At 38.7% G+C, this 72,089-nt stretch overlaps 2 protein-coding genes and 1 long non-coding RNA gene across 9 annotated transcripts; all 3 read right to left on the bottom strand.

Moving 5' to 3' along the window:
- Positions 1–19,753: 19,753 nt before the first annotated feature.
- Positions 19,754–22,566, bottom strand: LOC120106364. Of its 3 annotated transcripts, none has more exons than XR_005508532.1 (4): positions 22,169–22,566; positions 20,736–20,797; positions 20,372–20,457; positions 19,754–20,260 (listed from the first exon to the last, which is right to left on the bottom strand). It is a non-coding gene; the product is annotated as an uncharacterized LOC120106364 (long non-coding RNA). The 3 variants fall into 3 exon arrangements; XR_005508533.1 differs by lacking the exon at positions 22,169–22,566 and adding an exon at positions 21,850–21,927; XR_005508531.1 differs by lacking the exon at positions 22,169–22,566 and having other exon boundaries at positions 20,736–21,832.
- A 2-nt stretch (positions 22,567–22,568) lies between these two features.
- Positions 22,569–24,256, bottom strand: LOC120106367 (probable long-chain-alcohol O-fatty-acyltransferase 5; the record flags this gene model as incomplete). The annotated part of the gene is made up of 2 exons (XM_039119369.1): positions 24,251–24,256; positions 22,569–23,498 (listed from the first exon to the last, which is right to left on the bottom strand). Coding segments are annotated over exons 1-2 (936 nt in total), but the record flags the coding sequence as incomplete, so codon positions are not given.
- A 7,798-nt stretch (positions 24,257–32,054) lies between these two features.
- On the bottom strand, positions 32,055–62,513 carry LOC103713279 (hydroxymethylglutaryl-CoA lyase, mitochondrial-like). 5 transcript variants are annotated; one of them, XM_008800150.4, is made up of 9 exons: positions 62,356–62,452; positions 58,392–58,719; positions 55,326–55,509; positions 44,605–44,784; positions 42,248–42,328; positions 41,996–42,159; positions 38,323–38,459; positions 32,712–32,827; positions 32,055–32,615 (listed from the first exon to the last, which is right to left on the bottom strand). In XM_008800150.4, the coding sequence occupies exons 2-9, from the start codon at positions 58,652–58,654 to the stop codon at positions 32,367–32,369; spliced, it is 1,374 nt and encodes a 457-aa protein (XP_008798372.2). In that variant the 5' UTR covers positions 58,655–58,719; positions 62,356–62,452; the 3' UTR covers positions 32,055–32,366. The 5 variants fall into 5 exon arrangements, with proteins under 5 accessions (XP_008798372.2, XP_026662824.2, XP_008798373.2 ...); XM_026807023.2 differs by lacking the exon at positions 62,356–62,452 and adding an exon at positions 62,492–62,513 and having other exon boundaries at positions 32,200–32,615; XM_008800151.4 differs by having other exon boundaries at positions 32,200–32,615; positions 62,226–62,358.
- Positions 62,514–72,089: the final 9,576 nt, after the last annotated feature.

The raw sequence follows: 72,089 nt of genomic DNA, 5'->3' as shown, positions 1-72,089 counted from the left end.
AGTGATCATTTTGACACCCGTCTCCTTTTATGCATATTGGCTGAGTACTTTATATTAATATAAAATTGAGGGAAATGTTCTAATCGCTGTCATTTAATCACTCCAATTTTTAGCATGTGATAGGATCACAAGTGAAAAAAATCCTTCCTGTTGGCTGTAATTGTAGCCAAATCATCCATGTAACAAAAAATTCCATGGAAAAAACCAAATCAATTCCCAAAGTTATAGAATGGCTCTTTTTTGATACATCTTTTTCATTTTACAAATCACATCTATAAATTGAACAAATATGCCATGTTAATTGACTTCATGCATGAATTGGATGAGCAAAATCTACATGAATTGCAAGAACAGAGGAGAGCCACAATTACATGAAATGCTAATTCAGCACCTCAATTAACTGACAGTCGTCAATCTCGAAACTAGTGATGTGGGTTCTCTCAGTGTTTGTATTGGAGTCTCCAATTTAAAATAAGCAATGTAAATGATCGGGTTCCGGTTTGAAAAACATATTGTATAAATAAGAATTCTTAAGAGCCGTTATTTAAGACTCCAAGCAAAAGATGCAACAATTAATGATTTAGTTTGTATGAGCAGGTCTAAGTTCAGCAAGTTAGGCACCTTTTCTCTCTCTCTCTCTCTCTCTCTCTCTCTCTCTCTCTATATATATATATATATATATATATATCATCCACTACATGTAATGCTTTCATGAAGTCAAAGACAAGTTTGAATTCAGGATCCAAAGAAGGTTCAACGACAACCTGCACCATATTTAATATGCCCCTAGCGGCCTCACAATCGATGCATTTTGACTCTCTAAGCACACCTTGACCAAATACAGATTTTGCAGACTCCAAGGTATCACAGAACTCCAAATAAGGCACCAGCAGCACAATAAATTAATCCATCCTGTTTCACTTTTAGGGTTTACAGGAACTTCTTGCTTCTTCAACAAATACCACATCACCAATCAAGTGCAGCATGATAGTGTTCTGGAGTTATGAACCTCAGGAAGCAGATCACCTGCTGTCTACTTCTGTTGATATTGCTGCAGTTGGAGAGTTGTTGCTCAAATGTTCATGTGTTTGACAGTTTTAGAAGATTGAGAGGTGGATTTGGCTATGCTAACTTGGGGCCTGTTGAATCTTCTGCTGCTTCTGAAGGAGCTATGCATGAAATACTAGATGGGGCTCTTGATGAAGAGAAGAGGAGAGTCTATACAGGCTCCAATCCTCTGCATAACAGATAGAGAATTGATCCATTTGTTTGCTTTTTCTTTTTTTACTTTCTTATTGCTCCGAAGTAAATGAAATTATTTGTGATTCTTAATGCTTGTTTTGAAGGATATTATTGATATGTATATTAACAAAGATGCTAGTATTTTGTCTGAATTCGGTATTGGTGGATTTGTTCTAGGTTTGTTTTTTTTTTTTTCCACGATATGTTTTCCTTCATCAAGTAATATTTTTTGTTATGATAATGTATTTGTTGTTCTTTATTCCACCACAACTATTAATATCACAAGGACTATTTTAGAAATAGATGTTTCTTCTACAAGCTCTCCTGTATATGTTAGGTGATGGGGAAGGATTTTTAGTTTTTCCAGTACCATTATTGATGTTGGATGAAGTTTATCTTACAAGTTAGGAAACTTGAAGACAAGGGAAATCCCGTAGAATAGACACCTTAGCACTAAATTTGTGAGAAATATACACCCTAATGGAAAAAGAGAAACTTACAAAGCCAATAAATTTCCATGATTTTAAGCTTTCTTTGAGAGAAATTTGCACGATTTAAGTGAGTTTACTGAAAATAGTGTAAGACAACAGGCAGAAAAATGAAGCAACCACCAGAGCTTCAAGGTGCTTCACCTTTGGCCAATATAGCTCAAGTTCAATTTCCTGTGTTATACTGAAGAATAAATAGAGTATCACTCACTATGCTCAACGCAATTGCTTTAGTTAACATTTTCAAGGACATCGTCACTAGAGGTCTTGCCATGGCCTGGACGATTTTGCTGTAATCCATTCGAGAAACATCTTCTTGATTATGTTTGGCTCCTAGTCTGGTCTGGAAATTGTAAGAAGTCTACCAACCCTTGGTGTATGCAGTATTTTAGTTGTTTGGTTTGATAATCAAGTGAACTCATTGTAAAGCGAGTAGTCACTTAAGTGGATCAAGATTGGGTATTGGATGCACCTTGCACATATGATACTTGTAATGCTGTTTACAATGATAATTGCTACATTATATAACCTTCAAATGATTAGGAGAATGTGAAATACAATTTAGTATGAGACTAAACAATTAACATCACTATATAGTTGGCGGTCAAGTTGATTATTTCAATTCATAAGCCCAAAGCCAAATCAATAGGATGATGTTTGCCAGTTGTAATTATTTTTATAATACATATACGTGATGGCAATTAGCCATCCAAATTATAGATTATCACACTAAAATCAGAAAAAATGCATATTTTCTGATTTTTTTTTTCTGTGATTACTTTGGTCTACATTGCTGCACTGTCACCATAAATACCTTAAAAAAAGCAGTAAAGATTCATTTGGCGCTGCATGTCCTAGAAGAAAAGAAAAGATATGCAGCCTTCGATCCTTCTCTTGAAAGTTACAAAATATAGATCGATCTCTCATTATAAGATCTTGAGCACAGAGTAGCCAGTGTAGGATAAAGACAATTCTCATTAAAGCAAAGTCGTAAAGACTCTTTAACACTCATTGGTCCAAAGCTGGTATGGTTACATAAATACGAGTCCCCTGCAAACGAGTGCAGCATACCGGGAGGGCATTAAACGAGCCTGGGAAGCTTTCAAGCAAGAATACCAAACCAAGCCCCAAGGGGTGATATGAGTTAGGGTTGTATTTTTCGCAAATGATTCACCAGTTTTCGCGATGTGTAATGTTGGATCGTGCAATAACCGCTACATGGTTTGTGAAGGCAGATGAAGGAGAGGGTTCGGAGTGCTTTGAGCTGTGCGAGGCATGATTTAATAGTTGATGTTGCAAATAAAAATCAATCATTTATTTTGCATGAAAGATACAACTCGAATCCGGTGTGATAGCCATATAGCCGATAGGTCCTATTATTGTGTCCCTAAAAACCAGGCCGCATACTCGGCTATTCATTTATTGCCAACCTCTTAAAAAGACTTCTCTCCCTCTCTGCTCATTCCACAATCTAAATAAAATAGTCTTGCTTGTCATGATTAGGGGTGCAAATAGGCCAAGTTGGATCGAGTCATGAGTGACTCAGACCTAATCTGATTTATTGTTTGGGTCCTAATGTTGGACCCATACCCAATCTAATAAAAGATCGGATTAGATCGGGGTGGATCCATAGCTAAAATTCGACATAATGGGTCATTCGAGTCGGATTGTGTCCATATATAATTTGGTCCTAATCCAAAAAAAATTGAATCTAGATTGGTTTGGTCAAGTCCGAGTCACACATATAGAGTTCTAAAGTAAAAGAGTTAATTTGTACAAAAGAAAATTCTAGCTTCATCATGAGATATGAATATCTCTTTGGAAGTATCTTATAGCACATTTAGTACCCCACCACTCAGAAGCTGACTCAAAAGTGAGTTCGAGCCGACCCCTATATCGGGAGATGGATGGTGTATCCGAACAATTCCAATTCCGTTTTATTTCATCTCTTCTTCTTTCCATTCGAAACTCTGCTCTACCCTATTTTCCTCTAAAATTCGCTCACCCACAACCTAAATTTCCCTCCTTTTGGGTTAATTGGACTCTCAATGGCTCTCAAGAAGCAGATTGCTCGACAGTTAAAGAGAACGAAAATCCTAGTTTTGTCAGAGAGAAGAATTAAAGCCAAAATGGATAGAATGCTTGTGCAAACTGAAGAGACGGCATTTACTCCTCAAGCCGCTCCAACTTAGGTACCTCTCTCCACTAGAGTGGTTACTATCGGCTGAAAAGTAGATTTTGATTTTTTGGAGCGAGAGGGGTTTCTTGATTGGAGGCAAACTGAAGTAGATGGGATGGGAATTCATGTGTTTACTAGACATTCCTACGTACCCCAACCTGCTAATGGAGTTTTATGGGAATGTGAGGTTAGGAGTTGAAAATTTGGAGTCCATTGTTAAAGGATTTCACATTCAGTTAGATATTTCAAGTTTGGGGAGAATGTTGTATATGCCGCCCTTCGGACCTTCGAATGATTATCTTGAAGAACGTCGATTAGGATTAAAACTCAATTTGGAAAAGAAAGAAGTGAATGAGATGGAAAAAGTCAGTGCAAACCAACTTTCAGCGAAAATGAGACTTCTTCATTATATGATCAGCCGTATTTTCTTCTCCAAAACGAGAAGATTTGACTTTTGTCGAACCTAAGAGGTTGATTTTGATGGTGCAAAATAGTTGAGCTAAATATTGACTAATATAATTGTTTTGAGTTTAAGTGATATATTTTAGAAAGTAAAGAAGAAAAACTTTAGTCACTCTCAAGTGAAGATCATCCATCTAAAACTCCACATGAAGAAGCTAAACCCCAAAAGCCATGAAAATATTCCTTGGAAGCTCACAAACAAGCACAAAAGATTTCATCCTGAGCTACCTCAGAGTTGACCCTAAGCTTGCAATGAGTTGACTCCGAAATACCGTCGCTGACTGATGCACCTTCACGAGCTGACTCCAACAAACTGTGAGTTGACCTCAAAACAGTCTCAGAGGATAGGCAGAAAGCCAAAGATTTCATCACATCAACGAGTCGACCCATAAAGAACTCGAGCCAACTCTAAGTTAGCACTAGTCGACCCTAGATAAAAATGATTCGACCCTTGAATGGCTATAGAAAAAATATGGAGAGCCAAAAAAATCACTATATTGCCGAGTCAACCTAAGAAACTTAAGGGCCGACTCAAGTAAAACTAGAGTCGACCCTAGAAATAGTTAAATCAACCTCAGAATAGCCACAGCAGAAAGATAGAAAACAGAAAAAGATAGTCCATGAAGAGTCAACCTCTAAAATCAACTAGTCGACTTCTAGAAATCTCGAGTCGACCCCTGAATTGAGAGAGTCGACTCTAGAATCGCCAAAAATGAAAGACAGAGCATAGCAAAAATAAAAGTAAGCTCGAGTCAACCCTAGAAAATTGCGAGTCTACTCCTCTGTGCCTGACAACTGTAATGGCTGGTCTAAATGACTGTTTTCTCCTCTTAACAACTCTATTAATTGTCTAACGGCTAGAAAAGTGTTTCAACCTTTTCTAAAGAGTATAAATACGTAGGAACAACAAAGAAAAGAGCTGAGCTCAAGCACCACAAAAAAAAATCCTTTAAGAGCCAGAGAAAGAGAGCAAAAAGAGAGAGCTTCAAAACAAACATCATTTAAGAGCTTTCATTGCAAGCTGAAAGATCACATCCACAACTTTAGAGTGTTGGTGAAGTACCTTCAAGAGTATTCGAGTCAACCAACAGAATGTTTTGCATATTTATTTTAGAACAATACTTATTGTGCTTTAATTCTTTCTATTTTTTATTATAATAAATTTCAAGTTTTAAACTTGAGAAAAAGGTCCATCCAAACTTGTAATTGGATTGTATAGAGCCCAGGATTGTCTCAGGGTAGGTTTTTATTGATTGGCCTAAAAAATCAACTAGGTTGATTACGAACTCGAAAAACAATCGGTAAAGATTTTGGCTGATTGACCTGAAAAAATCAACTGAGTTTGGTTGTAAATTTAGAAAACAATTGGATTGTAATCTAAAATATAGATTATAGTAAAATAATTTAGAGGTCTCGGAGAGTGGATGTAGGTGCAAGGTTGGCACCGAACTGCTATAAACTTCATGTGTCTGCCTTGCTTATTTTTCTTGCTTTAGTTTGTTGAATGTTTACTTATTGTTTAGTTGTTGAAATCATCATTCATTTGCAAAGGATTCAATTATGCTGCAATATTTAAAGCTTTTCAAAAAATCCAATTCACCCCTCCTCTTGGGCTGTATAACTGAACAACAAGTGGTATTAGAGCCTAGTACTCAGACCACTAATTAACCTAACTGTTAAGAGTTAAAATTCTATGGTAGCCTTTATTGGTATCTCTCCTCGAGGGTCAGTCTATGAATAAACCTTCACTGGTTAATGGTACCAACTATATTTATTGGAAAGCATGCATTCACATTTTTATTCAAGCACTTGACTATAATATGTGGAATGCCATTGTAAATGGTCCTCACACACCCACAAAGATTATTGATGGTGTGTCTCTTCCTAAATCCAAAAAAAAATGGGATGAATTAGAAAAAAAGATGGCTCAGTTGAATGCTAAAGCCATGAATGTTTTATATTTCTCTTTAGATGTTAATGAATTTAATCGCATTTCTACTTGCTTATCTACTAAAGAAATTTGAGATAGATTGGAAAAAACTCATGAAGGCACTAACTAGGTTAAAGAGACCAAAATTAATATGCTTATTCATAATTATGAATTGTTTAAAATGGAGTCTAGTAAATCAATTTTGATATGTTTACTCAATGTATAAATATTATAAATGGCCATAAAAGTCTTGGTAAATTTTATACGATCAGTGATTTAGTGAGAAAGATTCTCAAGTCTCTACCAAGAACATAGGAAGCAAAAGTCACAACTATCCAAGAAGCAATGGATATCGATATCTTTTCTCTAGAAGATCTACTGGGATCACTAATAACTCACGAACTACCCATGGAGCAGAACCAGGAAGAGGATAAATCAAAGAAAAGAAGGACCATCACTCTCAAATCAACCGTTCAACAAAAAGAAGAGGGCAAAGAATCTGATGACACTGAGGGTGATGAAGAAATGGCTCTCATTGCAAGAAGATTCAGAAGATTCATGAGAAGAAGGCAAGGATTAAGAAGAAAATTTTTGGCAAAGGAGGAACAAGGCAAGAAAAAAGAAAAAGATCAGCCGCTAACATGCTTTGAATGTAAGATACCTGATCACTGTGACCAGACTGCCCTCTTAAGAAGCCAAGAAAGAAGGCAATGATCGCTACATGGAGTAATAGCAATGAATCCAATTTAGAGGAAGAAAATCAAGAAATAGCTAATCTATGCCTTATGACTCCTGAGGATGAGTTAAATTCTGAGCCTTCGAATGATTTCACTTCTAATGAACTTCAAGATGCTTTTTGTGATTTATTAGATAAACTTAAAAAGCTTAGTCAAAAGAATAAAGAGCTAAAACTGAAAAATCAAACCATGATAAATAAAAATGAATATATTTTTAATGCAGCAAGAAAATAAGAACTTAAGTAAAGAGGTAAAAAAAGTTAAAATATTTTATTGATAAATTTACCTTGAGCTTTAAAAAATTCAACATGATAAAGCAGGACTTGGCTACAATCCTCTATTAAAGTAGAAATCTTTAAAGAAAATGTTTATCAAATCATCAAATAATTAATCATGAAAAACAACTTTCTATAACTATAGTAAAACTAGCCACAAATTCTTTACCTACAATTACAAAGCAAATAACTTAAATGGAAAAGTTGCTTGAAAAATAATATGGGTTACAAAAAATACCATAATTGCTAATCTGCAAGGATCGAAGAGAGCTTAGGTACCTAAAATAAAAACTTAATTTTTGTGAATGCAGGTGTGTCTAACAACCCATGGAGTAAACAGAAAATGATCTTGGTCAGCCGGTGTTGTAGATGCATAATAGGAGATGAATCTTAATTCATCTCTCTTGAAAGAAAAGAAGGAGAGATAGTTACCTTTGGCGTCAACAGAAAAGGAAAGATCATTGTAGTTAGTAGAATTTATATCACTCCATCCTTGAAAATGTTCCGATTGATGGTTTAAAACATAATTTGTTAAGTATTGGGCAACCTTGTGATAAAGGCCTTAAAGTAATCTTTGAACCATTTATATGCTTTGTGTCTTATCCCAATGATGATAGCATCAAGTTCACAGGGCATAGGTATGGTAATATTTACCTAGTCAATTTTGACTATATATTCATGAAGAACATGTAATGCTTGGTAGCCATGAATAATAGATGTTCCTTGAGCAAATAAATAAAAAACATCGCTTGAAGATAAAGGCAATGATGTTCAAGAGGATCAGCCACAACGACAATCTCAAGGTAGATATAACTTACCTAGAGAATGGAAGTATGTTCATAGTCATCCTAAAGAATTAATCATTGGTGATCCTTTGCATGGGGTAAGAACTAGATCATCCATTAAAGATACAAGCAATTATCTAGCTTTTATTTCACTAATAGAACCTAATCAATTAAAGAAGCTGGATAAACTCATAATTGGTTTAAATGCTAAAAGAGCTAATCTATTTTGAAAGAAATAATGCTTATATAAGAAGTTGCAAGTGACCCAAGAGCTATCCTATATTAGGAATTAAATAGGCTTATAGAAACAAGCCTAATGGAGAGGAAAATATAATATGGAACGAAACTAGTTTGGTTGTTAAAAGATTTAACCAAAAAAAAAGCATTATTTTTGATGAAAACTTTTGCACCTATTGTAAGAACAAAAAGATATCTGATTAATACTTGCATTTGCTTGCTACATGAGATTTAAAGTGTGCCTTTGATTAACAAAAATGCATGTATGAATATTGTGAAAATTGAAAATTATAAATCTCCTAATCATGTGCTAAACAAGACTTTGTATGATTTAATGGAAGCCCATAGAGCTTAATATGAAAGATTAAGCAAATTCTTGTTAATTAATAATCTCTCAAGAGGAAATACTAATGAAACTTTGCTCATGAGAAAAGAGGATCATTATCTATGCAAATCCATGTTGATAATATTAAATGATGTGCTGCTTATGAAGTTTTATATCAAAGATTCTACTAAGCTCATACAGGGAGACTTCGAGATGAGCATAATGGGGTACTTACATTCTTTCTCTAGTAAACAAGAGATGGAATCTTTATTAGCCAAAACTAGTACACAAGAGAAATCTTGATGAGTTTTGGCTTGGAGAATGCAAAATATATCGGTATTTTTATATACCCCTCCTATAAATTAGACGAGCATGATAAAAGCATTGACTAAAAACTTTATAATGGCATGATGGAATCTTTAACTGCTAATAAACTTAAGTTCATGATTCAACATGTGCTTTTGTGCTAAATATCAATCTAATCTTAAATAATCACCCTTAAACTGTAGTTAAAAGAATACTTGGATGTGTTAAGTAAGACACAAAACATTGACTCAAGATATTCAAAACTATCTCATAAAGTGTGAAGATTGTCACAAGAAATCTTATGCAAAATAATAACTATTGAATTTGTATGATCAATTAGCTGACATCTTTACAAAACTATTAACGAAGATAATTTTTGAGAGATCAGAAATAAATAGGAGTTTGTGATCCTTTCTGGTAATCTCCTTCTGTTAATCCTCTAATTATCATCTTAACACAGTTTCTTCTCATTGAAAATCTTAAATTTCCTTTTTGTGTGAGCCAAGTTTTAATCTGAGGAGTTGACTCGATGTCTTGAGGAGCCAACCTTTCAAAATAAGAGGAAGCCTTGAGTTGACTCAAAAGTTAACTCAAAGCTCTGTTGGGTGTTGAGGAGCCGACTTGCATTAAATGACGTGTTAATTTTGAGGCAGCAGTCAACCTCCTAGGTCGACACCTGAAAGCCCTGCTCTCCTTTATCAAAGTTGACCTTTCACTTTTCCTTCTTCATCACTTTGAAATCCCTCTTCTCTACAATTTACCCAGCAAATTTGCTCCATCTTCTCTCAAATCAATCCATTCTCCTCTCTTCACCTTCACATATTGCCCCTTATCTCTTTATGACCCCAAGAAAGATGTTTCCTCAAAGAAGAAAGAGATCAGAAATAGAAAAAGAAAAGAATGACAAGGGAAAATCTTGGATCAAGCAGTAGAATCATTCTTCCATTCTCCCTATATCAGGCTCCTCTACAAGGATTCCAAGCACATACCCCTCTCCACTCGAAAGATAATGTCTAAAAGGAATATCGACATCCAGTTTCTAGAGAATGAAGGCTTCACAATTGGAGAACTTATCAAAAACCAAGGTTGGGAGTTCTTCTAGAAACTCAAGGGACCTATCTACCTAGATCTTGTTCAAGAATTCTACCAAAATCTTATGTTTGGATTAGGAAGTGCCTTCTCTATCGTCAGAAATGTCCACATTAAGCTGCATGATAATATTGTCGGGCAAATCGTTCAGATGCCCAACCAAGGTGCTCTTATAGATGAGGTTGAAGATAGGCAAACAGACCTACAATGCATTCTGGATAAAAATGATGTAGATACGAATGCCAGAATTAAAGGAAGCTTGCTTAATATAGAAATGAGATTGCTACATCATATGATCAACAAGATATTTTATCCAAAATCTAGAAGTTTCCAGATCATATCAAAACAGGAGCTATGCATCATGTTCCACATCATCAAGAGAATCCCCATTAACCTTCCAGTCCTAATAATTCAGAGCATGCATGAAGCTATCTCAAGAACAAAAGCTCCACTGCCGTACAGTCTGATGCTCACTAAGATCTTCAAAAATTTAAGTATAAACTTGGTTGGTGAAACAACCAGTGAGCTATTCTTTTCTGACACTGTTGCCCAGATAGACACCCCAAGAGGGAGGGGTGAATTGGGTTTTAAAATAATTATTGCAATTAAATGGTTTGTGAATAACTAATTAATACTTTTTGCAAGTTGATTAATTAGATGCTATGTGCAGTGAATGAAATGAAAGTAAGAGACAACAAAGCAATCACAAACACAATGATTTTATAGTGGTTCGGAGCTAACCCTTGCTCCTACGTCCACTCCCCAAGCCTCACTTGGGAATTCACTATAACCCCTCGGATTACAGCCGGTTGTTTTACAAGCTCATAACCTAACTTATTGTTTTACGAGATCACAACGAACTCGGTCGGTTTTCCCAGGCTCACCGACTAGAACCATCCGATTGTTTTCTCGGGATCACAATCAAACCCTTACACGTTGGTTTCAACCTAGGCTCACCAACAAACCTTTACACCCTTGATTCAATCCCCTGATTGAATCAAGTAAGGACCAAATGGATTGAAAAACAAACAGAAAAATACAGCTTCTAAACAAGCAGATATTCAGTGATATAAATAAGAGAGAAGTTAAGAGCCCTCAAACAAATTTATGAAGATGTAGAGGAGGTCTTCTCGAACTCTGGGTCTCCTCTTGAATGTCTTTAAGACTTGAAGGCTGAAGGAGACTTCTTTAATGCTGGGAAGAGTTGGTTGAATGGAGTTAATGGCCCTCTTCCTTCTTTTCCTTTGAAATCCTTTGGTAGATGAAGATTTCTTGTTTTCTTTGAATGGAATGTCACTTCTCTACTTTGCTACAGTTCTCTGTGGCTATTTAAGCCATTCCCCACGGAAACTAGCCGTTAGACACAATCTTCTACCCGTTCTGCACATTCTACACATCCTGATAATATTTCCGTTGGAATCGGAGTCGACTCGCGCGATCTGGAGTCGACTCGGCTGCAGCAGGAGTCGACTCATGCTTTTCTGGAGTCGGCTTGGCAACTGTTCCGGATTTGAATTAAAGTGCTCTTCTCGACTGGGAGTCGACTCGACTTAACCCGGAGTCGACTCCCCAAAGTCTGGAGCTGACCTGGCACTTTTGGAGTCGACTCATTCCAAGGAATCCATAGATGTATTCTTCAACTTTGCTCACTCGAGTCGACTCAAAAATTCTGGGAGTCGACTCGGCGCTCAGAGTCCGAACTCCCGATCTTCTGTCTTTTGACTCGTGCCGTCCTGGAGTCGACTCGAACTGTTGCGGAGTCGACTCGGCTCTCAGTATCCGAAAAACAGTCTTCTGTCCTTTTGGGGTAGCGCTGCCTTGGAGTCGACTCGAACTGTCTTAGAGTCGACTCGCCTCTCAGAGACGAAAATACTGTCTTCTGTCTTTTTGGGGTCGCGCTGTCTTGGAGTCGACTCGGACTTTGCGGGAGTCGACTCGGCTCTCAGTGTCTGAAAGTTGCTCTCTGACTTTTGCCTTGTATCACACTGGGAGTCGACTCTCGCTTCCTTTGGAGTCGACCTGCCAACCATCGGAGTCGACTCGAGTTCCTCAGGAGTCGACTTGGCTCTCAGGGTCCAAAATAACTTCTCTGTCTTTCTGTCTGTAACTCCCTGGAGTCGACTCGTACTACCCTGGAGTCGACTCGGCAGTATCGGAGTCGACTCGCGCTCTTCAGGAGTCGACTCGTTGACAGGTTTTGAGTTGGATCTTTCTGTTCGTCTGTCTGTTCTCAGTCGGAGTCGACTCGTAATGTACAGGAGTCGACTCGAACCTGTGCCAGTGCTTCTGATACACTTGGAGTCGACTCGTAATCTCCCGGAGTCGACTCGAGTCTCAGACTTTGGTTCAAATTGACTTCTTAACTTATCCAAAATGTCTTGAACCAAATCTAGAGACACTTAACCATAAATTTACAAGAATTTCACTGAAACACTAGATTGAATTCATTAGTAAATATAAGATATACTCAAATGCTTTGAGCTCATCAAAATCAAATAGGGTTATAATCAATCACTCCACAATCTCTCCCTTTTTGATGATGACAAAACATTGAGTATATGTAAAGTGAATTGCTCAACAAACAAGGAGATTTATAGTAAAATTTTAAAATGAATTCAAGTGTCTAGTTATTTTAATTTATCCAAAACTGAAAGGTGTGAAACAGTAAATTTTGAAGTTAAAGCTCCCCCCTTTCATTTGGAATTATATAAGCCTTCATGTCATGCAATCAATTGTTTGGCTTATATATATTTAATGAGTTTGCTTTCTTAAAAATTCAGATTCTCCCCCTCAACACATGCATTCAACTTTGTTTTGATTCTCTGAATTTTCTTTTAGTGTATTGAAGCTTTTGAACTTAAATTTTTGGTTTTTAGAGGAAAAATCTGCCAATTTATTCTTGAGTATGATTCAACTAATCTCCGAATATCCCTTGAATAGATTCTGGAGATTACTCCGTTAGGAGCCCCAACAGAGAGATAATGAGCCTCGAGGTATCGAATCCACTAAGAACAAATTATTGTGTGTTTTAAAAGTTTTCTTTTTATTGATTTTCATTGATTTCCTTTACATGTCTATTCAATATATTTTCTCCCCCTTTTTGTCATCATAGCAAAAAGGAAGAAAGCACATCACACAAGCAATTAAATTTGCACAGTATTGAAGAAAATTGTCTACTCATTGTATTGATGTAGATGTAGGTACAAAGAGTAAAGCAATAAATACATGTCCAAATGAAAAAGCAGGCTAGGGTTTCTTCGAGGAGGATGTGACTCCCTTGCCCAGTCTTGATTGTTCCATAAGTAGACTGACCCCATCTATGACGTTCCCTAGCTACGTGATGATCGCCGAGGTGGCCCTACTGTGGATCGAGGAGAGCTCAGTCAGACTCGCCTGGAGTGTGTCCAACTTGGCGATCAACACATTCGCCAGACGCTCGGCCCCCTGACTCTGGCTGCCCATGTCGTGTCGGATGTCATCTCGCATCTTTCGTGTGTTGCTTATGACATCGCTCATGTTTGAGAATTGGGCTTGTATAAGGCTTCTGACATTGTAGATCTCCTCCCTCAGATGAGCCGTCATCTCGGTCACGGCTGATAATGAGGGAACTAATGCAGAAGATGGGGCAGTGGCTGGACCTCGGAGCTCCCTCAGTAGGTCGTCCCGAAGATCCCGTACGATCTCCTGCCGCAACTCCCGGAGCTGCTCAGGAGAGATCCGAACCTCTATCGGCTGAGTGGGTGGTGCTGAAGAGGAGGGTCCGACTGAGGTGGATGGTGCTGAGGTGGAGGGATAGGTGGGAAAGTCAGAATCATGATCAGGACTGGGGGAGTATCAAGTGGTAGGTGTGGAAGAGGATGATTTTCTGACCCAGACTCCCTCTACCTTATCAAATCCCATCCTGTGAAGGGTTCCTTCACCCATGCGATCTGTGTATCGCAGTGCGCGAGAGGGTTCCCCCTCAAGAATGGGGATCTCGGACTCCCTAAAAATCAGGGTATACATCATCCCATATGGAAGGGTGAGCCTAGGTTTGTCTAGTGGCTCACATAGGTATTTGTAGATCAGCTTAGGGAAGTTAATTGGGGTATCTTGGAGAATGTAATACATGAGGGCTAGGTCCCTCTCGGATACAAAGTCAAAGCGGCCGGTCTTAGGAAACAGGGTCCTAGAAATAATACTCAAGAGGAGCCGCATTTCAACTGATAGTGAACTAGCGGACACCTCATCTAGTGGGGACTGGGGTGGAGTCCCTAATATGGCCGTAAGGGCCTCAGTCCTATCGGCCGGGTGAGTAGGAAATACCCCTACTTGGGGAAGATGTAGGATTTGTGCTATAAAATCCTCTGAAATGAATAAAGGGACACCCGATACGGTTTCCTGTATTCCACCATTACCCCTAGACACTATCCCATAAAACTCCCTAACTAGCCCTGGGTAAGTGGGGAGATCTAGGGAGCAAAAGAACTCTAGTCCTTGGGCCTTCAACCTATGCCCTATAGTGAAGCCTTCCCGGGAGAGATAGTCGAAGTTGACATATCTCCCGGTGGAGACCGCCTTCCCGGCGCACGGACACGAGGGAACCGGCCTCGGCGGGGAAAGAACCGGAGGTTGTGGCCTCACGGGATCATTCCGAGCCTTGGACCGTCGCTCGGCGCCGCTCGCGGATTGGGGCCTCTTCCGGCTTGGGACAACCATCTTACGAGGCATGGTTGACCTAGAGATGGGGAAAAACCCTAATGGTCCGAAGAAGCTCGACGGAAAAACCCTAATGGAGATCAGAGACGAGGTCGGAGACGGCTCTAGGGTTTGTGAACAGTGGAGGCGGTGAATAGAAGTGTTGATTAAACGCTTCGATTAGGGTTAAAACATTGGATTCCCGACCGCGAGTCGACTCCAGTAAGTCGCGAGTCGACTCGACCTAGAGTCGACTCCAAAATATGTGCGAGTCGACTCCCCCTATGCTGCCATCGACCTCGAGTCGACTCCCGTCTATGTGCGAGTCGACTCCCCCTCATGAGCCGACTCTGAAACTTATCCGAGTCGACTCGACCTCTGGCATGCACCTAAAAATCATGTTATTGTCGTGCCAAACAAGGGATAATCACTAAGTTTATGATCTGATTTGATGATCATAGATGAGAGACTCTATATTTAACACAACCTAATCATCAAAATCAATGAACTAGAGGAGAACATCACTAGGATGGATCAATCACTCCTAATCCTCTCCTAAGCACACTAAATCGCTCTTCACTCAAGGGTTTTGTGAAGATGTTAGCTAGTTGATCATCAGTGCAAATAAATTGAAGTGTAACATCACCATTCAGTACATGATCTCTTATGAAGTGATGTCTTATTTCAATGTGTTTGGTTCTTGAGTGCTGAATTGGATTCTTAGTTAAGTTAATAGCACTTGTATTGTCACAATTAATGGGAATTTTATCTTGTTTAATTCCATAATCTTCCAGTTGTTGTTTGATCCACATGATTTGAGCACAACAACTCCCGGCAGCAACATATTCAACTTCAGCAGTAGATAATGCAACCGAGTTTTGTTTCTTGCTAAACCATGAGATTAAATTTTCTCCTAAGAATTGACATGACCCGCTGGTGCTTTTTCTATCAAGTTTACAACCAGCAAAGTCTGAATCTGTGTATCCTATTAAGTTCAGGCTAGATTCTTTAGAATACCATAAACCTATATTTTTTGTTCCTATTAGATATTTAAAGATTCTCTTGACTGCAATTAGATGAGATTCCTTAGGATTAGACTGATATCTAGCACACATGCATACACTAAACATGATATCAGGTCTGCTTGCAGTGAGATATAATAAAGATCCTATCATACCTCTATACATCTTTTGATCTATAGATTTACCTGATTCATCTTGGTCTAGTTTGCATGATGAGCTCATGGGTGTGCTAATTGACTTGTTTCCCTCCATATCAAACTTCTTAAGCATCTCCTTGATGTATTTAGCTTGATTGATGAAGATCCCTTCTTCAGATTGTTTGATTTGAAGCCCGAGGAAATAGTTCAGCTCTCCCATCATGCTCATTTCAAACTCACTCTGCATCAAGTCAGCAAATTCTTTGCAGAGGCGATTGTTAGTAGCACCGAAAATAATATCATCAACATAAATCTGCACTACTAACATATCTTTGTTTTTCTTCTTTAGAAACAGTGTTGTATCTACATTTCCCCTAGAGAACTCATGATCTAGTAGAAATTTGCTAAGTCTTTCATACCATGCTCTAGGTGCTTGTTTCAAACCATAAAGTGCTTTGTTCAATTTATACACATAATTAGGGTATTGATGATTTTCAAAACCAGGAGGTTGTTCTACATACACCTCCTCATTAATATACCCATTTAAAAATGCACTTTTTACATCCATTTGAAATAATTTGAAATCCTTAGAGCATGCAAATGCTAGTAACAGTCTAATTGCCTCAAGTCTAGCTACAGGAGCAAAGGTTTCATCAAAATCTATACATTCTTCTTGATTATACCCCTTTGCTACTAGTCTAGCCTTATTCCTAATTACAATTCCATTTTCATCAAGTTTATTTTTATATATCCATTTGGTACCTATAATTGAATATTCAGAGGGTCGTTCAACTAGGTTCCATACCTTATTTCTGGTAAATTGGTTTAGTTCTTCTTGCATTGCATTTATCCAATTTACATCTTTTTCAGCTTATTCTATGTGTTTGGGTTCAAAATGTGAGACAAAAGCTAGATGATTATTTAAGTTCCTGAGAGATGCTCTAGTCCTAACAGGTTGAGATGGATCATCTAAAATTAATTCCTTAGGATGCCCATGAGCATACCTCCAAGCCTTAGTCAGCCCATGATCCACAATAGCCTCTTGGCTTGATGATGCATTTTCAATTAATTTTTGTTCATCTTCTTGTAATGTCATCTCATCAATCTTTTCTTCAAGAATTTCAGCATCATCATCAAGATCAACTCTCTTGCTAGAAGAGATATCACTAGAATCATCAAAAACAACATGTATAGATTCTTCAATAACAAGGGTTCTTTTATTAAAAACTCTATAGGCTTTACTAGTTGTTGAATACCCCAAAAATATACCCTCATCAGATTTAGAGTCAAATTTACCTAGATTATCTTTCCCATTATTATGAACAAAACACCTACATCCAAAGACATGAAAATAGTTTACTTTTGGTTTTCTATTTTTCCAAAGTTCATAAGGTGTTTTCTTTATAATGGGTCTCAATAAAACTCTATTTAATATATGACATGAGGTATTAATGGCTTCTTTCCAAAAGTACTTAGAGAGGTTACTTTCACATAGCATGGTTCTAGCCATTTCCTCTAGGGTTCTATTTTTCCTTTCTACAACTCCATTTTGTTGTGGTGTTCTAGGTGCAGAAAAATTATGAGTTATTCCCTTTTTATTGCAAAATTCATCAAATAGATGATTTTCAAATTCCGTTCCATGATCACTTATAATAGCTATGACTGAAGTATCTCTAGCATTTGTTACTTCCTTATGAAATTTCTTAAATACTGAAAATGCTTGATCTTTATGGGCTAAGAACATGACCCAAGTATATCTAGAAAAATCATCTACAATAACTAGACCATATTTATTTCCACCTAGACTTGTGGTTCTAGTTGGTCCGAATAGATCCATGTGTAGTAGTTCTAGAGGTCTAGAGGTAGAGACACAATTTATGGATTTAAATGAGTTTCTTGATTGTTTGCCATATTGACAAGCTTCACATATTTTATTCTTCTCAAACTTTAGTTTTGGCAAACCTATCACGGAATCTCTTTTAACTAGTTTTGATATTGTGTCCATACTTGCATGACCCAACTTACGGTGCCATAACCAACTAGCATCATTATCCTTAGTTTCATTAACAACTAAACATGGGTTATGTTTGGCAAGATCCTCAAGGTCTACTACATACACATTCCCACGTCTTATCCTTTAAAAACTAAACTGTTGTCATTTGAGTTGGTTATGATGCATAAAGATGGTTTGAACAAAACATCAAAACCTCTATCACACAATTGACTAATGTTAAGTAGATTATGCTTAAGACCATCAACATATCTAACATTATCAATAAAGGTTGAAGGGGTGATTTGTACTTTACCTATACCAATGATGTGATCTTGGTTATTGTCTCCAAATGTCACAGCACCTCCCTTCTTAGGCTCAAGGGTGAAGAATTGGTCTTTGTCACCCGTCATGTGTCTTAAGCAGCCACTATCCAAGTACCAACAATTTTTGTTGACCTTGGCTGCAAGACACTCCTACACAAGCAAATCATACAATTTTAGGTACCCAAGTTTTCTTGGGTCCTTCATGGTTAGTAATGTTGGTTCCTTTTGGAACCCAAACCCTTTTAATTTTTCTCTTAGTTTTTTCTTTTCTATAATCACACACATTTGCTTTATGTCCTAATGTTCCACAGCAAAAACATGTTATTTTCTTAGTTTTGCTTTTCCCTGCTTTAACAAAGAAATTACTAAGGAGTTTTTGCTTATTTTTATGTTTATACCCTAAACCAACTCTATTGAACACAGCTCGTTGACTATTAAGTATCATTTCTAATTTTTCTGAGCTATATGTAAGTTTTTCTACAAAAAGCTTGTACTTTTCAAGTTCTAGTGCCAATTTTTGTTTTTCTGTTTTTAGTCCATTTAGATCTTTTGTGAGACTCTCTTTTAAGATTTGTTTATTGTTTTTAAGTTCTAATATTTCTTTGGTCAGCCTTTCGTTATCTTTAATTAAGGTACACTACAAGAAAATTGGGCATTAGCGACGCCTTGTTTGGCCATTAGCGACGCTTTTAAGCGTCGGTAAAAACCATCCTGACGCTATCCCAAGCGTCGGTAAAGCGTCGCCTATGCTACAGTGGATAAAACATTTTCCGACGCTTTCAAAAGCGTCGGTCATTAGCGACGCTTTTTAGCGTCGGTAAAGTCCAATTTAGCGATGCATAAAAGCGTCGCTAATTGCAATTTAGCGACGCTTTTTAGCGTCGGTAACTAGCGACGCTTTAAAGCATCGTTAAAGTCAAACCTACCGACGCTTTAAAGCGTCGGTAATAGTTAAAACACCAGGATTTTAACGACGCTTTAAAGCGTCGTTAGAGTATGATTTTTTTAAAAAAAATTTAATTTTTTTTTAAAACTCTGTTTACAAAATCAAAGACATTCACACTAAACGAGATTATACTCATAGCACAATCAAACATATTTATCAAAACATTCATATTGTCAAATTACATTCATATTGTCAAATTACATTCATACTGTCAATTTACATTTGCAATGTACTTCCACTATGCAATGTCCTGGTCATCTCCAATATGCGGTTGAATGATCCCTTCCCGGTGAAGCAACTCCACATCTCTTGAGGTGTTGATGATGGCATCCAGAAACTTGGTATATTCAGTGACATCCATCTCGTGTCTCCTGCAACTTTGCTCCAAAGCAATTAGGTTTGCAAAAAAGAAGTTCATTGACTCATCAACAAAAATGGCCGGGATTCCCAACACCCCCTGATCCTTACAGAACGTAATGTCTAGAAAGCCAGATGCTGACTTGCTCCCCTCGATTTTCACTCCAGCCTCTGCAAGTCTAGTAATGGGGGGGAGGGTTCTTGGGAATACCTCTGAACTCGAAGAATTGGTACGACGCGGCAACACCTTGGAGAGCCAATCCCCAGTCTTGTCGATTATTAGGGATAAAGCAGAATAAGTAGTCCTTGATCGTTTACTGTAGCTTGCTGTGTTGGTCACCTCTGATTTTGGGAATCGCCGGATCCATCGGTGGATCAAGTGGAGTAAATGATCCACATCGAAGCCTTCGGCGGGCAGCTCTGGCTGTGGACCTCTCCAGAACGATGGCAGAAAGTCATCGAACACATCGATGGCAGCATTCAGAAGGCGGGAGCTATCCCACTCTGGCATCCCCAGTGTTTCGAGGAGATGCTGGACAATGAAATACGGAAGTTGATTTTCTAGCAACATCAGGTCTACAAGAATATGACATTTGAGGCACACATTATCGTCGAAAAGCGATCTGAGCTCCTCCGCTTGCAGATCCTCATTAAACATTTGAAGGAGGAAACATCCATCAAGTAGAACAAACTTTGACAAGAAAACCGCATACTGTCATAACAGAACAAACTTTGACTGAAAAAAAGAAGCTGAAGGACAAGAAAAAAGAAATAAAGAAAATATGGTTATTATCTGATAAACAAAGTTAAATTTTTAATTATAAAGACGGTGATACATAATCACAAAAATTGAAAATATACCTAGGTGTTGATGAATCTTTGGGTCAAGAACTTGAGTGATGGATGCTAGAATTTGAATCAGAGAATAAGCGTGAAGAATCTTGGATCTATAAAAGAATAGTTAAAATAATTAGAGAAAGAAATTACAGGAAAATTTATTATGAGAATCACCCAATTAATTCTACCAACATGAATCACTCAACATTTCAGAAGCATTTCAAATAAGAATTGGAAGGGACCATATTCTCAAAGTTCTCACAGTGATGGATATAACTTCCTCTTAGGAATCTCATGAAGATGATAATATACAATTTACCCAACAGACTGAAGAACCTTCTCCAGTATTATTCACATATGTGGATTCAGAGGAGAGATGCCCATGTACCTTGTTCAAGCTCAGGCAAAGAAATGGAAGGCCATATATTTGGTCGACAGTATGATGGGTACCTAGATGATAGAGTCCAATTGAAGTGATCAATAAACATAAGAGAACACATGTAAACATATGATTATAGATAAAGTCATAGTACTAAGAAGCAATTTCCTTGAAAAAAAGAAGACAAGGAAAAGGCACAGTAGCATTGAATGTAATGAATCAGCTTGTAAAGCTGTTCTGCATGACAATCATGATTGCCATGTTGGAGATGATATGAAACTGATCTAGTTCTTAGATCACATGAAGAACATGTAAGCCACATTATTGGTGCAAACATAAGGATAAAAAGACACCATATGTGTAAAGCCCTGTCAACATACGAGTATGTGTTGGGCCAAAAATTTCCTACAAATCTCCATTCAATGTTCCATATCACCAGTGAGTTATCAAATCAGAGTTCAAAACATTCAGTAATGCTTTAAACAAGATAATAACGAGAGGCACAATTTCAGTGAAAAATAAGCAAAAAGAGCTCAGTCAGCTAAACAAAGAAGCAGAACAATAGATCGAGTAACACAAATGGTGGGAAGGAGGGAAATACAAGAGAACAATCTTGTTATCTATTAATCATGAGCTTGTAACGCAATTTTTCCCACCCAAAATAATTAAACCTCAAAAGCACACCAAAAGAGCAGAGGAAAGACCTTCAAGCAATAACAATACAATGGACCAATTTCGGTCAATAAAAAGCAACAAAAGAAAAGGTTAACTCCAAGAAAAAGAGAATTACATAGAATTAGATGTGAGACATCCAAGCCCATACTTTATCCTCGGATTCTAGTGATAACAGCAAGTAAATGAAGAAAATCCCAGGAATTAAGGAAGAATATAGCTATCCACCAAAAAGCATTAACACAAAATAGACAACGTACAGCTATAAATCCAAATTTTATAGATTATGAAAAAAAATTGTAATGATTTAGACGAAATATTCTGAAAGACTCTGGAGATGCAATGATAGAACAAAAACTAGTAAAAAAAAAAAGAGTCAGGTTTCACTTTCGCCCATAAAGAGTCAGGTTTCAAGACCACATGCACAGCCATCTTACATAAGAAAACATACCTCATTTGCGCCAATAAACACAAACTCAGACCACCATGGTCTTTTGGTATACAAACATTTGCTCAAGAAACTAGATGAAGACCCTTCCTATCAGAAGTATGTCCCCATAAAACAAAGCCCGAAAGCTCCTTGTCAAGTCTTGTATTGATAGATAAAGGCACACTGACACAGGATATACAACAGATAGGAATAGATGAAAGCACAAGTTGGAGTGAGGTTGTTCTACCAGCCAGAGATAAAGCCTTCCATTTCCAACTTGCAATCTCCGTTGCCACCTTATCCAATAGAAAATTAAAATTCAAAGAGGCCAGAGGCATACCTAATAGAGGAACCCCTACATATTTCCACACCCCCTGCTCTCCTGCATGGAAAAAACCTTGCATATATTAGACTTAATTGCTCTTGGGGTTCTTGGGCTGAAGATAAGATGGGATTTAGATGTATTAATAGCTTGGCCGGCTATAATTAACAAGCATCAACAAGGGATTTTAAGTAGAATTCTATCCTTTACTATCGCCCTTGCTACTTGCATGTCATCAGCAAAAAGTACATGGGATATTGGAGGGGGTTTGGAAAACTCCCATCACAGCAGAAAACTCCGCCAGCCCCACCGCGTCGGCCCCACCTCTCAGGAGGGGCGGGAAGAAGAGCCAGTACCCGGTGCCGACGATCAACCCGAGTGCAAGCGGCGCCGCCACGACGGGGTGCGGCCGCCACCAGCCGGCCTTTCGGGCCTTCCTCTCCACCACCGTGAGCAGCCCGTGGAGGACGAAGAACGCGGTAACCTCCCCGGTGGGAAGTGCCAAGGTGAGGTAGTAGAACATGAGCTCGTGCATGAGGCCGGAGACGAAGAAGGTGGCGAGGATGCCGGCGTCGAGCCCCCAACGGGCTTGAACGGGGTCGTAGACGGAGGGGCGGAGGATGGAAGAGACCATGAGGTTCCAGCGGCGGCCCCAGAAGTCCTGAAGGGAGGAGGCGCCTAAGGGGTTGTTGAACTGGGGCTCCAGCTCGAGGCCAAGGAGACCGGTGGCGATCTTGGCAATGGAGGCGAGACCGAGATCTAGGATCAGGTAGATGTGGCAGCAGTAGATGGCGAGGAGGAGGTACGGATGCATTCTATCACTATAGCGGTAGCTGGAGATGATGGTGGCCAAGAGGAGAACCCTGACGGCAGTGATGAGGCGGTGAAGGGTGGATAAAGATGAAGAGATGGGAGGTTTGGGCTTGGGTTTGGTTTGGATCTTGACAGGGAAGAAGGAGGTGAACAGGAAGGGGAGAAGGGGGAGGGAGGGGCAGAGGGGGCCGAGGCCGAAGGCGAGGAGGAGGAGCTTGAAGAGGGCGAGTAGCACGAGGATCGTGATCCAGGTGACCAACATGGCCGGCACCGCCACGGCCAGCGCCGCCCCCATGGAGAGCAGGCCGAAGACCCCTCCGTAGAGCACGGAGGCGTAGAGGGCCTTCCAGCCGGCGGCGGCGCGGGAGGAGGCGGAGGCGGCCGCCGAGTTGTACCAGGAGCGGATGGAGAGGAGGAGGTTCCAGGAGGAGGAGAGGAGGAGGGAGTAGACGACGAGGAAGAGGAAGACCCACGTCCGCCGCTTGCTCAACGCCTGCATCAGCAGCGACTCCCCCCATCGCGACGACGGAGAGCGCTCGGCGGAGGAGAATGGATGAGATCGATGAAAAGGGTTGAGAAGAGAGGGAGTCGGTCGGCGTGAGATGGGGATTTAGGGCTTTAAAGGGAGGGGGTCGATCGGGTTTTGGAGGAATGAAGTCCGACGACGCTTATAAGCGTCGTCGTGTTCTTCCGATATGCCGATGCTTATAAGCGTCGGGGATTAAATATTCCGTTCGGTAATGTACCCAGACGCCAATGCTTAAAGAAAGCTTTTTTACCGACGCTTCTCAGAAGCGTCGGCGGTTACTGTCCCCAAAAAAAAATCGCCGACGCTTTTAACTAGCGTCGGCAATACAAAGTCGGCAAAAACCTTTTCTGTTGTAGTGGTATTAGTCTTTTGAATTAAGATTTGGTTGCTTGTCTTAAGTTCTGAATTTTCTTTAATGATAACATCTTTATCCTTAACTAATGTTTCATACTTACGGAGGTGAGTTTGGTTAGTTAGTTTCAATTCTTTGTTTTTAAGGTTTATTGTCTTATACTCGTCCATTAATTCATTAAAAGCATCATATAATTCATCGAAAGTAAAGTCTAAATGTGTTCCGGATGTTACCTCATTGTCGTTAGCCATAAAACATAGGTTGGCCTTTTCTTCTTGTTCCTCATCCGATGATAATGATGATGTATCGGAGTCCGATAGGGTGGAGACGAGGACTTTCTTTTTCTTGTACTTGCTCCCCTTCTTCAGCAAAGGACACTCAGCTCTGAAATGCCCCAGCTTCTTACACTCATAACATCCGATCCCCTCATTTTCCCTTTTCTTACCTTTATCCTTGTGATAGAAACTTGAGGGGCCTCTCCTTTGATGTGAGGACTTCTTCCGGTTGATGAATCTACGGAATTTTCTTACAAGGAGAGCCTCATCATCATCTCCCTCATTGTCTTCCTCTTCACTGCTACTGCTGCAAGACAAATCTTTGTTAGTAGAAACAGATTTAAGTGCTAATACCTTTTTCTTGTGAGAGGACTCTTCTTCATTGTGTTGTTTCATCGTTAGCTCATGCGTCATGAGGGATCCAAGTAGCTCCTCTAGTGGCAGCTTGTTTAAATCCTTGGCTTCTTGGATTGCCGTCACCTTGGCTTTCCATGACCTTGGTAGACAACGAAGAATCTTTCTGACAAGCTCACTGTTAGTATAATTTTTGCCAAGGCTTTTTAGGCCATTGACAATGTCAGTAAATCTAGTGAACATGCAAGTGATTATTTCATAAGAATCCATCTTAAATAATTCATACTTATGAACTAATATATTTATTTTGGATTACTTGATTTGTGCCCTCGTGGGTCACTTCAAGTCTATCCCAAATCTCTTTTGCAGAAATGCAAGTAGAGACTCTATTGAATTCATTTCTATCTAATGCACAATAAAGCACATTCATTGCTTTGGCATTTAGTTGTGCCTTCCTTATGTCATTGTCATCCCAATTCTTTTCAAGCTTGGGTACAGTGACACCCTCTACATAAATGGATGGGATGTATGGTCCATTTAGAATGGTGGTCCACATCTCATAGTCTTGGGCTTGGATAAATATTCTCATCCTAGCCTTCCAATATGAGTAGTCGGATCCATTAAAGAATGGAGGTCTATGGGTGGACTGGCCCTCAATGTGAGAAGATCCAAATGGGGTTGTCATTTTGATCTTTTACTCTTTGGGTAATAGAGTTCCGGCTCTGATACCACTTGTTGCCCAGATAGACAACCCAAGAGGGGGGGTGAATTGGGTTTTAAAATAATTATTGTAATTAAATGGTTTATGAATAACTAATTAATACTTTTTGCAAGTTGATTAATTAGATGCTATGTGCAGTGAATGAAATGAAAGTAAGAGACAACAAAGCAATCACAAACACAATGATTTTATAGTGGTTCGGAGCTAACCCTTGCTCCTACGTCCACTCCCCAAGCCTCACTTGGGAATTCACTATAACCCCTCGGATTACAGCCGGTTGTTTTACAAGCTCACAACCTAACTTGTTGTTTTACGAGATCACAACGAACTCGGTCGGTTTTTCCAGGCTCACCGACTAGAACCACCCGATTGTTTTTCCGGGATCACAATCAAACCCTTAGACGTTGGTTTCAACCTAGGCTCACCAACAAACCTTTACACCCTTGATTCAATCCCCTGATTGAATCAAGTAAGGACCAAATGGATTGAAAAACAAACAGAAAAATACAGCTTCTAAAGCGGTAATTGTGGCCTATCGGGAGAATCGATGAAGTAGATATTCAGCGATATAAATAAGAGAGAATTTAAGAGCCCTCAAACAAATTTATGAAGATGTAGAGGAGGGCTTCTCGAACTCTGGGTCTCCTCTTGAATGTCTTTAAGACTTGAAGGCTGAAGGAGACTTCTTTAATGCTGGAAAGAGTTGGTTGAATGGAGTTAATAGCCCTCTTCCTTCTTTTCCTTTGAAATCTTTTGGTAGATGAAGATTTCTTGTTTTCTTTGAATGGAATGTTGCTTCTCTACTTTGCTACAGTTCTCTGTGGCTATTTAAGCCATTCCCCACGGAAACTAGCCGTTAGACACAATCTTCTAGCCGTTCTGCACATTCTGCACATCCTGACAATGTTTCTGTTGGGATCGGAGTCGACTCCCGCGATCTGGAGTCGACTCGGCTGCAGCAGGAGTCGACTCATGCTTTTCTGGAGTCGGCTCGGCAACTGTTCTGGATTTGAATTAAAGTGCTCTTCTCGACTGGGAGTCGACTCCCCAAAGTCTGGAGCTGACCTGGCACTTTTGGAGTCGACTCATTCCAAGGAATCCATAGATGTATTCTTCAACTTTGCTCACTCGAGTCGACTCGAAAATTCTGGGAGTCGACTCGGCGCTCAGAGTCCGAACTCCCGATCTTCTATCTTTTGACTCGTGCCGTCCTGGAGTCGACTCGAACTATTGCGGAGTCGACTCGGCTCTCAGTATCCGAAAAACAGTCTTCTGTCTTTTTGGGGTAGCGCTGCCTTGGAGTCGACTCGAACTGTCTTGGAGTCGACTCGCCTCTCAGAGACGAAAATACTGTCTTCTGTTTTTTTGGGGTTGCGCTGTCTTGGAGTCGACTCGGCTCTCAGTATCCGAAAGTTGCTCTCTGACTTTTGCCTTGTATCACACTGGGAGTCGACTCTCGCTTCCTTTGGAGTCGATCTGCCAACCATCGGAGTCGACTCGAGTTCCTCAGGAGTCGACTCGGCTCTCAGGGTCCAAAATAACTTCTCTGTCTTTCTGTCTGTAACTCCCTGGAGTCGACTCGTACTACCCTGAAGTCGACTCGGCAGTATCGGAGTCGACTCGCGCTCTTCAGGAGTCGACTCGTTGACAGGTTTTGAGTTGGATCTTTCTGTTCGTCTGTCTGTTCTCAGTCGGAGTCGACTCATAATGTACAGGAGTCGACTCGAGCCTGTGCCAGTGCTTCTGATACGCTTGGAGTCGACTCGTAATCTCCCGGAGTCGACTCGAGTCTCAGACTTTGGTTCAAATTGACTTCTTAACTTATCCAAAATGTCTTAAACCAAATCTAGAGACACTTAACCATAAATTTACAAGAATTTCACTGAAACACTAGATTGAATTCATTAGTAAACATAAGATATACTCAAATGCTTTGAGCTCATCAAAATCAAATAGGGTTATAATCAATCACTCCACAGACACCTACAACGAACACTTTCTACATCACATGGGATACAACAAGAAAGATGTTCGTTGAGTGATAACTAAAGAAGAAGCCAAACCTAAAAAAGAAGAAAATAGAGATGAAGCCATAGTTGAACCCTCCTCTGTCAGAGGAGAAGCTAAGAAGCAGCCTGCTAATGAAGAAAATGATTTTGATATTTCGTCAGCTAGCAGAAACCAATGTGTCAACATTCAGTTGTATGAAGACGAGCTGAAGATTATCTCTAATCAAGTAGCTGCAGTTCTTCTAGCAACTAGAATTTCTGAACGAGGAGATAGCTCAAGGGATCCTCAAGCCATAGCTACATCTAACTGACAGAGCAGAGTGCAAGACTGCCATTGATTCAGAACTCTGTTACCAACCTAAGTGAAAGGATGGCTTTGTTGGAAGAAAAGATTAATCATGGGAAAATGGGTCAAGATTCAAATAAAGATATTGTGCGGATTTCAAAGCTTGCTTTGGAAGCTGAAAAACTCAGAGGAAGAATTGAGTCTGGAATTCAACAATTGAGAGAAGAGATTAATGGGACTTCAACTGCTATTTCTTTCAAAGTAATGTCTCTTCTTCAGGGCAAAGGAAGACTAATTGGGCATCTTGGGAACTCATCTTCTATCCTTAGAGCCTCCACCTTTATCAGGCCTGCTGCACAATCCAATCGACCCTCCTCTTACATACCCTTTCATTTTAACACCAGTAGTGGACTCTCTAGTAGAACTAGGACTCGCCGGGCTGGTGCTTTCTCAAGCATGCCTGCCACTTCAATGACTCCTCCTCCTCAGATGAAATTTGCTGCTCAAGTGATTAAGGCCCTGTTTGGGGGAGCTGTTGGCAGTAGAGCTGTTGGAAGTAGAGCTGTTAGAAGTAGAGCTGTTGGAAGTAGAGCTTTTATAAAAAGCTGTTTGCTGTTTGGTAACTACATTTCTAAAGTGCTGTGGCACTTTAACATTTGTTTGGTAAACAAACTGAGAAAGTACTTTTGTATGACAAAATGACCATAAAGGACATTATTAGTATTATACAATAGTGCATAATAAAATATAATATATATTAATACATAAATATATGATATAGTATAATATTAATGTAATGTAACATAATATTATTATAATATAGTACTATAACATTGTATAATATAGGATAATAATTTAAAATAATATTAAATTATTTAACATAACATAATATTATATTATATTATATTTATAGTATAATACAATAATAAATGTATAAAATATTATAATTATTAGTATAAATTAATTTTTTACTCTTTTGATGACCATTTATTTCTCTAACAAATTTTCTAACTAGGTAAAAAAATTGGTTAAATAATTACTAATATTTTTATTTATTTATTTATTTATTATTTTATTTCATTGAAATATATTTATTTATTATTTTATTTATTTATTTATTCGTTCATTTATATACATATTTATTTATTTATTTATTTTTCTTTATTTTTCTTTTTTTTCCTTTTCTTTTTTTTCTTCTCTTTTTTTCTTTTCTTTTCTTCTTTTTTTTTCTTTTCTTTTTTCTTCTCTTCTTCTCCTTCCTTCCTCTCTTTCCTTCTTCTCCTTTCTTCTTCTCCCGCGAAGCCGGCGGCGCCGGAAGGGGGACCGGGCCGCGGGAGGGGGGCCGGGATGGCGGGCCGCGGCGGCCGCGGGAGGAGGGGGGCTCGGGACGGGGCCGGGACAGCGGGCCCCGACGGCCGCGGGGGGAGGGGGGCTCGGGAGGGGGCCGGGACGGCGGGCCCCGACGACCGCGGGGGGAGGGGGGCTCGGGAGGGGGCCGGGACGGCGTGCCGCGGCGACCGCGGGGGAGGGGGGGCTCGGGAGGGGGCCGGGACGGCGGGCCCCGACGACCGCGGGGGGAGGGGGCTCGGGAGAGGGCCGGGACGGCGTGCCGCGGCAACCGCGGGGGAGGAGGGGCTCGGAGGGGGCCGGGACGGCGTGCCGCGGCGACCGCGGGGGAGGGAGGGCCTCGGGAGGGGGCCGAGACGGCGGGCCGGCCGGGGAGGCAGCGGCCATGGCGGCCCCTTCCTCCCCTTCCTTTTTTTTTTTCGGCTGTGTGGTGGGTCGCAGCGGTGGGGGGCTCGGGTGGGGGCTGGGGGGCGCGGCCACGGGTGGCCGGCGTGGTGGCTGCCTCCCAAAAAAAAAAAAAAAGAGGAGGGCCGACGGCATTGAGGAGAAGGAGATAGAGAGGGAGAGAGAGAGAGAGGGGGGGATGGTGAGAGAGAAAGAGGCGGTGGGATTGAGGAGGAAAAAGAAACTTTTAAATGGGGGTATTTTGGTCAAAAATACAGCTTCCCGACAAAGCTGAAAACAGCGTTTTCGGAAAGCTCCAAAATTGAGCTTCTGTCAAAAAGCTGTTTTCAGCTTCTCGCAAAAGCTGAAACAGCTTCTTGGAAATTTTACCAAACACACTTTTTTTCCTAAAAGTACTTTTGGAGGGCCAGAAAGTGCTTTTTGGCCCTCCAAAAGCTCCCCCAAATAGGGCCTAAGTTGTATTTGAACTATTTTGACTTAATGAAATTTTCTGTTAAAATGAAATCTGTTTACTATAGCATTCTTATTAATTAAAATGATCTTTGCTTATATATCTATGTGACATGCTACAAAGAAAATGTACAAGAATATCTTGAATAATACTTGTGAAGATTGAAATGATTTATTATCAGCAATAATTTTATAAATTTAATGAATATATGTTTTGTACTTCACAAGTCTGGATTTTCCAAAGCTTATCATAAGAAATACTTCCTTCTCTATGTACTCTGCTTATTTATGATGACAAAAAGGGGGGAAAGAAATAAAAGAAAGGTAAAGAAAAGGGGGAGAAAGAAAAATGAAAAGAAAGAACAATGCAAAAAGCAAAGTAAAAAGAGAATGATCAATTTAAACTTTTTGCAAATATTTTTACATTGTCCTATTATTACATCAAACAGGAGGAGAAAGAAAATGATCAATGATTGCTTAATAAGTGTAAACAAAGGGAGTAAAAGAAAATGGAGAATGAAAATCAAAAAGCAAAGCACAAAGTGAATGATTAATCTAAATTCTTTGCAATCAATTAGTCCTATTATTACACCAAAAAAGGGGAGCATTGCTATTATTATCGCCAACTTTGTGTGAAAAAGCAAATTTAAACAATCATAAAGAGTGAATGATATCGAACAGATATAAAATCTTTTTTCACTCTATTAATTTTGAAAAACTGAAATTCAAATGTTATTCATACTTATGTCTTGTATCTGAATTTTGCAAAAATATTCTGAAAAATGTTATCATTGTATACATAATTTTCTTTTGGAACTCAAGAGTTTTGCCATCATCAAAAAGAAGAAGATTGTTGAACCTAAAAGATTGATTTTGATGATGCAAAATAGTTGAGTTAAAGGTCGACTACTATATTTGCTTTAAGTTTAAATGATATATTTTAGAAAGTAAAGAAAAAAGCCTTCAGCCACTCTCAAGTAAAGATCATCCATCTGAAGCTCCACATGAAGAAGCTAAACCCCAAAAGACCATATAAATATTTCTTGGAAGCTCACAAACAAATATAGAAGATTTCATCCTAAGCTACCTCAAGAGTCGACTCCAGAACATTGTCGCTAACTCCTGAGTTCTTTATTTTTTATAGATATTGACGAAGAGGAGTTCTAGTAGATACAACTTGAACTTGACCCATATATATACATATATGCATGCATATATACATACATACATATGTACGCATACACACACACACATGCATGCATGCATGGAGAGAAGGTCCTATATTTATTATTAGCATGCAATCAATAAAATAATTTAATAATTAAAAATAGAAAATAGAAACCAATGACTACTGAATATGCTATCAATTATATTTGCATGTTGGCATCAATTGTTAGGAAGGGATGGCTGGTAGAACCCGCTCAGTACATGTTAAGAATTGGGAACAATGGGGTTACATGGTAGTTGAGAAAAGATGCCCCAGCCCTTTATTTTTCTATTTGTATAATTATAGTTTTACACTAAATATACTTGAAGACAACCTCTAATCAAGTAAGATTTTGAAAAAGAAAATGATACTGAAATAAACTATAGTGAGCGTTTAAGACTTGATTAAATCAAACGACTTGGATTGAGTTTCTAATAATTTTGTGAGTTAAGTTGAGTTAAGATTAATCCAAGACTAATCAAAGATTTAAGTTTTACATAAACCAGCTACCAAGTTAAGTCAAAAACTTGTCAAGTTGACATGGCCGAGTTCCAAGTTGATAACTTCCAATTACGATTTTGAAAGAAGGTTGTTTTGATATTTTCCACATCTAGTGCATAAATAAAAGGGCCCGATATGATTCAAGAAGAATGCCCACGCTGCAAACATAATTTAAGGAAGGCAAACTTAAAAGAAAGAAAAAAAAAACAAAAGAAAAGCTAGGAGGAATTTGAGGTTCATAAATATCAAAGAGAACAAAATATTTAAATCAGCTCCATCGAGCCGTGTTTGGACAAAGTGGTTAACCAAAGGATTTAATACAATTGGCTATTTACAACCACCTCTAATCAGCTAACCAATGATTAAAGTTACCTGACATTCCCGAGTTAGCAGGATATAACTATGAAAAAAAATTTCACAAGTGTAACTTTGTTCGACTCTCAGGCATGAAATAAAGTGACTTAGATTAAATGGCTTTTTTATTTATCTGGGACTAAATAACTTTATTCACCACTTTTTTTCTGGTATCTGGCTAGTTAAAATGATAACCTCCTCTTATACACTATTTTTACAGATATAGCCAAATCAACTTTAAACTGTTTATTGAGTTAGTATATTTCCAAATTAACGTTTCCTCTATGACGAAAAAGAGGTCTTTTCTGGAAAATAATGTGAATCTCTTGATCATTGAGATCTGATCATTCAGCTAAAAGTATAGTAAAAAATCAAAAAAATTATAACATGACTTGGAGCACCTGAGCTTCACCAACTGCAGCATGGTCTTTGGTTTGGTATGAGGATTGACAAGAACGACATTCTTTAGTTGAACCTATACTATACAAATCATATTACAAAGAGATGCCCTGCCACAGGAATGACGGCAAATTCTTTATTGAGAATTTACAAATATCAGCTTACCAACAGTCTTTTTAAATGGACAAATCTTTCTGCAGGAATTTATTTTGCCTCACATCTTGGAGGCATTGGCAGTAATTCTGGTCAGAGCAATTGCAGTCTTGGAGCCAGACTGACGCTGCAAATGCTTGCAGATGAAATCTCCAGCAGCCATAAGTTTGCCAAGATCAACATTCGTCTCAATACCTAGTCCATGGAGCATATAAACAACATCCTCAGTTGCAACATTTCCAGAAGCACCCTTTGCATAGGGGCACCCTCCCAAGCCGGCAATGGATGAGTCGACTATACTGATGCCCATCTGTGAAAAAAAAGGACCAAATTGTTCGGATTGAGAGTTAATTGAATTGATTTTTCCGGTTTTCCCTCTTTGTGGAGCTCTCAGAAACTAGCTTACTTGAAGTGATACGAGAATATTTGGAAGAGATTGGCCATATGTGTCATGAAAATGGACAGCAAGCTTCTGTACAGGAACAACAGACATAACAGCTTCAAGCATTGGAAGGACTGTGCCTGCGTCATAAATAAAAGAAGAATGCAAAGTATTAAACTTGAAAGACAATGTATATAAATAATTAATATAATTTAGCTAAAATTTACAGGCTACTGCAGTTGTCTATATAAGGGGCATTCATTCAGCACAACTGAAGAAGATAACGCAATTCTTTTGTTGGTGATATGTTTTGTAAATGGTAACTAGGATTTAAAATTGCAAAGAATTTTGACAAAAAAATTTCTTCACTGGTTTTCTTGATGGTAGCAAGTCTTGACCAATGCTTAAGGTCCTGAAATCAAGTAGCCATCTTCCGTCTACTCTCTTGGTTAAACTCTTAACAATTATAAGATCCTACGTTTGGGAAAAAAGTTGGAGCACCTCTCCTTTATCTCACATAGGCTAGTGCAAGGAAATATGGTTTTGACAGATGAAAGTGGCATGGCACAAATCCTGAGGGTCCGAAATATGAGCGAAGATAGTGTGCAAGCAGTTAAAAATAGGTCCCCAAGTTTGAAACACAGAAAAGTTAGGTTTCAATCGCCTTTGGGTAGAGAGTAGCCACGGTCAAGCTATACTGTTGAAATGGCAGCAGGATCTATGACGCATCTCTAACCTGGATAGGAATTTTGGGTTTACTAACAAAGCAAAAGAATAAGAGTGCCGTCTAGTGAAGTTGGTAAAATCTTTGGGGCTTACTACCAGGAACCTGGGTTTAAGTTCCAACCACTCTCAGTTCTCAGCTCAGATTTCTCCTGTCCTGGTTTTCAAAGAAAATAAAAAAAGAATAATAAAATAATAGTTTTCCGACTTGGATGCAACATAAGAAAACACCCATTCTAGGATAACCAATCATGATCTCAATGACTTAATGTCTTGAGCAATCAAACGCTCAAATCTTATGTCCTTAATCTCTCTAATGTCTCAAGCCACCCTCGGTCCTCCATAATCATCCAGTGCCCGTTAGGGCCTTACGATTTACAATATCTAATATGGGGTTTGAGGCCCTTCAGCATCAGACAACGACTACCACTTAGTCCCAAGCACAAGAAACAGTTGTCACCTCTATCATATTCATTTGGTTTTCTTTTTAATAAATATTGTTATTTCATGTTGTCACTGTACATGTTATATACTGGTTTATTTTGTTTTCTTCTTTATTCCTAAAGTAGTTGTTGAATAGACGTTTTGCTCAAAATCAATTTTTTTTAATTATTTCTGGATCGATCAACCAAGAATCTAACTAAAACAACTAATTCTTGAATTCTGGTGGTTCAATTTTGGTTCTAAAATTGCAAACACTAACCCTTTATCACTAATGCTTATGATGCCATGCTTTCTTCTAAGGTAAAAGAAGACAAATGTTTCGTCTTAAGATAATCTACTCCCACATTTTTGCATGGTGAAAAGGAGCCAAATTATTTAACCTAAGATAATCTAGTCCATGTTCCATATTAGATCCTGAATCAACTTGATTTTCAGAAATCAGCTCCTGATCCCACTATTCCAAATCCAGGAAAGGGCTGATGAACAAACCAATGTATTTCAGTGTCAAGTGAGCTCCTTCTCTATCTCCTATCCCACAATTTTGATCAGCTACAATACTGTCTAGACAAGATGGGATGCCTACTACTGAAAAATTTGATGGAAGGCTATTAAGTTTGAAAAGGGAACTCCCATTGCTGTAAAGAAAATTGATTCTCAGAAAAGCTCTAGTTACTGGTCTTCCCATCTAATGGCTCACATACTTCTCATCCCCCCAGCGGTTACAGATAGAAGAGACAAGATGGGATGCCTACTATTGAAAAATTTGATAAAAGGCTATTAAGTTGGAAAAGAGAACTCCCGTTGCTGTGAAGAAAATTGATTCTCAGAAAAGCTCTAGATACTGGTCTTCCCATCTAGTGTCTCACATAGTTATCGTCCTCCCAGTGGTTACAGATTGAATCAGATCAATAAAAGCAACATTCTTTGAAGGACCTAAATATATCTTAGTGTATACAGCTTGTCAGTTAGAGAATGATCTTAAAAAAAATGACGGACAACTAGAAGTGTTGGATATTCTCAAATTGAAAACATCAGTAAGTCAACTGTGGTGGAGAATCTTTTCATGTGTGTGGGAAAAATGCTTGAGAGCATGTTCTTGGAACTTCTAGACAAGGGTCCCATTTCTAGTAGTTAAGGTCAAAGGTATCTTCTTATCTTGCAACAGGTTCAAGTTTGGAAATGAAGAGATCAGAATTTGGAAACATAGATGTGCTGGAGAACTTACTTTACATAGATATATGGCCTAGAGAACTTAGTCTCAACAAACTGTTTCCCAGTCTCTACCACATTATGTAAATCCTGTTGTTCTTGTGCCAAATTGCTGGATTGGGGAATTATAGAAGGTAAGTTTTAGGTCTTCAATGAATAAAAGCTTATCTGGATATCATGGTCATGTACAATACCATTCACTACTATCAGGTAATAAGGGCGGGGAATAGATGGAGATGCAATCTCAACTTTTTACCAAATACTCAATGGTGGTGGTAGGAGAAATGCTGCCTTACAATCTGGAAGTCTAGAAAAGACCACAAAGTAAAAGCTTCTAACCAGTTCCAATGCAGAGAAAACGTACTCAATACAGATAAACTTATCAAGAGGCATGTCTTCATAAATCCCACTTGCATCTTCAATGGGGTACAGCAGAAATGGCAAAACACCTGTTTTTCCAATGCTAGATTGTATGGCTGTTGTGGAGACTGGAGATAGATTATCAAGCATTTGAAATCAACTGTTGATTCCCAAATCTAACTTGCTCTAAACCACATAAATGGAAGGCTGAATATAGTTAAGAATGTTAATCTTTGGATAACAGACATTCACTTGATTTTGGAGAATTTTACATGAAAAAAAAAATACCAGTGTCCGAAGATAAGATCAGAATGACAAAAATGTTTGGAGTTCGACTGGGTTTCAACTTTCTTCATGCGTTCCAACTTTCTCATCTTGAAGGAAAAGGTGAAGGAAAAAATTATTTCAACCCTAGAATTAACATTGTTGGCAGAACTGTTTGTTCCTTTTCCCTTTTCTATAATTTCTTTAGGCGAAGACTCCATTTCTTCCTCTTTCGAAATGTAAATATTTCTGAGAATATAGAGTGTGAATTAAACCCATGTTTGAATTGAAGGCAAGATATTCTTTCCTCCTGAATAAGATAGACTGAACACCATGGTACGCCATATCGGTCCGAACTGCGCAGTACAAGGCATACCGTACTGGTTCGGTTTCGGTACTTGGTATGGGTGGTGTACCGACACTCAATTCACCAAAAAAAATTTTACCGTATCAAACCGATACTGTGCTAATATAGCACCCGTATGGAGTCCCATACCGAAACGACGAACCTTGGTGAACACCCTCTTAGGTGCCTTTGGTGGTGCTATTTTGCCTGATGTTCCATCCTTATGCTTTTTGCTGCATCCTCTTCATTTAGTTAATGAATTGGTGATGGTTCTCTCATCTTTACAACAAAAAACTGGGAAAGTATTTTTGACACAATGGCATGCTGTAGAGGTCATACCAGTTTGTTGAGAATTGGCAGTGGAAGCATGGGCAATTTGGTTCCTACTATTTATTCAAGAGGTTGCTCCTTAATATTACCACGTCGAGAATCCTACATTTAAACTCACTCATGAAAGGCAATCAAATCATGCAATACACAGATTCAGCTTGGGCGTCAAGTTAAAAAAAAATGAAGAAGAAAATGTAAAAGAGAGGAAGCATGAGTAATTTGTGTAATCCTGGCTTTGACACATTGGCTTAATGAAGACATCATCCCTGTGTGTTGAGAACTGATAGTGGAAGCATGGATAATTTGGTTTTGACTATTTATTCAAGTTGCTCCGTAAGATTACCATGTTGAGAACCCTACATTTGAACTGGCTCATGAAAGAAAATCAGATCATGCAAATATGTAGATTCAAGTCGTATTTAATAGAGTCATATCTAGCTTGGAATTGAATTTAAACAAAAGAAGAAAATGAAAATGAGAGAAAAGAGCAAAGAGGACGAGGGAAAGGAGAAAAGCATTGGACCGGAAAAGGAGAAGAAAAGAGGAAGAAAAGTGAGGAAGAAGAGGAAAGAATGAGATTATAGAAGGAAGATGAACAAGAAGAATGAAGTGGCTTACTTAGGGACAAAATTTGGCAGGTGGCTAGCAGGATGGTCATCTGCGATATATGACAGGTGGGCAACTCTTTGTTTTGCTCCTCTAATAAATGAGGGAACCGACATGGGCTCTTTGCTCATACATGAACTAAGGAGTTTACAAAAGTCATATATTATTTGTATGGTGAAACAGAACATATAGACGAACAAATCGAAGAGCTACGTATAATATTAAGTTAATATTCTATAATACAATAACTGAGTGATATGCAATCAAGGTCGGAGGAACCGGTACCGAGCAGCGTTGCTCTGTACCGGTTCCCCAGCGAAATGGCTCGATACGGGCCTTGTCGGGCCTGTACCGAAAGAGAGACCGTGCAAAGAGGAAAAGAGAAAAGGAGAGCAAACGGGAGAAGAAGGGCCGGCGGAGGCCGGCCTCAACTGCAGAAAGCAAGGCCGTGGATACTGCCCCTGTTTCGAACGAAACAAAGTCCGGCTGTGGCCTTAAAAAATTTCGCATTTTTAAGTGAAGTCGGTTCACTTAAAAAACGCAAAATTTTTTAAGGCTGCAGCCAGCCCTTGTTTCGTTCGAAACAGGTGCAGCGGCCACGGACTCACTTCCCGCCGCCAAGGCCAGCCTCCACCAGCACTCCGCCGGTGTCCCGCCCTCTCTCTCTCTCCCTCCCTTCCCGACTAGCTCTCTTTCCTTCTCCTTCTCCGGCTCCGGCAATGGGTTCCGTTTCCGTTGTCGGAACCCTATCGGTGAGACACCGATACGGCTCGAGACAGCCAGAACCACCTAGTTTGGGACAGTTCCGCCAAACCTGTATGCAATAAATTTCTAGCCATATGCATGAGCAAATTTACACCTAATACACTGATAGACATGCTTTGATTAATTTATGCCTATTGGTGTATCTAATTGGAGCAGCTGCCTATGGTTGAGGTACTGCTTGAGCAACAAGGGGGTAAGTAACCATCCAAATCTCCTGAAAGCTGGTTCAACTGTCCAGTGCCTACGTGGTCATTCCTTAGGAGAAAGACCGTGCTAAGGTGCCCAGGCAGGCTATTGTTCATGATAAATGTTGCCTTTCATATTGTTTGCTTTGATGCCACTGTTTGATTAGATCATGCAATATCTATTGCTGATGAGCATTGATTTGTACATCTGCTTGAAGACCAAAGAGGAATGCATATCCAAAAACAACACTTTCCATCAGTGAATACAATTTTCTTTTTAACCAATATTTCTTAGGCCAGTCCTTATCCAGATTCTAGACAATACTTGGAAGAATCATGAGTCATGCTAATCAAGAATGCAAATAATAGCAAATTTAAAGAGGAAAAATGGATTTAGCAATACCTGGAGTACCAACTCCAATTGTATCACCAAGTGAAATTTCAGAGCAACCCATGTCATAAAGTTGTTTTGAAACATATGCTACCTTTGATGGAGGCACCTCACCCTCTATAGGACACCCAACAACACATGATACATACCTGTAATAGTTAAATATTAACAAATGTTGTCAAGATTGGTATCATGCTGTAAATCATAGATGGTTGAGCCAGATATGATCATGAACCCATTCACAAGTCATAAGAATCTTTCCAATGTCTTTTAAACACCAAAAATAGGGTTAAAACAACATGAAAGTCATAAGGCATAATTAAATTGTGATTTGGACGAATAATGTGTAAGAAACCATCACTTAAGAACATTAGAAGTTCATTTTCTAACAACCATCAACTCTAACTATCATGTCCAAAAAGTAGGCACCATATTTAATTAATCAATATAGTTCTATTTCACCATATAAGTAAATACAATGCCTCAATTTCAGCTAAGTTAACGAAAAAAACATATACAGACAGACTTATTTAAATCAATTTCCCTTTGATGTTGGATATTGTAGAAGGAACTGCATTTTTAAAAATGATAGAGGAGACAAACTCTCGGTGTTTTCTCTAAAACAACTAAAACTATTATTCTTTACTCTTAAAGTTGAAATTTTAAAAAGACAATTAATTTGATTATTTGGAAATTTCTTGACCATCAATTGGTTATTCTAAAAGCCAAAGAAATTAATTAATCCTAAAAAGTGTATATGCTAACATTTTTAGTTCGTAAAAACATGAATCGGATCTGGATATTATGATCCAAAGAATAGCATGGTTCAACCCATAATCTAGATCCTAAGATCAAAAACTGGATCTTATGGTCCATACTGATCCTGACCCAGGACTCCAGTCTGGACCGCTGAGGACCATTTTTATCTCGATCATATGATCTGAATTTAGTAAGATCTTGACAACAATGAATGACATAATACCAGTATTGTATTAGAAAAATTAAATCTGAAAAGAGTAGGTCACTGGCCAGATGCCTGTTTATTGACTTACAATATAAAAGCAATAATTAAACAATTATCACTCTCTACTGCATTAATTACTTTGAGGCATTACATTATAGGTAAACTATATCATATGCTTTTAGGAAACAGAAATCAACTCAAACAATTACTTTACCATAGCAGCCAACATTAACCCCAATATAAGGAGAAAAGGTGATTATGTTTGTAAACCGAGACCATCTAATTGATAGACTATAAAACTATCATCGTTTATTTTGTATCCACTCTTTTAAGTAAGAAGTTGTAGAAAATCTTACAAAACCTAACAAATTATTGCTTTTTTTTTTTCTTTCTTATGTTTTTCTCCAACATTTCAAGGTTTCAAAGAGTTCAACCAGAAAAAATTGGAAGCACTAAGAAATTATAAATGGTACTTGTTGTTCAATTATTTATACATTTACCATGTGTTGTGAAATTAAACATACGGTCGATTCAAATTTTATAAGGGAAATATTCATAGTACATAACAATGTGTGAGGATGGTCAGCATGAGGATTGGTGCTTCAATGAGACAACACACTCCCCAATAAACGGATGATTTTCCCATGTTGATGTAATCCAATGACATCTAGTACATCTACCGCTACGTCTTTGAACATATCAAATTTGGTGCGGCTATTGGTAAACTTATTCTGATATTTTATAAGAATAATTAGGATTAACACGTCAGTATAGTGAACATCAATTTAGACTGCCAGCTTCATTTCCATGTTCATTAAGTATCAACAATGAAAGTTTTTAACAGCTTGGACCAGTTTCATGTAAAAAATAAATGTGGAAGCATGGTGACAGACCACTTAATCAACCACTGTGGATACACTTTATTTTAAGAAAAAAGATCAGAGGAAAGAAAGGCACGGAGAGACGGATGCAGATCTTAACGAGTCCAACACAAGCCAGTTGAGTTCCAATATCTCCCCAACTTCCCAACAATAAAATATAAACATATTAAAAAAAATTCTAAATGAATAATTAAAAATAATAGTTGTCCTTCACAACAAAATGAGGGTCTAGGAGAGAAACGAGGTTGAGGAAATGCCAAATTTAGAAAAGAATAACTAACTTATAACCCACATCACGCACGAGGTGGAGCTTTTTTTCTATTTTTCTAACTATTTTTAAAATGCATATAGAATAGATATAATGGAATAAGAAAATAAAATAGAATAAATTTGGAAAAAGAAGAAAATATTGCATCCTGCGCATCACGCGGGTTATAAGCTAGTTCATTATTTCTTTATTTGAATTCATCATTGGAATTACTAGAGATGAAAGACCATCAAAATAGGAAGTTTTAATATACTGGATAATACTCTATGGGTAATCAGTATTTAAAAAAGAGAGTTTTCCCTTTAGGGGATGGCATGGCATCTATAGCTGAAGAGAAAAGTTCAGAAAATATCAATGAAGAATTGTATCAAGACATTGGTGCCAAGAAAAGCGGTACCATCCCGAACTACTCGATTGGGGCGTACCCAAGGTAAGCCATACCTTACCGAATCGGATGGTACGGGGCGTATCGTACCGAACTGAGTGGTACGGAATGTACCATACCACATCGGTTCAGTATAGGGCATACCGACACTCGGTACATCGAACCGGACCCCATACTGGGCGTACCGACACAATAATAGATTGGCACCGATACAAGGCCCGATACCGAGATGACATACCTTGGGCGTAACAAACCGTGTTGAGGCGGAACTGGCATGGTTCTGGCCCTTGGTTCCAAAAATCCAGCGATAGAGAGGGAGAGGAAGGAGAGAGAGGGAGGGTGAAAGGCAGGGAGAGTCAACAGGCCGACTTTAGTTCAAGTAGGTAAAATAAAAAAAAAAATGAAACAGGGGAGATCCCATCGAGATGAGGGTTCTGGCCCTCAATCTCTCTCGGCCTCTCACTCTCTCCCCCTCCCTCTCCCCCCTCTCCCACCCTTCCTCTCCAGCTCTCCCTCTCCCTCTCTCTCTTCCTCTCTTCTCCTCCCCCTCCCCCTCCAACTCCAACTTTGGCTTTGTCAGTACAGCCTAAAACAGCACGGCATGGGGGCATACCATGTCGTACTGCCAAGCAACCAATATGAGATCCGATACAGGTACATCCAACTTTGACTGGTGCTCTATGGAATTAATGAGGACACTCAGTCCAAGTATTTTGAACACTGCATGATATAGTTGCATCTCAAAAATTGATGGAATAAAAGGATAATCAAAAAGGTTTATAAAACATGTAAGCAATCCTCAGTTGAACAAAACACATACTGACATCAGAAAGTAGAAAAAAGCTTCTATGCACGAGATAAAAAGTTTTCCTTCAGAACATTCGGTTGGTTAAGAAGTAAAATGAGCTACTAACTTGCCGCAGACAACCACAAGATCATCCAACAATAAGGCATAATCTGATGACCACTCATTAGCAATGCATGCTAGACAATGATCAGAAATCTTATAGCATCCAGCTCCAGAAGGAAAAGCATAAGCCTTGGTAACTTATGCAACAAATGTTGCTGTAAAGAAAAATTAATTTAGCATAATGTATGCTTTTAAAGATTTTAATAAAAGTAAAATGATTATAGAAACTCTTAAGCACCCTTCAATAGTCAACCAGAAATAAGTAAGCAAAACATACCCCCGAACAGGCATTGCAAATCCTTTAGCAGCAACGGTTACATCACGATAACGTGCAAGGCTATCTTTAATGCTACAGTTGATGTTTGACTTGGAAAATGATTCTGAAGCTGATGCAAACACTGCAACCTCTTTTGCACCAGCTGCAACAGCAGCCTCAAATCCCTGAAAACGAAATATGTCAACTTCAAGATCTTCCCCTACAAGAAAGTAGTCCATAATTTAGATCCACGTTTAAACTAACATGACTTACTTTAAGGTTAGGTGTTAATACAGGAAATCTTGCACCCTCTAGATTTCGAAATGCTTCCATGACATCCTTTGCATCTGCTAGCTAAATGTTGGCATCAAAATGGTAATAGCCCGATCCAACGGTTAGCTTTGGTTCATAAAAATGTTTTAGAGTTGAAAAGTCACAATCACTTCTAGCAAGGTCATTAAACTGATACATAACAATTAACAACCAACAAAAATTAAGGACTGAAAAAATGTTTAACCTAGTTATCCACAATGTAATTATACCACAGTGTAATTTTTTTAAAAAAAAGCACAAAGGCAAGAAAATAATGTAAAGAAGCATGAAATTAATTAGTGGTTGAAGGAAATGTAACTTAAGGGAACTATACAAAATAACTAGTTGTAATAATAAGCACTACATTAGATTCCAATAAGTTGGTTAAATTATGTTCAAATAGCTCTCAGAAAGTGAAGCAACAGCTCACAACTTCCTGATGTTTTAAATGCTGATACAGGTTGAAGATCCAGATATTGTTCCAAGCCGCACAATATTTTTTAAATAGAGAGAAATCAACTTTAACAAAAGGCACCATGTAGCAATTAAAAGTTGTCCTGGAGGTATTCCAAGACAACCTTTATAGTTGCGGCTATTAAAGAGAATTTGTATAGAATGCCCACCTAAAAGAGCTAAAATAATTGTGTCTGCATAGAGGGGAAGGGGGAATAACAAGGGAGAGTGTGAGGAAAGAAAAGCATGGCCCATGGTTTAGATCCATTAAACCTTGTGCCCAAGGTTTGCCATCTCAAAAACCGAACCCCATACTGGTGCCAGACTAGTACAGTGATGGTACGGTACGGTATAGAATTTTTTGTCATACTAAATGTTGGTACGCCATCCATACCGGGTACCGGTATCAAACCGGTATAGTACAGTACGCCCCATACCGCCCAATTCGGGCCAGTACAGCGTACCTTGCTTGTGCCACAAAGGTGAGAGCTCACACTGGCCTTTGAGGCACACACAAGACACAACCTCATAATCATATAAACCTAGATTTTTGCTCATGCAAGATAATGTTTTATCCTAAATACAAGAAGAAGACCTTATTCAGATCCTGGAGACATGAGATACCTCTTTGGATTCATGCCTTATGTATATTGGGATAGGCTCATGGAAGATCACCGTACTTTTGAAGAGACATGAAATATTGATTAGCTTCTGCAGGCATGTGGTTGAGCACTTGTTAAACCACCTATGGTCTTCAAGAGTCATCGAATACCTTAGGCCTATGACAATTGTGTAGATCTAAAAGTTATGGAGCCTAGTTTCTACTAACTCACAAGCCATGTGTTAGCTTGGCCGCTAGTTAGTTTGCTTCAGCATTGTCTTATAAAACTGGGATGATGATTGGTTCAACACTATTTAGAGACATCTAACTCATGTCTCTGAAGTATTAAGAAAGTTTCCCATTCACTACATTGGATATTTTCAAGATTCAGAATAGATGAGCCCTAGCTAAGCCTTGCACTAAACCATTTTTACAATAAATTTAGCTCCAGTCTAAGCTTTGAGCAAGGGCTTATATCCCTGTCCAAGACCCATGTTGGTCCGGTTAGGATTAGAGCTGATCACGGGCTAGGTGGCCCGCCCAGCCCGTCCAGCCCAACCCGAAATTTGGCAAGCTTGGGCACTAATAATAGGCTCATGGGACGAGCCTAGCCAAAAAAAAAAAGGCCCGATCAAAAAATCGAGCCAAGCCTGGGAAATTTAAAAAATAACCCTACTTACATCATCCTTAAGCTGGTAGTATCAAATACAAACTCAAAGCCATCCTTTTCACCAGGTGCTGCTTAACCAAAGCAATACCAAGTTTTAAAAGCCACAACAAGAATAATATAGTACCTTGTTAACTATATGGTGAAACTTATACGCTTCATGAATATCCATTTCAGAGTTCATAATTATTTGTTGTCTTGGTCCTCCAATCAATGCCTTGCATGATGTAAAATGAAACCTAGCAATACAGGAATAATACTATAGTAGCTTGCTTCTCGTAAGTAGGGCTGTTCTATTTTGTTGATAGGCCACAAGCAAGTGGGTGCCTCCACCCATTTGGTTTTCCTTGGTTCATCACCACCAACCACCCGTGAATGAGTGGACAGCAACAATGGCACATGAAGACAGATAATGCATGCATACCACATGTGCATATCAAAAAAAAAACTTTCCTTTTAAGTATAGCCTAACTACACGTCCTTGTAGAGAAGTTAAGCATTTACATTTATTCTTCACTAAACCACTTCTAAATCAACACTTCATATGAAGAAACATATGTATGGTCCTCTTAACAATAAAAGAAAAGTGAATGTTACCTGTGGTACCCATTTTGGAGAGACGAAACTAGTGGCCTCAACAACAGGCAATCCAGAAGAGACCAGCCTCCGTATCAACTCGATTTTCACAGGTGTAGGTACAATGTTTTTCTCATTTTGTAATCCATCTCTCGGTCCAACTTCTACTACATTTACAAAACTTGGAAGGTCTCTTAGAAGCTGCAAGAACCAAAATGATATTCAGTTCATACTTCATACAATCCTTGAACAAGAAACGAGATTATGAATAGAATATGACAATCATTGGAAAGAGAGCAAGGTTTTAAATCCCATGGGACGGAGTCCCAGTTTCTCAACGGAATGGGATGCCCCGTTGTCCCGCCCCAACCTGGCGGCAGTCCCAATCATGCATCTCAGTAGATATCCCCCGTCTCTTTCCCCTTTTTCTTTCTTTTCTTTCTTTCTTTCTTTGTTTCTTTCTTTTTCTCCTACCTTTCTTTCTTTCCTTTCCTTTTTCTTTCTTGTTCTTATCCCCTCCTTTATTTCTTTTTCCCTTTTTCTTCTTTTTCTCTTTCCTTTCTTCCTTCTTTCCTTCCTTTCTTTTTCTTTTTCCTCCTTTCTTTCTTTCTCTTTTTCTTGTTTCCTTTCACTTGTTCCTTTTCTTCATCTTTCCTTCCTTTCTTTCTTTCCTCTTTCTTATTTTTTCCCCACATAGGTGGGGTTCAGAGTCTTGACGCCGTCCCAGTCCCATGTTCTCACAAGAATAGGACGGGACAGCCGGGATGCCCCCCCAACCTGCCGGGACTAAAAACCTTGAAAGGGAGTAAGAAACGGCTAATACGAAATATTAAATATGCACGTAAAAAAGTAGAAAAATATCCTTCCCAGATATGAAAGGTAAAAATTAGAATTCTATAGTACAATCATAGGGATATATGTTTTCAAACTAGTTGGGATGACATATCATTTCCTTAGGGTACATTTATTTATATACCATTCATACAATGCTTGCAATACTCACTCATAACAATTTTCTTATTTGTATGATAATTACTATCATTGAATTTTTCCTGTCATCAACCATTCCAATACATAAATCTCATATCTTGTATGGATATGCAACACAAACAGCTAATTATTTATTAACAGAACCTTTTGGATTCATGGATTTTTTTATATCCTGATTCTTGACCAACAAGTCTTTCACTATCTATATGCGCTGGCTTCAAGGTTCAAGGTCTGGCTGTGATCCACTGAAGTTCTGAGACATCTTATGTTGGCTTTAAATCTGATGATAACTCTCTGAGTTGGCATCATGATCTTTCCATGGCAACCTCCAGCCAACCAAGGACCTAATATAAAACCTAAAAGTTTAGCAGGCAGGTTGGCAGACCTATCCATATACGATTTCAAGTTAAGTCATACAAGCTGGTCAACTCCCTAAAATTCCATTGGCATAGAAAGAAGCTTAACAAAGAGGGATGAAGATGATTCAATAATGAAATTTGATTTAACCTCTAAGGCAAATACTAGAAGCCAAATAGCAATACTGAAACATAATCCTGACTTATGGGCCCTGTATGATGTGTTGTATTTTATTAAACATATTAGTTAGATGAAGTTGAATCAAGCTAGTATTTTGATTCTTTAAGAACATGCTCAACTCTTTAGACAAACATCTCATATTAACAGTCTCGAAGAAATTTCTTCCATCAAGCAGAAAACATAAATTGCAGGATTAGATTGTAGATAGTATAGAGTATATGCTATTTGTTGTCCTCCTCAATAATCATACTCAAAACCAAAAAAAAACACAGATACAAACTCATATAACCAAGGTCTGCAATCTCGGTACCAGGTACCGTATCAGTATCTTATCGGTTCGGTATGGTACGGTACACCTGTGTGTCGAAATAGTTCTCTTATCCATTTTCTCTTTTATCTCGGTACGCCTTGGTACGGACCGATATGCACTTCGGTACGGAGCTTGTACCGACTTGAATGTGTGTTTCATACCGATTTTTCTGGTACGGTACGGTACGCCCGTACTGAGTGGTACGGCAGACCTTGCATATAACTATTCTGGCTATCTATGGTAAGGTTCGCTGTACCCGTACTGGATCCCATACCGGTGCCACACTAGCATAGTGTCGGTACGGTACGATACGAATTTTTTTTGGCGTACCAAAGGTCGGTACGCCATCCGTACCGGTACCAAACTGGTACAGTACGGTATGCCCGATACCATCTGGTACGTACGGTACGGCATACCATGATCCATGAAGATCAATTCACTTTGAGAACAAGCAAGCAAACCTTGGGCCAAAATAAGGTACACATGCCATGAAATAGTACAAACTACTGTAAGTAACAATGACACTTAACCTCCAGCGTAAGTCAACAAAGATATAGCTGTTTAATTTTTTATTGCTTCCTTAGGCCAATTTTTAGATTGTATATGTGATACAAAAATAGAGGTATTCCCACAAAAAGATGTTGACTGATCTGCCAACTGTATTGCACTTGTGAAGCTATCCTGTTCACTAGTGTACGGCATCATATAGTGCCTAGGCATGACACCATGCACAAGCGGACGGGACGTATTTAGAAAAACGAAGTAGAAGATACATATAGAGCCTAGATAAGAATTTCCATGCAAGCATCTAAAGCATAGCACTTTCCAAACAGAAAGAACAAACCTTGTCTATCTAAGGGTGTTTCATTGGTCCTCCACCATAAGTTCTATTTAAGGTGAGCCTACTAATGGTAGGTTCCTCACATACTCACAAATTCCCAACCAATAATTATTTTAGATGCCTTGTTGTATAAAAGGGCTTGAAATTACCCCAAATCTCTAAACCTAAACTAGCTCTCTTGGCATTTAAACTTAAGAACAAGATTAGGGAACTTGCTAAATTTTACTTCACGATAAGGATTTAGAACCTTCACTAAGACGCCCTTTTTATTTAGGTTGAACCAAGAAAATACATGTGTATTCATCTTAATGCATATACATGACAAATGTTAATAGAACTGCAAAGTCAAGCATTACTTTAGAAACACATATTCATCAGTAATTAATAAATTATTTCAATTGACACCAATTTCCCATTAACCTCACTGCATTACCACATCGAATGCCTGGTGGTCTCATAAACATCCTACTTAGTTACTAGGTTCACCAAAGTAGTCTTAGTACCAAGGTATGCCGTACCGATACTTGTAGGCGTACCAGTCGCCTACCGGACCGGTATGGTTTCGGTTAGGACCGGTTTGAACCGGTACCGAATCGGCCGACGGAGCGCAGCATGCGTGCGGAAAAAAGCCCGCGGAAGCGCATAGTGCGCGCCGCATTAAATGTCACTCTGTGGAATTAAAAGCCCCACACGGGCCAGCGCGGGCGCGGTTCCCAGCGCAGGAAACCGCGCGTAAACGCGGTTCCCAACTCGCGCCCACGCAGGCGCTGCCCAACGCGCGGAACCGAGCCCGCACGGTTCCCAACTTGCACCCGCGCGGGTGCGCTGCCCTGCGCCCGTATCAATACGAACCAGTCCGGTTCACACCGATACCGGGCTTGTACCGCTCAATTCCAGCTCCAAAGGGGCCAGAGCTGTTTTCTACGCTTGAACCGGATCGGTCCGGTACGGGTTGAACCGGCTCGTACTATTATAGGGATATATAGGCATGCTTCTACTCATGATGCTGCCTCAAAAAATTTGTACCGTGGTGTACTAAAATGTATGTGACATGAACTATCTTTACAGGCACCAGCAACAAAACACTGATTGCGAGGGCTGCTATAGAGCTGCCATATGTATTGTTGACATCTGCGTAACTATATTTCCTAGCATCCAACTAAAAGTGCCATGACAAACTAAAATTTTAGGCTTTATGCATGGATGTGAAGCTTTGCACACACTCTAATCATCAGAGAGATGGAAGATCCTCTATATTTGTAAAATGAAAAGGATTTGTAAATCTAACCTACTGCAAGTGTTGATGTTTCAACACCTGACCACCTAGCCAAGCCAGCTCCCTCTATGATGGCATATGTGTCCTTGTGATGTCCCCAACCATACAAGTGTGGCTCCTGTGACCATCTGTAGCCTTGAACAGACTTACAAGAGCAAGATAAACTACCTTTTGCAGAGTGAAAAGGATCCTAGGTGTAGTAGTCTAAACCAGCCTATATGTAAATGGGCTCAGTCACCTTGACCAACCATTTGCTCAAACACCATCTCTAACAACAGTAACCTCATCATGATTGCTGTTATCCTTGTCATCATTGTTGTCATCATTGGATGATCTACACCAACTACAATTGAAGGTTCTGAAGCATCCTTGTTATTATCCCATAATGGCACATCATCGGCAACTTCTAAAGAATTAACCAAGTAGTGCCTTACCTGACCTTAGCTAGTCTGATCACCTTGAGTTCTTTGGTGCTCTAATCAACATACGCCGTACCGATATCGGTAGGCGTACCAATCGCCTACAGGACCAGTACGGTTCCAGTTTGGACCGGTTTAAACCGGTACCGAACCGGCCAGCTCTTTTCTGCAAAAGCGGGTGCGCCTAGCCGGAGCCGAAGGAAAAAAAGAGAAGGAGAGAGCGAGCAGGGAAGGGAAGGAGGAGAGGCCTCCGCCACCCGCAAAGGGCTGCGGGGGGGCGGCGGAGGCCGAGGGGGGGCGGGGGAGCCCGCGGGGGTGCGGCAGAGGCCGAGACCGCGGCCGCGTCTCCTGTTTCGAAAAAAATTTCCAAATTAAAAAACTGTGGTTGTGAAACAGGGGACGCAGTCGTGCCCTCAGCCTCTGTCGCGCCCCCACGGGCTCCTCCGCCCCCCCGCAGGCTCTGCCGCCCCCCTCGGCCTCCGCCGGCCCCCCACGGTCCTTCACAGGCAATGGAGGCCTCTCCTTCTCCCTCCCTCCTCCGCTCGCTCTCTCCTTCTCTTCTTCTTCCCCGGCTCCAGCTGGGTTCGGCATCTACGGGCCCTGTACCAGTTTTCACTACTCCGTCATATCGGTCAAGGCCCAGACTGATACGATACATGTTGAACCGGCCGGTACAGGCCGGTTCAACATACCATGGCTCCAATCAGCCCAACTCTATTAACTAGAGTCATCACCTTAATTAGCTATGGTATTGTGACCAGCCCTATTGTACTAGTAGGCCATGTTGCCTAATTATCATTCTTGAAGCACATTGACCTATGAAGCGAAACATAATGTGCTTCCACCAATCATTTAAATCACCTTCGAGTCGATGATCATCATCATCACAATTGATCCACCCAACAGAGCCAGGCCGAGAGGGGCATCCGGGGAAACAAGGCAGCTCCTCAGGTCAAAAAGAAAGGAAAAGAAAATGGAGTTGTAGTTCTATTGAAGAGAGTCGAGGAGTCTGTTTACTTAGATTCGAAGACTAGTAAGCTCTCGGATGAATGGTTGCCCACACAATATCAGCGATGATAACAGTTCAAGCGACAATGCATTTGATGGCAAGGGAGGTAGTAACGGACATTGCATGACAATATATGACTTGCAGCCCCAAGGTCTTCGATTCATCAGTAAGTCCAAGTTACTCATGCCACACAGAACATGAACCATAGTGCATGATATGCAAGGATACCATTGTATATAGAAGACGGGAACCTCGAGATCCATCAAGACATGATGCTCTACTGCAAATGGCCTCACATATGGAGTTAGGTCCTTAGATGTATTTGGATTTGAGTCGTACACCGGATCCTATTCCGCACAGCCAACCTATGACCCATATGGATATTGTCCTTTTGAGGTGTTGTGTTCGAGTGGGTACCATCCTTCAAAACTTCAAGCAATTTACAAGTTGGATTTGCTACCAAGACCTCCTGATGACCAGTCTAGTATCAAGGTGGCTATCCTGCGAGTGCACATTATGAGAGGATGTAGTAATATGGGGTAGTCATCTTGAAATCTTGGAATGGTATCTCAGTCTCGGACTATGATCACGATCCTGACGTCTACGAGGGATATCAACACTTTACAAAATTTTAGATATCGATACATATTTTGTGGTTTAAATACATTAAATTTACTTCATATGTTATATGTATGCATATTGTACATATATTCAACTCTATTTCATGACCAAAAAGCATCAAAACAGTGTCAAAATTACAAATTAAACTATAACCAACAAAATAATAAATGGAAACAAAAAAATGTTAAGAAAAAATAAAAAATAATAAAAAATAAAGAAAAAGGCAAACCGGTCAAATGACTGGTACACCACTCTGTACCATGTGCCAATACAGTACAGAACTGTACTACTGATGGCCGATCAATACGGCACCCGGTAATGATTCAGCGATCCTTGCCTGAGATACTTCCCTAATAGCTCCGAAATGAGGGGAAGGGCATTTTCTTTTTCTTTTATTGTTAACCTTTTAATGGTGCATGGTCAGTTTTGTAGCCTAATATTATATTAGCATCTATCGGATTTGAATGAAGACTAAATGATGACATTATAAAATTTGATGCTCATAAAAAGTATAGACTATATTATTTTGATAGCCTATCATGCTTTACGAATGCTCTTTTTACATATGTAAATATTTGTATATGTATTCTTGCATGTATATACGTGTAAAATACACATATTTATTAATATATACCAGCCATATCATATCTTGTCAAGGTTTGTCAATATCGGTGTATCATATGATGTCGTATCTGTATATTGTATCCATGTATACGCTTCATAGGTTCTAGGCTTGCTTGTCTGGTTCGAACAATAACAGGTCATAGTTGCTGCACTTCTGAAACAAGAGCAGTCCCTCTTGCTCACTTGATTCCTATTTTTAAACCCTAAAATGCTCCGTGTTTGTACTGCATACATATTGAATGCTAATATTCCTTAAAATAATTCTCTAACACATGTCCAATACTTGCGTGAAATATCTTATTTACCAAAATTTTAAAAAAAAATAGTACTCCAGATACTTCTTGAATATGCTGATATACTTCCTTGGTACCTACAAAATGAGGAGAAGGGCATTTCCTTATTTTTTTCAATGTTAACTTTTTACCAGTGAATGGTCAACGTTTTAATGTTAACTTTTTGTATGATGCTAATATTAGTAGATTATATCTGTGGATTTAAATGATGACCAAAAATTGATGCTTATGGAAAGTATGAACGATTGTATTTTCACAGCCTACCATGCTTTAGGGATGCTTTTCTTACATACGACCATGTGCATGTACATAAATAAAAAATATGTACTTACTGACATATACTAGTCATATCATTCCTACATTTTCCAGGTATGTAGTATTGTTGCATCCGTATTGTGTTGTATCCATGTGTCCATGTATCATAGGTCCTAAGCTTGCTATAATTGGGTCCAGAAAAAACAGATTATAGTTACTGCAGTTTTGAAACAACAACAGCCCCTCTTGCTCCCTCTTTTCGCTGATTTGAAAGCCTAAAACTAATGCTTCTTTTCAAATCTCTAATATGTTTCTATCCTGTTTTTAGCAACATATGTTTTCTCTAAAACTACACCAATTGGTTGATCAAATGCTTGATCTAACTCTCATCGTAAACCTATTTTCTTTCTAGTCTACAGAATCTGATTTGAACCTTCAACTAAGCCCTAGATTTCCCCCATCGTTGGAAGTCTACATTGTGTTAAGCCCTGCACATGTCCATACCAAATTGATCTTAATTTATAGACGTTTAGCATCTTGATTTGCACACTTCCAGAAAAATAGGACTTCTCACAATCAAACTGCAGCAGCTTCAAGTTGAGATGAACATCAGCCCATTGCCATTGATCTTCACAGAATCCTAGAAAATCATGTAAATAATCTTGCTAGTAGTTATGTTACTTTCATGAGTTCAAATATATTAGTTTTACACATGGTTCACTACACTGATACAAAACACCTTGTACCAAGCATACTGTACAATATTGGAAGGTACCAATATGGTACCAAGGTTTAGTATCCGAACTAAGGTCCGCCGGACTGACCGTAACAACGTACCGGTGGGCACCGATACCGGTACAGTACCGGTTCGGTACCGGTCGATACATGCGCGGGGACGCGACGCGCAGACGCGAAAAAAAAATTACGCGTGGACGCACGCGGACGCACGCGGACGCATTAAATGCCAAAACCACTCTGTGGCATTAAATGGCCCACGCGAGCTACCAGCCCGTGTGGGCGCACTACCCCACGCGGGGAACCGTGCGCGGAATCGCACGTAGGAGCGATACTTTGCTGGAGAGCTGGCCGCGGGCGCGGTTCCCTGCGCGGGGAATCGCGCGTAGGCATGTTAAATGCCACAGAGTGGCATTAAATGGCCCACACGGGCTGACAACCCACGTGGGAGCGCTGCCCCGCCCGCGGGCGCGTTCCCATCCCGGGGAATCGCCTGTTGGCACGTTTCCAGTGCAAGGAATCCTGCGCGGGCGCTCTTCCCCGCGCGCAGGCGCGCGGGCGCATGAGGAAGCTATCACACCGGCTTAGTTTGCACCAATATCGGCTTGTACGGTGCGAACGGTACCGGCTTGTACTAGTGCGAACGGCTCTTCCCCACGCGCAGGCACGCGGGCGCATGAGGAAGCCAACGCACCGGCCTAGTTCGCACCAATACCGGCTTGTATCGGTGCAAATGGTACCGGCTTGTACCGGTGCATACCGAGCCGGTACGCACCAGTTCAAGTACGGAACCAATCGATTCCGACCTAAACTGGGTCGGAACCGAATTTATATGATGTACCGTGCCGGTGCCTATTGACACCGGTTCGGTACGAGCGGAACCAATCAGTTCCAGTTAGTTCAGCATACTTTGATCCGAACCAACTTGTATCAGGTGGAATTGATCAATTCTGCCCAACTTCGAGTTGTACAAACAAATACCACCCAGTGTCCTGTTGTACCGACATAATATTCAATTTCATATTGTACCAGCCAAGGTTCACCATCTTGATACTAGTTCCCAATACCATGTTGGTACAATGTCAGTACACCCAAGGGTTGGTTCGGCAAACCAAGACTTCCATAACAAGTCTCAATTTAGTATTAGTATGGTATAGTGTGCCTGGTACGAGGTGGTATGTACCGGTATGATGAACCATTATACCAACAATACCGCCTAGGTTCATGTTGTAACATGTGTCGTCCAGCTTTTTGTTGTACCGACACGTACCACACGTTTTAGACATTACCATGGCTAGGCATGAGAAAAGGATCCGTAGACCTGTGTTAGTATAGGAACTATACTATAGGTACCATATCAATTTGTTACCAATAGATACCCATTACTAGATCCCAATACCATGTTGGTACAATATCAATACGCCCAACACAAGGGTTGGTTCGGCAAACCAAGACTCGATACATCTTCCATAACAAGTCTCAGTTTAGTATTAGCATGGTACGATGTGCCTGGTACGAGGTGCTATGTACTGGTACAGCGAACCAATACTTCAAATCTTATGTCATATCTTTCAAATACCAATACTCGTCAGATACTTTTTGGATGTCTGATACTTGTGTTAAGTATCCTATTTTCAAAACAAAAAGACACTTAGGATACTTCCACATACACTTTATATTAAGGTGTGTTGTACCGGCCCAAATCAGGCGATACAAAACATATCGTACCATACCGGTTCGGTACTGATATCCGGTACGGATGGCATACCAACACTTGGTACGCCAAACAAATTTTGTACCATACCGTACCATACAGATTACAGACACTGTGCTAGTGTGGTTTGGTACGAGGTCCGGTACCAAGACGACGAACCTTGCTTTACATACTTCCCCAATACCTCCAAAATATAATCGAGGGTCAATTTTTTGACTATTAATATTTTAATATTAAAATATAAATGAACTATAGTCTATGGAATAATAACTAATAATGTGCTTATAAAAGTTAATATTACCGTATAAAGTATAATAATAGGATATTTTGCTTTATGGATGCTTTTTATATACACATTGATACATATGTATTTGTGTGTATGTATGCATGTACATATATAGATATAATACATATACTAATGCATCACATACATACACAATCTTTTCACATATCTCAGCCGTATTGTATCCTATTTTTCCAAGATTTCTCATGTTAACATATCCATATTGTATATTGTGCCATATCTGTATTCCCTATCTACATCCATGCTTCACATCTCCAGTCAAAATAAGCTAAGATATAAGTCCCAAAATTGTGTGGGCAAAATAAGAAAGATTAGCTTCTTTATGAGCATGAAATAGGACAGGAAGCAGAACATTTTTGAATATAATATACAATATATGGTTAATACACTTAAAGCACATACATGACGACAAAGAGATCACTATACCCCTAAAACATTTAAGAGATGTAATTAGTGAACAAAAAGGATGATATCAGTTAGCTTAATTGTCATCATAATGTATGGACCTTTAAACAAGGTCTAAGCTAATAAAAGCACAATAAATATGAAAATGTGATACATAATGAAAATGAAAATATAAGATTAGAAACTAACAGTTTAGAAATTCATCTTTAGTGAATACTATTTTCACTGGAAAAGGAAAAAAATCTTGTAAAGAAGAACAGATTATACCCTTAATTGAGGTCTTTTGTCCCAAAAAAAAAGAAAAGGATTTTTTCCTTTGCGTCTATAAGTTGCATACCAACATATCTAGGAAAAATGCAACAACACATAGAAACTACAAAATTTAAAGTATCCTTCAATTTTTGAGCACCTTGCTTGTTGGACCTGTTATTTCCCTGTCGCTGCGAGATGAGCTAAAGTAGCAACCTTGCAAATCTCGTGAACCATATAGACCATCATAAACCCTTTGATACCTGCCAAAGTATGAGGTTCTTAACGTAAAGGACTTTGGCCGAATCTTCTCCCAAGGTTGTCTTTCCCCTGTATATTCTTCACTATAGAAAAAACAAAAAAAACAAAGAATAACATATATGTCACCATGTAATAACATGAAAGTGATGTATGGAAAAGGAATCAGGCATTATTGAAAAAGTAACATAAAGGATGGTATTGAACGAGTCATGACTAATGAGGATTATAAAGCAGATTACACAAGAATATTTTTTTATGAGTTTACAGTTTCAACAGGAGCAGTAATCTTATTTGGAGATTGTGCAATGCCCACTATGATAAACTTCATAAGTTCATATAAAAGCTTCCTTTAAACTGAATGCATTTTAGCAATTTCAGGCATTGAAGTGGTTGTGATAAGAAGAACTGCTAAATCAATCATCATTAGACATAAGACTCTTAAGCAGATTCATAATCTACTAGTCTGCTTCAACATGCCAAGGCTCCTTGAGATTTGATTTTGCCAACAAGGTCATTTGCTCATACCCTCCAAGTCAATCAAAATCTCTTTTACCATAGAGATGATTATACGATAACAAGTTTGATCAAGAAACTGAATAAAGTTGTTGCTAATATTATTACTTAGTGTTAGATTGATTCTTTTGGACGTCTTCTGGATCACAAAAGCTTGTGCTTAAATCTCTGCTCTCAAAAAGATCGTTGCTGTGATTATACTTAAACCTATGGTAGGAAACTTCTATTTAATATATTAATGATGCTTTCAAGCCCTATGCCTAGACCTGTGCCTCCTCATCATCTGGAGCGGATGCCTCCACTGACTCCCTAGAGTGATAGGAAGGTAGCTCTACCGCTCGGCAGTCCACCTCCGCCTTTTTTTTTGGTAACCCTCTCTTTCGCTGCTCTAAAATCAATGAAGTACTTCTTCATCAGTTGTCGAACCTCCTGTGAATATTTTCGGCACATAGATATATCGGAGTAACCACCAACTAGTGCTGCTTCAACTATTCATCCTTCTTTGAACTATGTATTGCACCAATTGCACTTTCAATGGTGCCGACCCAAGAGCATTTGCCCATGATCCCAGCCAATTTCATACAAGTTCATCAAGTATGTCAGTTTATCAATTCTTTAAAAATAGTAAAATTTTGTTACGACGAAAATAATTTTTTATCTCAAAAAATACATCTGATTTATCTAACATAATACTAATTTTTTATTTTTTTTATTTATTTATATATTTCTAATAAATTTCAAATTTAAAAATAGATTTAAATTTTATAAATTCAAAAAAATATGATTTCTAGCTCAACATTTACTTCTAAATTATGTAATACGTAGTACTAATTTTTCATAAATTTTAAAATTATTTATATATTTTTTATTATTTTTCAATTTTAAAAATAATTTTTAAATATTAATATTTTAAAAAATTAATTTAAAGTCATATCCATGTAAAAGCTAACAATGGATGTTACATATATTTTTTAGGCCATGGGGCATGCAACAAAAGTTACTTATTTCTCAATTTTTTTCAAAGTTAGGCCTAGGCTACTTTGCTCTTGATCGCATCAAAACTTGAATGAATGAACACCAAATTTTTATGAAGAGTAGACTGCATGCCCCTAAATATGTTTCTCATTTGACATTTTTAATTTCTATTTATTTTAAAAAAATATTTTTTATCCAAAAAGATATTTTTTATTTTGAAAAATTATATATAATCCAAAAATTAAAAATTTTTGTCGTGTAGATCGTCCATAGATCTACAACATATAATTAAATCAAGCCCAAATCAAAAATTTTGGCATGATCTTCTCCTATTTTGCAAGTTTCGATCTATTTTTTCAAGCAAAAAAAAAAACTAAGAAAATAAGATAGGAGAAAGGAAACATACCTTATTTAGGCTTAGATCTTCCTTCTAAACTGCTAAATCGGCGAGTTTTTTTAGTAATTGAGAAAGGAAAGCGGAGAAAATCTCTCAACCACTTTTATTTGCTGTTGGGAAGGCCTTCTCGGACCTTCCCAACTTCAATTAAAGCATCAAACAAGTCCACAATGAGAGGCCCGGTTCGCAACCGAGTTGACTCGGTGCAAACCAGCCGGTTTGCACAGAGTTTGAACTGAACCAGCTGGTTCTAGGCTGGTTCACACCGGTTCCGGCCGGTCGGACCCTATTCAGCTAGTTCGAGGCCAGAACTAAAAATAATAAGCGAACCGACCCAGTTTCACGCTGGGTCGTCTCAGCACTGCCCGAACCGGACGGTTTGGCCCGATTTGGCAGACCCTGTTTAAAATAATCCTCAAAAAGAAATAAAGAAAAAAGTCAAATGATGTTGTTCCGATACTAAACTGGTATGCATTACCATACCGAGTGCTAGTATAGTATGGTTTGGTACCACCATACAAGCAGTACAAAAACAGCAAACCTTGCATGAAATATTGCAAAAATTTAATAAAAGTAGGAAGGGTAAATGTTTTCCATTCTTTAAGTTTGAGCTATTTGCTCGAATATAATAGTTAGTTTCTAATGGCTTGTTGGTTAGATTTATTTATATAATAAAACATATTTAGCTTACATTTTTCGATAACGCAAATATAGTTTAGCTTAAATGCTAAATGAAATTGCAAATGCTTATTGCTTGTTCAATTATGTCTGATGCCACTAGAAGCAACAAAATGTACAGAGATCTCCATAAAAATCACAATTGTACCCATGTTCAGTCACTTTGACACAATGTAAGACCAGATGAAGAAAACAAGCATGGAAATTCTATCAGTAATTTCATTTGGGATGCATCCTTCGGAAGCATAAAATTTGACCACCACAACAAGGACAGAACCCCAACTTCAGTTCCCAGAATGCATATCCACAAATCTAAACCATACCCACTGGTAGCAAAGTAGATGGGTGTATAAACATGCATTTATCACGCAGCATGCTTCTGCTTAAGGAAGTCACACTCACTTGCAAATATAAGAGGAGATATGATGTCTGCCTTCAATAGTGCAGTTACTCATTTCCGAGTCATCTTGTTTGGGCCTGCAAGCACTTGATGTGAATCTTTGAAGCTTTTGTGCACTCCAATTCGGCAAGTTATCAATCCCTAGTGGCTCCTCTAAACTGGACATCATCAAGCTGGCTGTGAAAAAGGGAACTTGGACAAATGCACATGTAACACAAGTAATCCGCCGCGGACATTTAGACAAAACTTTTGGCGTCAGCATCATATCAACAGCAATTCTTGATGGATTGGCACATCTCAGCAAAAAGCAACATTTAAATATTTATGTACCTAATTTGCAGTGTTGAGAATCTATATGAGAACAGGAGACTATCTGTGCATGTGGAAACATGGTTAATGTAATATTAACTAAACATCAGTGTCTTATAAATTCAAAACATAAGCAGTTTAGCACAACCAAATTAAAATGATATATATCAAACCAGAAAAGGCAGAAATCAATAGAAAAGTCCATGCTGGTGCACAAAGAGTCGATCATTTCAAGATTCTAAAACCCCGATGTAAAGCTTTCACAGATAGAGAAATAAAACCACACTGAAATATATCATCAAAGGATATTAGGAAGTTGATGTGTGATTATGCTGAATTATTAGAGTTGTATTATGATTTTATGGGTCTTACCAGCATCAAATTAAAGAGTAAAATGAAAAATCTTACTTCCACAGTAAAAAAACAATCTGATCTTTCTCAGATGAGTTTCTATGATTACTTTTTGTAGGTTACTTTGGTTCAATACAATAATCTTAAGTCCCAAGTTTGGAAACACGACAGTCAACCAAATTAAAAGCTCATGTTCTTATCTCCTACATACTATAAGATGGATGTAAAATCTCAGGTCGGTGACTGCTCATCCAATTCAAGAGATCAACAATACCTAAAGGGACCAAAACATGTGATAAATATTGTACAGAAGCCTTCTACTCTTCTCTTTATGCAATTCTCCCCTTCAGAGTTTTGAATCCATCTTCTGGCAATAGGCAGACCCTTTTTGGGCTTTATTTTTCCTGGATCCTATACTTGTTCTACTTTTATCGCCCTTAATATCACCTCATCTTTAAAAATAAAAATTAAAAAAAAAAACACTAAAGTTTGACATCTTCTGGAACTACCATGGAATAGAAAAGAAGATAATCGCTGAGGTAGGAAATGGCAATATGAAACTGGATGTTTACTCTGTTGTCAGCAAATTATGTGCCTTCTAACTGATCTCTTCTTTTAGTGCATAATGATATGTAGACACATGTGATAATATGAGTACAGGTTCTATTCACATAGATTACGCATAGATATTCTCATATTCTAATGTTGCCTTAACTGTTCGATAAGATCACCAGAAAAATTTCAAGCTAAACTCACATACCATGTAGATCAACATAGCATAATTTCTTTTTGTAAATCAAGAAAAAAATAGATCAACATTATCAAAAGGAATCATAATTGCATCATAGCTTTGATTACTTGTCCCAACCATAATATCTCACGTGAATTGGGGACATGAAGCTATTTAAGGCAGTCTTATAAATATGGTTGCAGTATGCAGGGCATACAGTGGATTGTGTAGCATTTAAGCTGAAAGCATCTGCTTGGGCAAGCACCTTGGCAAGTTGGAAAAAAACCACAAGGGAAAACAACACTGATCAAAATTTGCAAATATACAACTTAAATTAATATATTGCCAAGAGGCTGAAAATATCAAAAGAAAAAAATGGGAATATATAAGGACCTATTTTATTGTGACATGTTAACTTATAAATAATTTCCCTACAAAGTATGTAAACATATTAATAGATCATAAAAAAGAAAACATTCTCAACAAATTCAAATGAGTTAATGTAACAAGGAATTCTACAAAAAGGTGACTGATCAATGTAAATTAGAACTAAACAACCAATCGAGAACCAATGAAACTTATAAATTTTAACATTCCTCACCAATGCTAGAGATAGATTCAGCTTTTTTTCTTTGATAATAAGCTTATAACTTGTGATATCATCAATATGATATTTGGTAGCATTCTTCACCACTACTTTTCTCTATTTTCTTTCCTGAGTGGATTGTTACCAGCAAATACTCCTAGAAACTGAATGAAAAGGTCAAATGTTGTCATCAAGATGAAAGATAGGTCTAAAGAGGAAGCTAACATGATGGGATGAAAAGGTCAGATGTGCTGTCATCAAGATGAAAGATAGGTCTAAAGAAGAAGCTAACATGATGGGATGAAATCTGGAATGAAATCTAATATGATCGAGATCAAGGTTCGCCGTCTCGATACCGGACCCTGTACTGGTGCCACACTAGCACTGTGTCGGTACAGTACAGTGCAAAGTTTTTTTACATACCGAGTGTAGGTACGCCATACATACTGGGTACCGGTACAGTACGATACATTCCGTACTCTCCGGTTCGGGCTGATACGGCGAACCATGATCGAGATAATATAAGCATGTGACATGACAACCATGACAACTCTGTTTAAAAGGGGCGAAAATGCTGAATCCATGTTTTCGGGCCACAAAAGTGAAGAGGTGCACCTAAGCTAACTCGTTTGAAGATATGAGAAAGGATCTGAACTAACCTAAGATAACACCATTGGTAGTCCTCCATATGAAATTTGGAAAACAGACAAATTGGGATTCATAATATTCGTTAATAGTGGAACATGGTTCTTAAGTCTATAGTAAGAACTGTCGGACTGAGAAGTACCAAATCAACCACTTACAAATGTTAAGAGGAAGCTAACATGATGGGATGAAAAGGTCAGATGTGCTATCATCAAGATGAAAGATAGGTCTAAAGAGGAAGCTAACATGATGGGATGAAATCTGAAATGAAATCTAATATGATCGAGATCAAGATTCGCCATCTCAGTACCGGACCCCGTATCGGTGCCACACTGGCACTATGTCGGTACGGTACGGTATCGAGTTCTTGCATGCCGAGTATAGGTACACCATCTGTACTAGGTACCGGTATGGTACGATACGTTTCGTACTCTCCGATTCAGACTGGTATGGCGAACCATGATCGAGATAATATAGGCATGTGACATGACAACTATGCAAACTCTGTTTAAAAGGGGCAAAAATGCTGAATCTATGTTTTCGGGCCACAAAAGTGGAGAGGCACACCTAAGCTAACATGTTTGAAGATATGAGAAAGGATCTGAACAAACCTAAGATAATACCATTGGTAGTCCTCCATATGAAATCTGGAAAACAGACAAATTGGGATTCATAATATTCACTGATAGTGGAACATGGTTCTTATCGCTATAGCAAGAACTGTCGGACTGAGAACTACCAAATCAACCACATACAAATGTTGCAAGAGTAAAAATCAGATAAGAAATGATAAACAAGGTAGAATTCCATGCCTCTGGTGACCTCATATTCGAAGTTAAACTCTGTATTATAATTTTCTTCAGCAAAATCTCAACACTAAGACTTGCAACACTAGCAAAAACAACAAATTGAACTCTCTGATAGAGTTTGATGGTACCGACAAGTGCCAAATAATATTATTTTTTTAATCACGAGAACATCTCAAGTCTCATCCATGTCAAAAATAATCAACCGGAAAACTACCAAAGAACCACGTATGGATAGATAAATTTACACAAAAAAAATAAATAACCCTTCTTATAGTTCTCGCTGTATTAAACACTAATACAAGCCCACAAAACTAACAAATTTGAAAACTTCGCAAAATTGCAGATAAATCTCATTGGAATCCAGCAAGTAACCTAAATAAGGATCCATATAAAGAAATTCAGCAACCTCGGCATTCCATGGCCTCAAAAGAAGGCCATCAAGCACAAACCAAAACCAAGACCAAATCCCGATCTTTGCTCCACATTCAATAAACAATAGCACCTCTGGGTGCGAGCTTAAGGATGATCCGACTGACCTGTTCCGAGATGCACCCGAGAACGAATAGATCGAAATAGAATTCAAGGGCTTTCCCTCTGAATAGGGAACCGCAGTTTTGGATTTATTTTAGTAATTTTAGTAAAATTCTTATTTCAGTTAAATAAATTACCCACCGCTGGTAAATTTTGGGTCGCGAGCTGAATTTGAGGTTTGGACGATCGAAGCCTCCGGAAGGGGCGAGTCTCGGGCTCTCGGCCCGTTTTGTGTGCTTTCACGCATCTTAACGCTGTCAAGGCCCGTTTTGTGTGCTTTTAGGCCTGAGGACCTCGCTCTGATGGCAATGCGAGCATCAAATTGCGGTTGCGGTTGAGGCCACCAATGCTCAACTCCCAGCCCGCAGATGTTATTAGGTTGAATCAAGAAATTAATCGCATGCGACCATGGAAGTATCTAAGCATTGTGTGTGAAATATTATTTGTAAGTATAGCTGCGCTCATAAGAAAAACATGAAAAAAAATCCCAGGCACAAGTTTTTGCTTTCCCTGTCCCTTCCTATCCGTCCCCTACCCTTGTAGCTTCACATCCCTCGACAAATATGGGTGGCATCAAGTCAAGTCCGGTAAGGTTCGACCATATGTATGCCCAAACCCAAAACATATTTGTGATGTCTAAATCCAAACTTAAACATTAATAAAACTATAAATCTTATACCCAATAATAAATCCAAAAGGATTTGGGTCTTGGGTAACATATCCAACATGATTTGGGCATTGAATTAGGTTTCGGATAAAAATCGCGCTCAAGTAGCTTTCGGATAAAAATCGAGCTTTCAATGAACTATTTTGCTTTATTTTTGAATTATTTTTCGTGAATCATGGAAAAAAATGATATTAAAAAATGTAATGCTACAAATGCTTCTTATTTTCCGTGCAAGGATGTAAGGTGTGGCATTTATTTTCAATTGAAGTGATAAGATTTGATGACGATGACCAGAAGTAGCAGGCCTCATCTTTTTCATAAGTAACTCGAAGTTCCTATCTCATTTTAGAATATATTATTTCTTCCCCTCTCTTTTGCTTTTTCTTTCCCGTGCTATTCTTTTCCCACCCTTGGTGGGAGAGCTCTCTCGTCCTCTCTTTCTACTCTCTAGCATGAGAGCTTTTTCTTGAATAGAGATGGTGAGTCTCGTGAGACATCTATGGCTTCAAGAGCAGTGATGCAAGGAAGGAGGTGAGGTAGTCGTGATGGGCGTAAAGTGTGGTCGTGCTCCTTTTGTACACACTCCTCACCACCTAGTGTCCAAAAGTAGCTCTTGCTCATCTCAAGCTTTCTAGCCATGCTCTTATCTAGTAGAATTCGTATAAGAGGAACAACAATATTTCTTATCTGATATGGAGTAAATTCAAAGGCTCAATCAAAAAACAGTTTTACCCGATCAACCACAAGGGGGATAGGTGGATCAAATGGTAGTACCTATGGCAGAAGTATGATCAATTTTCAGGACTACACCATCGAGTTCCATAATCAAGCACTCTCACTAGGAATCTCCATTAACAATTATGCGATTTTCATGAAGTATGACAGAGGTCTCCATGATAGCATTCGAAAAGAACTAAAGCTTCTCTAAGTTGAAGACATCAATGAAGCCAACATAAAGGCTATGGGGATTGAGGAGAAGAATTGACCTAAAAAAGATAAGAAAAGCAACAAGTTCAAGAAAGACAGTGAAAAATCAAGCTAGAAGGGAGAGCAGGTCAACAAGCAAGCTAACACGACTCAAAAAAAAAATTGCCATGATAATTGTAATCTCTATGTACACACCAAAAAAAATGTTAGTAACTTCACCCCGAGTTGCAGTTGAAGAGGAAGAAGCCAAAGGATGACGGTTCTAAGAAGAAAGGAAAGATGGTTCTCAATGTTATAGAAGTTGAGAAGCTGTATGAGCTCGAGCAAGCAGACTCCAAACCAGGGTCGAAAGAACTGTTCTGAACCAGGCGGTTTCGGCCCTTCCGAGCCATACTAGTGTCTCACTAGTATGGTTTCAGCAACAAAAATGGAATCTGTTGCTGGAGGAAAGAGAGAGCTAGCGGGGGAGGGAGAGAGAGAAGACGGGATGCCGGCAGAGTGGCGGCAGAGGCTGGTGGAGGCCGGCCTCAATTGCGAGGAGCGACGCCGTGGCCGTTGACCCTGTTTCGAACGAAGTAGGATCTTGTCGTGGCCTTAAAAAAAATTGTGATTTTTAAGTGAAGTCCTCGTAGCGGAGGTCGGCCTCCGCCGGCCTCTGCCAGCGTCTGCCACCCTGCTTCGGCCCTTTCTCTCCCGCTTGCTCTCTCTTTCTCTTTTCCTCTCTACACAGTTTCCCTCTCGGTATAGGCCCAACACGGCTCATACTAAGTCATCCCGCCGGAAAATTAGTACGGTGCCCGGTACTAGTTTCCTCTGACCTTGCTTCAAACTAAGCTTGATGGCAAGAAAGCTGAGACAACAATTGAGGCAGATCTAGAGATGAGAGAAGAACTTTTTGCTTGAGGATCTAAGGGCTCGTTTGGTTCGCGGGAAGCATTTTCCTTCCTAGGAATATGATTCCTGGGAAACAAATTCCTAGGAAGAGGATGCCTAGGAAAGTACTTTTGGCATGTTTGGTTGACCATGAAAAAGTGACAAATTTCTAAGGTGCTTATGTTTGGTTGGCCATCCACTTTTCTAGGAAAGTTATATATAATTCCTATTATGCCCTTAATAAAAATTAGGTTTTTAATGCCTCTTTAATGCTTCTTTAATGCTGAAGGGACTTTTTGGGAAAAAGTAAAAATGGAGTGATTCCCGCCTCATGGGAAAGTAACTTTCCCATGTTTCTCATGGGAAAGACTTTCCCATGAAATGTGGGAATCACATTCCCATGGGAATACAACTTTCCCTTCTCTCTCCTTTGAAAACTCCAACTAAACAAGAGGCATCTCATTACTTTCCCGTTGACCACACTTTCCCCCCTTCTTTTCCCGCGAACCAAACGAGCCCTAAGTGAAGTAGAGCATCATTGGGGCTATTGTAGATCTTAAAAGCTAGAAAAAATCTGGCTCAGAAGCTAGGATTTCAAACTAAGACTCATCCACATCCTTACCCTCTCGGTTGGATCTAGAAAGATGCTGAATTGAAGATTGCCATGTAATATACCTTGAAGTTTGCCCTAATTGAGAGGTATATTAATGAGGTAACTTGTGAAGTAATTTCTTTAAAAGTTTTTTAGGTCATCCTTGGAAGCCCATACCTTTGACATCGAGATGCAGTCTTCTACAGACGACAGAGAAAGTATTGCCTTATAAAGAACGAGAAGGAGTTAATGGTCAATGCCTCCAAAACACAAGGTAACATTAATATTGTCACTGCTGCCCAAGAAAAATGACTTGTTAATGTCTACAACATGTTTGTGACGATGGTACGAGAATCTGATACCACTTACAAGAGGCCAAGCTCTCGTCTCTCGATTCTGCTGACCAATCTACTGAAATCGAGATCGAGGAGTCATTGTAGTCATCATCAACGATGAGGGACAACAAAAAGCATCCTACCACGAAGTCCAGATGCATGAGTAGAGTAAGTGGTTTGTTGAGAATTTAGAGCAAAAAAGAGCAAGGCCAGAAACCATATCTAAGCAAAGCTAGGTGGTTTAATCACAAGATAGAAAAACAAGCATTTTTCTACCTTCAATTTTGATTTAGCAGGATCTAAATCTCCTAAACAAGAAAAGCCCTGATTTAGGAGGGTCTTTGAACTTGATATGAACCACTTTGGAACCGTGTTGCAAGCCAAACTTTCGAAGGCCATAGCATAGTCATACGATGCCTGATTAAGATAATATTTTCTTTTGAAATCGGATAGTTTTTCGAGATCTACAACTTTTTGAGCCTAAAATATACCAGTCAAACCGAAACTTTTCTTTTTGGAAAAGACTTTGATCAGATATTATCTCTCAATCCGTGAAGAATTAGATAGAATGACAGAAGGCAAAGTTGATGTATAAGCTGAGATCTACTTCCTAAAGAATTTTAGCCTTTTTGAGTTTGTTGCACTAGTCATGTTTATTTTAGGAAAAAGAGTCCTATTAGAATTAGGAAGAGAAATTCAATCTAAATTGTGCAAGGACGAATCTCATCACTATAAATAGAGGATGTGTACATTGATTTTAGATCATCAATTAAAAAAAATGGGATTTAAGCCCTACTTTCGTAATTCTTTCATCTTTTAAATTTCTTTTAAGAGATTTAAATTGAGCGTATTAAGAAAAATCTTTCTTATTCTCGATGAGATCAAGCTTTCTCATCTTAATTCTTAAAAAGAGAAAAAGATTGCAAAAATAAGATATTGTATTTTATATGTATCATATCAATCATTTAGCAATATGGATATAGAGTGATACCCCAATGAGATTTTGGTTGAATGAAAATTGCAACCTACATTTAACTAGTTTTAATGAGTCCATTCAATTCAAATAAGTGTTGGTTAGGAAAATTTACCACCTTGACTAGCTTCGATTTTTATAAGCCTATTCAATTCAAGTGTTGGTTAGCAGATAAATTTACCACCTAACCTTAACAATTAATGTTCAAACATAGATGGTATCATGGCATGCAATTCTGTTCCACTATATATTGGAAGCAAAATATTTTTAATTTAAACCGAATGCCATTAACATGGATGTTAAAATTCAAAAAAAATATATGTATATATACTTCAAGGTGTTTATGTGTATGTGAAAAGCTTACTGGGCTCCCAACCACTAATTTGGCCAACTTGATGATCAATCGACCCTTGTTTGGCAACAAATCCCATGAGTTGCATCAATCTTCTCTTGTTATATGGCAAGAAAATTGCTGTGTGTATCCACTTGGATCTTCAAAGTTTGCTACAAGAAAATCTCAAAATTCTTGTTGTCAGTAGGGCTGCAAGTCGGTAGAGTCAGCCCACAGCATGCTTGACCATGACCCAGCTTGCTTTATGTTTGTGTCTTGATTCTAGATCCGAATCCAACCTGTTGGTTATTCAAGTTGGACTGGGATTGGATTCATAGAAAAGATTTATGACCTAGTGAGTTAATCAGGTCAGGTTGGGATCCAATATGACCCTACGCAATCCAAAATGTTTGGGTTTGGATCGAAACCGAGTTGGTTCCATAGTTTGGACCAAACATTTGGCTATTATCTTATAACAAAAATATAATAATTAACATTTAAATATAAAATTATTATTATTATTTAAATAAAACAAAAATGCCACTTTAAATTTGAGTTTTCATTAAAAAAGCCCTTTTTATATGATCTAAGAAAGTGATTATTCTTAAGGTAGAAGTGTACAAACTATAATTTTTAAAAATAAATTTGATATGCTTGAGAACATAATGAAAGAAAATTCTTTAAAACAAACAATGAATATGTAAATATACTTAAGTGAAAGTAGGTGAAGGAAAATTGAGTTGTTAAGATGAACAAAGAGGGATTAGTTTAAATAAGGTTCATTTAAGGAATGGAAATGATATTTATTGCGAAGGAGAAAGGGTTTATATAATGTGGGTTTTCAAGTTGGGTTAGATTGGGTTGTTCGAAAAATATAAATTCCAAACCCGACTTAGTTCCCAAATTAGTCAATTCTTTTTCTGATCCAACCGATAAGTCTTCAAAATTGAAATGAGTTGGATCTAATCAGGCCTGAATCAGGAGCAGATAATGAGTCAACTCGAACTATTTGCACCCTAATCTTCACTTGATAGTGGGCTCAAACCATCCCCAAACATTATTTGATATGTTATCAGAATATAAAACATGATAGAATCATCATTATTATTGGCAAATGGGCATCTGTTGGGGATAGCGAGTGGCAGGCATCTGCTGCTTCTCAAAAATAAGATCGTAGCTGAAGTTGTTTATGTAAAATGATAAGATGAGGTTCAAAAGGGAAGCAACATTGGAGAAGTTGAGAGGGTGAATAGGCACAAAGAAAAAGTGAAAAGTAAAAGTAATGAGTCCTGTGACAGCTCTATTTATTCGAGGTGGCGCAGCTTTCCTCTGTGCATTCTTTGTAAGCGCGATCGAGAAATCATTTCAAGCACCAATGAGAACAAATTGATTGACACGACAATGTGTAGTAACCTACTCTCAAAGCCATAAATGATTTTTTTTTTCTCCTGATTTAGCTAACTGCTCCATGCCGAATATGAATGAGCTGTTGTACTGAAAAAATTATAAATAAATAAAATAAAAAATAAAATTAATTAGATATATAACAAATTGTACCTCATCTAAAAGATTTAGTCGGAAGGTATTTGTTGAAATATTTATAGAAAAGAAAAACAAAAAAAAAGAGAAAAGTGATTTTATTTCGTTGTTCCATCACATTCGGTAAATCTCAAGGATTATACGTACTCGTCTATAGACTCTATATAAAGAAAATAATATAGGTTAATGCAAGTTTATGCTAATCAAAAAAAATTTATGGATGATGCAGGTTGTTACGTGATTTCTAAAATTATGCTAACACTTTTCTTCAAACTTAAGATGGTACTATGATGCTAACTTGAGTTTTGAAACTAGATAACGAATGTACCCAAAACTGATGTACTAGATCAAGAGCTGATGAAGTAGCAGCTTAGAAGCTAACTTTATAAACTAGGAGCTGATATAATAGCTCAAAGGCTGATGTGGTGGCAGATCAAGAGCTGACATAGTAGCACAAAGCTTGATGTGACAGAACCGAGTTGTTATAGTAGCTCAGAAACTGATATAGCAGATTAGGAGTTGATATAACAACTCAGAAGCCGATATGATAGACTAATATGTCAAACTGATGTAACAGTATAGAATTTGATATAGTAGAACATAAGCTGACATAGCAGCTTAAAAACTGATGCGGCAAATTAGAAAGCTAACGTAACAAACTAATGTGTTTCGCAATGCTGACGTAGCGAACTGATATGGTAGACTACTACGTCCGCTGATATGACTGACTAACATTGCAAATTGGTGTCTGTCGATATGTTTGAATGATGTGACAGACTGATGTATTTGTTGATGTGGCTGATTAACTTATCTAATGATATAACAGTGAAAATACACAAAGAAGATGGTAGTTGCAGCAAGGATAAAGCTCAGAGACAAAGCAGTTGAAGATCGACGATCCTCTAGATGGAGACACTATAGAAGAGGAGAGAGAGACCTGAAACTGGGTAGTAAAGAAGCCAGAGATAGCAAATAAAATTGGAGATGGAGAGAAAGAGGCTAAGCGACGATAAGGAGAGAATCGAAGATCTGAAGCTAAGAAGAAAAGTAGTGGAGAGGAGCTGTAGATATATGGAAAACGAAGGATCTTTGAATATTAATCTATCAAAAATAGAGGATATGCAGATCTATAAGTTCTTCGAATATAGATTCACTAGAAAATAGAGGATCTATGGGAAACAAAATTTCTGCGAATCTATTGAAAAATAGAAGATATTCAGGTGTTGATTCACTAGAAAACATAGATTGATAAATCGACAATATAGGTCTTCAAAGCTTCTAGACACGGCGATGACGGCCATAACAAAGATGGAAAAGATGACAGCAAAAGATTAGGTGATCGATAGCTTTGATACTATGTTGAAATATTTGCAGAAGAAGGAAAAAAACAAGAAAAAAAGGTAGAGAGAATATTTCTTTGTTCTATCATATTTGGTACCCTCAGGGATAATATATACTCGTGTACAGACTTTATATAAGAAAAAATAATGTAAGTTAATATAGGGTCATGCTAATAAAAAAATATTATAGATGATGGCAGGTTGTTACATGATCCTTAAAATTATGCTAATAGTATTATTTGGATTTCTTGATCCTGTATAAATATCCAAGATCTATCTAATAAATAACTGATGTGAGACTAAATAATCGCCCGTACGGGTCCTCACATACTTCCTTCTTGAAGCTCTAACATCCTTGCTAGGCTAATGGTCAAAATCCATTCAAATCTAATCACAGGCACCATGATCAGCTCATAGTCACCCTCCATGAATCAATGCTGCAGTGTCTTCTAGTCCATATAGGCTATGGGTTACATCCGCTCCGATACTATTTGTAACAAACTTAGAACCTCATTCAAAAAATCTAGCCAGAAGGTATTATTTGGATTCCTTGATTCTATATAACTATCTAAAAACTACCCAACGAATAACTAATGTGGAACTAACACATACCCATATGAATCCTCACAAAATAACTTTTCCTCTCATAAACGAGATTTATGGAACAAACAGCACAATCATAAAACTTATTCTCGGTGGAGGTCCACTGCAATTTATAATTCAACATATAGTATAACCAGTTGGATGGTCATTTTTAAAGGCTATAATAACTCACTAGCAACTTTGGGATTTATAAGTTTGTGTCGCAATACAATACAATATGCTTGGTTCAATGGAAGCATGCTATTTCTTTAATCAGATATGGTAATAGGTGGGCCACCCACTGAAGTCAGAAGGCCGACAATTTGGTATGGCTAATTGGCCTGGTTTGAATTTGATAGGCTTGACGGTGCCCTAATTATTCAGTTGCCGAGGTCAAAGATGGAACAAAAAGAAATAGGAGAAAAACTAATGACAGATAGATCAATTCATCCAATGAATTGGAATTGACTTCTTAGAAATGCTGGTTCATCTCAGCCCCTGGGTATGACTTGGAACATACGGCATAGAATAAAAGGGTGATAAATGCATTAGTAAATAGAAGCATGGAGATTTCGGTAGGTAGGGTCACTAGATTGTGATATCATGTTAAGATCCTATTTTGAAACCCCGGCACTTAAATGGATAGGGCCAAGAGTACATGAGCCCTCGACTTGGTCACATGATCAAAATTAATCTTATCTTTAAACATTATTTCCACTTCCCATCACTTGATAGCACTTGAATTTAAGAGGTGACAATGAGTTCTCACCACTTGGTGAACATCACCATCCATGCTGATGAGGTAAGTAGCCATGGTTTCTTGTGAATGGGAGGTAAGTAATTTCAAGAAACAATGTTCCCCAATGAATCTATGACACATGGAAGCCTTGCTGTGGATAGCCCAACCGCTTCCAAGAGCATTGAGTAGAATAAAGAAAGCTTCACAAGGAAAATGAGACTTGGTCATGCTCTCCAAGAGATTTCAAAGTGGTTGGTTGGGAATTACATGCTAGTCTTGTACGATGCGGTGGTTTACAATTGCAAGTTGTTCCCATGATTCTACATTTAGTTCTGACCATGTTGGTTAATTAGTGTAATATTATTTTCAATTCAAGCCTGATCTGGTGTCTTTGTAGAGCAAACACGATTTTTTTTTTTTTGCTTAGAAAAAGGAGAGGGGAAGAGAAAGGTGGAAACAAAGCTCCGTTCCATCTGTGCTACCATCTTGGTGGTTAGCAAATATGGTTTTAGAATGCCAAGAGGTCTGAGTCTCCTGACCCACTTCTCATCGATAAACTAATAAAGCTTAATTTAAGAGGCATTTAGAAATTTCAAGAAATTCCTTGCAATGGCATGAAAGTACCTGTACTCCATGTTACTCCATGTTCCCACAGCTTTTTTGTATTTGACCCAACTTCTTTAGTTTCTAGTGCTTGCTTCCTTTTGTGCTCCCCCCCTTACTTTATTGGCTTTATTCCATAGAGAATGCCTTGTCTTACACTGACCTCTTGTTTTTGCTTTTCCCTATGATTCTATATCTTCGAGTAGGGCCTCTGCAGATCCAATTGAAGCATTTGTTT

This window comes from Phoenix dactylifera, unplaced genomic scaffold (genome assembly GCF_009389715.1).
Source record: "Phoenix dactylifera cultivar Barhee BC4 unplaced genomic scaffold, palm_55x_up_171113_PBpolish2nd_filt_p 000537F, whole genome shotgun sequence".
Taxonomy (NCBI): domain Eukaryota; kingdom Viridiplantae; phylum Streptophyta; class Magnoliopsida; order Arecales; family Arecaceae; genus Phoenix; species Phoenix dactylifera.
Note: the sequence above shows the minus strand (reverse complement) of the source record. Positions and strands in the feature narration are given on the sequence as shown.

Bases quoted from the DNA above. Each gene is read 5' to 3' on its own strand.
- LOC103713279 (XM_026807023.2), bottom strand. From the start codon at position 58,654: ATGATGCTGACGCCAAAAGTTTTGTCTAAATGTCCGCGGCGGATTACT. The intron at 42,160-42,247 runs GTAAGTCATGTT...TTTCGTTTTCAG, and splicing joins TATTAACACCTAACCTTAAA to GGATTTGAGGCTGCTGTTGC. The intron at 32,616-32,711 runs GTAAGCTAGTTT...TTTTTTTCACAG, and splicing joins ATATTCTCGTATCACTTCAA to ATGGGCATCAGTATAGTCGA.